Here is a 70,764-nt window from a genome sequence, read left to right as displayed (position 1 = left end):
TCAGGATATGTTTAAAATTAGGGTGCTTTTTTTTTTTTACTTCCAATGACATCACCTCACACCTACTAACACTTAACTTCATTTGCCACGTAGCTGCCCATTCACCCAATTCAGAGAGATTTTCCTGGAGCTCTTGTACCGTTGGCCTTGGTTTTTCCCCATCCTGAATAATTTTGTGTCATCTATAGACTTGGCCACTACACTGCTCAGATTCAATTCCTAATCCTTTATGAACCAATGAAATAGCACTGGACCCAATACCAATCCTTGTGGGTCCCCACTGCTCACTTCCCTCCATTGTGAGAACTAACCATTTATTCCTACACTTTGCTTCCTGCCATTTAACCATTTTTTAATCCATAAGGGGGCCCGTCCTCTTATCCCATACAAGCTTGTCCCTCTGTGGAAACCCCCAACAACAAAATTCCAGTTTATCTGCATAAAAAGTTCATTCTATCAGCCTGAGGCTACCAGCAACAAACACAGCAAGGTAAAGGAAACATGACACTATATAAAAAACAGTCTTCCAAAAAAACACATGTATGTATGTGTATTTCAGAATAAGATTTAGTGGCTTCTTGTTAAAATGCAAACAGGAAACACAGCTAATTGAGTATATTACATTCATGTCCTTTCACCTCACTCAAAGAAGCTCAGAATACAATATGTGAGCTAGGGGTTACCCCACAAGCCTCACAATAGCCTTGTGAGGTAGACTAAGAATTAGCACCTTGAGTTATTCTGTGAGCTTCCTGGCCAAGCAAGGATTTGAACCCTGGTCTCTTCCACTGGCCAGGATATTTCAACATGGTACTTGCACCTTCATTTGAGGTTCTCAGGACATGAAAGCTTTTATATAAGGAAGGTGGCATCCATGGCAGCAACCACTTTGAAATCAGAATCATCTAAAATAAATTTAAAAGCTTGATTCTGTGATTGGCAGCAACTGAGAAACCAGAGATTTCCAGAAACCAAGCCACTATTTTATTTGTTCCTTTCCGATTCTTGTGGGAAATCATGGCAGAATTTCTGATAGAAACTTAAGGCCTGGAGCCAAAGATCTGACCTTGTCTCAAATCAAATATGTGAATTTTGGCCTTCAACACCTCCCCACCCTGCGTTCCTCTCCTTTTACCCCAAATTCTCCCAGGGGCCTTCTGCCAATTCCTCTGAGCAAATCACAACCCTCCTTTTCCAGCTCTCTCCTTGGTCCTGTCCTTGACCTTTTCCTCAGCCTTCCCCTTTCCTATCACCCCCTCTTCTTACCTTCCTTCTCTAAAGGTCTCCAAATGGTTAAGGACATCAGGAAGTTCTCTAGAAGGTCCCCTCCCCAATCTTCTGAAAAACCCACATCTGTGGACTAAGGCTGGATGAAATGAACAAGTACCATGTTCTCATTGAGGGAAGAGGTTATAGCTCCCTTGTCTCAGTGGGGTGGGGTTCCAGCTGATCTCTTGCCTTGGTGTCCAGCCAGACATGCTTTTTAAGAGACCTGTACGACATTTGTACAGCCCATGCTATTAAAGATGCCGTACCCAGGCCTTTAGCCTTCATCGTTTTATCACAACCTTGTGAGGTCAAATCAGGTTGACAGAGAGCAGCTTGCCCAAGTCCACCCCATTATTTTCATGCCAAATCAAGGAAGGGATTTCAACCTGGGTCTCTCTGGGCTCGAGCCCCAACTCTCTACATCATTCCCATGAAATTTCTAAAATGCACAAGTGTTTTACAGAGGAAAAAGAAGAGTTGGTTTTATATGCCAACTTTCTCTACCATTTTCCTGCAACCCGAGCATTGAGGTTTCTCCCCTGTGTGGATCGTCTGGTGATGGTTCAAGTTTGACTTATGGCTGAACCTCTGCCCAGAGTACACACAGCTGCAGAGTCTCTTCTCCATGTGCATTTGCTTATACTTTATGAAGTTGAACCTATAACAGAAGCTCCTCCCAAACACTGCAGGTGTTTCGGCTCTTACCATTGTGGATGGGCTGGGAGCCGGGGGCTGCGCTGACATCCTCAGGACCAGCCACACAAAGAATGGATTCGTCCCCACTCTCGCCCGGGTGGGGTTTCAGTTGCTGCTGCCACCCTGGTTGGCTCTCTGAGGCATTTTCTTGCTCATGAAATGGCAGAACCACCGTCACTTCTATCTCAGATGACACCCCCTTGGATCCTGCTTGTTCAAAATCTCCTGGCACATATTTTTCCACCTCATTTATAGGCATCACCCTTTCCCCAGCTGGAGAAGAAAAAAAGACTATAAGCATAGATCCTTGCAATTTTTTTTAAAAAATGATATAATAAATTTTCACAGAGCCAGAGTAGTGTGATAGTTAACGTGTAGGCCTAGGATCTGGGAAACCTAGGTTTCAATCCCCACTCTGCCTTGGAAGCTTGCGGGTTGACCATGGGCCAGTCATACCCTCTCAGCTGCACCTACTTTACAGGGTTGTTGTGAGGGTAAAACAGTAGAGAGGAGAATGATGTAAGCCACTTTAGGTCCCCACTGGGGGAAAAGTTGGGATATAAACAAAGTAAATAAAATTTTCATGATGACTAGCCAAAATGTCACAAAGCAACGAAAAAGCTTTTGAATTCCACAGAACTCTTCAGCAGGCCGAGTGCTTAGAATATACAAAAAGGGGGGGAGACAATAAGATGTTTCAGGTATTGATGAGAAGAGCTTTACATTTTGAAGCGTCTTCAAATGGAATATAGGTCACACTGCAGATTTAACCGGATTGGTTTTTCAACCATGTTGAGCCCATGGGGATTTCTAAAATGTTGGGAAAGAGGGGTGGGCACTACCACAAAATGGTTGCTGTGAGAGGCCCGGCCAATCACAAAAGGGCCGCCATGAGGGGCCTGGCCAATCACAGAAGGGCCACCATGAGGGGCTAGAGAACTTGCCCTTTGCTTTGGCTAAGAGACTTTCTTGGTTTCAGCTGGGAACAGAAAGACGTTGGTTTCAATGAAAGAGGGGAAGGGTTTGGTTGCTACATGGCCACAGGGAGAAGCATCCAGGTCCACAAACAGAAGAATGTGTGCCTGTGGCCAAGCCGAGGGAATGTGGCTGCAACGCACCTGCCCTGGATGTGCTCAGTACTTCGCAAGTCAGTCAGCTGGTAAGGAGTGACCCAAACATTCCCTGGTTTACTCTGTTCCATTCAAGTCTCTTCAGATTTTATTTTCAAGAACTGAGAAATGATCAGCCACCAGGAAATATGATGGCAGGTGCCACACAGCAAAAGATGCCAAATTGGAGGATAGATGATCAGGTGGGGCTGAGTGAAAAATGAGTTTTACAGATGCACCAAAGCCTTCTGGAACAGAGAAGCCAAAAAGTGACCCATCTCCCTCTTTGTAAATGTATGCATTGTTTATATATTTATTTTCAAAACATTTTTAATCTCTTCCTTCCTCCAAACTTATAGCGATGCATATGGTTGCCTCGTTATCCTCATAACAACCTTGCAAGGTAGGCTTCGTGGCAGAATGGGGATTGGAACCCAAGTATCCCAAACCCTAGTGTGACATTCCACATAGCTACACCATCCTGATGATATCAGAACTTCAGGCAATACCAGGAAGACCAATGCTCACTAATGCAGAAGAAGGCAGAACAGACCATACCAATTGAGTCTGCGAGCAGAGGATCCCAATTAAAAAAAAAAAAACTCCTAGCAAATAGACAACTTGCACTGCAAGCCAGAACTGGGGGGCAAACTTTTCATCCTATGTATAGAGAAGGACTTTTTTTTTTTTAATGCAAGGGACCCTTCACAGCTGAAATCATCTGCTTGCAGCTTTAAGTGGCTCCACCCATTCTCTCTCCTGCATGTGTGAATCGGGACTGAGGCCAGCTTGGACCTTTTCCCTACATAAGAGGCTGGAGTTTCCCCTCCAGGAAGCCCCTGGGAATACACTGTCCCAGAATCCCTAGACTGCCTGAGAAAGAAACAGCCACACTTAGAAGCCATTACAAGACCACAAGAACTGAGGCACCAAAAATCCTCAGCCGTCCTCGCAGATATGACTCACCCAGCATGCCAAGACCTTCCCCATCAGCCTCCACTTTGGTGTCTCTGCCTCGTTGCTCCTTTGCAGAGTCAGACAACGGCTGCTCAGCATCAGAGAGACTGGTGTCCGCCTCCATGGGAATCAGCATCTGGAAACAGCAGAGATAATCCATATCAGCCCTAGAGAGGCAGAGCCGGAAGGGGGATCTCTAAAAGGGAGATCTGGCTGACTCAAGGAGCATCCTCTGATGAGGACCTGGCTCAGTGAGACACAACAACAGTGGTTCAGGAGAGCTTTCCTACAAGCAGAGCTATATTGTAACAGACCAGTTCAGGAAGGCCCAGAAAGGGATTACACCATGTACAGTGGGGGTCCCCAACGTGGTACCCGCCAACACCTTTCCCGGGGCCCACACTGTTTTTAGAAAGACGGCATAGCCAGATAGGCTTTTGTCCAGCAAGGGTTCTGATTGGCTGTGCAGTTTTTTAAAAAAGTGTTGCTTTGGCAGTAGCCGCCACCACAGCACAAGGATTTTCATTGTGTGACTTAAGGAAAGCTGTGTGAACATAAGAACGTAAGAAAGGCCCTGCTGGATCAGACCTAGGCCCATCAAGTCCAGCAGTGTTCACACAGTGGCCAACCAGGTGCTTCTAGGAAGCCACTAACAAGACGAGTGCAGCAGCACCATCCTGCCTGTGTTCCACCGCACCCAAGATAATAGGCATGCTCCTCTGTTACTAGAGAGAATCTGTTTTGAATCTCTCACCCTCCAGCTTTAGCAGACGACCCGTGTTCTAGCATTATGGGAGAGGGAGAAAAACATCTCCCTGTCCACTCTCTCCAAACCATGTATAATTTTATAGACCTCTATCATGTCTCCCATTAGCCACTTTCATTAAAGAAAATATTTTGAAACAGTATGCTCGTTTTAAAAGGTATCTTGTTAAGAAGAGCTTCTGCCTGAAAAGTTGAAGTGTTACTATTAGAGCTATGCATAACATAACTCCCCAACATTTTATGGTTGGCTTCACCTCTGGCGGCAGCCATTTTGTGGTTGTGCCCACCACCCTTTGCCAGAACTCTAAAGGTGCCAACAGGCTCAAAAAGGTTGGGGACCCCTGATGTATACGACATATGATCACCTTACTGCACATATTACTCAGTTGTCTTTTCATTATTTTCTGCTATTGCAAGAGCATTTTGCAGCAGCATATCACGCCTAATATGCCATGCTCAATTAGATAAAATAAAATTATGCCCGGCTTTCTGCCACAGTGGGGATCCAAAGCAGAGTAACACATTAATTATAGAGTTGGAAGGGACCACCAGGGTCATCTAGTCCAACCCCCTGCACAATGCAGGAAACTCACAAGTACCCACACACACACACCCATCACAAAATCACACAAGGTTGGAAGAGAAGTCCAACCCCGCCATGCAGGATCCCACAATCAAAGCACTCCCGACAGATGGCCATCCAACCTCTGCTTAAAGGTTGTTCTTTCCTCCTCCATTTTATCCTCATAACAACCACCCTATATACTGGTTAGGCCAAGAAAGATTGACTGGCCTAAGGTCATATAGTCAGCTTCCTTGACAGACTGAGAATTTGAACCTGGGTCTGACAATTATAACCATGTGAGCAATGCGTACCTGCTGTTTCCATAACCTCTCACCCTGGGGGGGGAGGAATTCTCTCACCTGTGGCTCCTGCCTCTGGGCTTCCTCTTGCATCTGCAGAAAACCCTCAGCCAGGGCCACCGCCTGGTAGCAGCTCTTGGGGCCGCTCTCCCTGACCCAGCTCTGGACGTCCGGAGGCAGGATGGTCAAGAACTGCTCCAGGATCAACAGCTCCAGGATCTGCTCCTTGGTCCGTTTCTCGACTCTCAGCCACCCGTGGCAGAATTCCTGGAGCCGGCTGTAAGCCCCTCTCGGCCCCTCAGCCTCCTGGTAGCAGAAACGCCTAAACCGTTGACGCTGCTTCTCTCTGCTGATAGCGTCCCCTCGCAAGATGGCTGCCTTCACCATCCCATAATCATCTCTGTCTCTAGCCTCCAGCCTGTTAAAGGCCTTTGCAGCTTCTCCACCGAGGGCTGGCAGGAGTCGGGCTACCCATTCGTCTCTGGGCCACGCACAGGCCTCGCCCACTTGCTCGAAGGCGGCTAGGAAGGCCTCTGCGTCATCCCAAGGCCTGGGCTCTTCCGTCACCTGCCAGACACCCCCTCGGGAGCGCTGGGACTCCAGCATCTTCAGGAACTCCTGCCATTGCATCTGCCACTGCTGAAGGGGCACGGCACCTGGTTCCTCTTTAACCAGTTGCACTGGTGTCCTTTGCCGCACATCCTGGATTCCCTCAGGGGTAGTTCCTGCTCCTCCCAATTCCTCTCTGGTTTTGGGGGCTGCTGGGCCTTGTTCCTGAATTCTGAACCCAGGCGGCACCCAGTTTTCTAGCGCCGCCTGGATCTGGAGACTGGTTCCTGCTCTGGGCAGCTGCTGCGTAGCCATGGTTGCTCCCTCTCCTGAACAAAACCTGGATGCTAAACTCTCCCCAAAAGACCGATTCCCGGATAGTCAAGGAGGTTTTTTGTCTTCAGTTCCCAGATGAAGCCAAGGCTGCTGCCTTTCAGAAGTTGCTTGACAAAAAGGGAGGGTTTGGCAGTTGAGATTGATGTAATGGGATATTTCCCAGTGGAGTGGGGAGAAAGAAAAGAAGCCTTCAGGAACCGAGAAAAAAACACAGACAGGGGATCAATGTTTGGGCCCACCACAGACAGGAACCAACGGCCCACTTCCCTCCTGTTTTGCCTTCAGCAGTTCCCAGGTTCGATCCCCAGCACCTTCAGTTATCTCAGGATGGTTGTGTCAGGAATAGACCTCTCTGTGTCATGGAGACACTGCTAGCCAAGGTAGACTATTGACTAATGGCCTGACTCAGTTTGTAGCAACTTCATACATCCAAAATATCGGGGGGGGGGGGAGCTGTGGCTCAGTGGCAGAGCATCAGTTTTGAATGCAGAACGTCTCTGGTTTGATTGCTAGGCCAGGGATCCCCAACCTTTTAAAGCCTGTGGCACCTTTGGAATTGTGACACAGGATGGTGGGCATAACCATAAAATGGCTGCTGCAGGAGGCAGACACACACATACAGAGAAAGCCCAAGCGCAGGGGAGAAGGGGGAGAAGTGTAAAAATACACTGGGGAAGAGGAGTGAGAGAGAATTAAAATCAACACTGTGGTGGCAGCTGCGACTGAAACAATGTTATTTTAATCTACCCGCCAATCGGACCTCAAGTGGCCAGTCAGACACCCTGCCTCATCCAGTTTCTAAAAGCACTCAGTGAGCTCCAGGAAAGGTGCTGGTGTTTAATTTAATCAATTAATTTTATTTATGTATATCCCACCTTTCTCCCCACTGGGGAACCAAAGCGGCTTTCACAATTCTCTCCTCCTTTTTATCCTGACAACCACCATGGGCATCACGTTGGGGATCCTTGCCCTAGTGAAACATCCATTGTTGGGAAAGTATGAGACCTCGGAGAATTGCTGCCAGTCAGAACAGCCAGTACTGTCCTTAACAAACTCAGTTAAAAGCAGACTCAAACATTCAAAAACGATCAGGGTGGGCAGAGCATCAGCTTTGCATGCAGACAGTCCTCGTGCTGGGAACCCCAAAGCCCTGAACAGCCAATCAGAGCACACAATAGAGAGCTTGACTGACCAATAGCTGACTCATAGAATCATAATTCACAGTGGGTAGCCGTGTTAGTGTGTGTGCAGTAGTCGAAAAGGGCAAGAGTCCAGTAGCACCTTAAAGACTAACAAGAATATTTTCTGGTAGGGTATGAGCTTTCGTGAGCCACAGCTCACTTCTTCAGATACAGCTAGAATGTGAATCCATCAGTCTTTAAGTAGAGGAAAGTGAGTTCAGACAAGCATTAGTATGTAAATGTAAATGTTAACAGTATGTCAATGTGAACAGCAGGCGTGATGGGATGAGATGTGGTCTGCAGAAGAGTCTGTGATGTCCAGGGGAGAGATGGGTGTGGAGAAATCAGCATTGGTAATGAGCCCCGTGGCACAGAGTGTTAAGCTGCAGTACTGCAGTCAAAAGCTCTGCTCACGACCTGAGTTCGATCCCGGAGGGAGTCAGTTTCAGGGAGCCGGCTCGAGGTTGACTCAGCCTTCCATCCTTCCGAGGTCGGTCAAATGAGTACCCAGCTTGCTGGGGGTAAAGGGAAGATGACTGGGGAAGGCACTGGCAAACCCCTCCGCAAAAACAAAGTCTGCCTAGAAAACGTCAGGATGTGACGTCTCCCTATGGGTCAGGAATGTGCTTGCACAGGGGACCTTTACCTTACCTTACCTAATGAGCCATGAATGCAAGGTCTTGATTCAGCCCAGGTAAATGCATTGCCTTTAGTTTGAATACCAACTGTAATTCAGCAGTTTCTCTTTCCAATCTCCCTTTAAGCTCATACCCTACCAGAAAAAATATTTTTGTTAGTCTTTAAGCTGCTACTGGACTCTGGCCCTTTTCATAGAATCATAGAGCTGGAAGGGGCCATGCAGTGGGGACAGTGCCTAGGAAGGGGGAAAGAGTTTGGAGAAGGAGGGAGCGCGGGGGTGGGGTGGGGGAGATGCGATGGCGTCGAGCCCACCCTCCAAAGCTGCCCTTTCCTGCAGGGGCACCGATCTCTGTTGTCTGGAGATCTGTTTTGGCTCCAGAAGATGCCAGGCCGCACCTGGAGGTTGGCAAGCCCACTTTCTCCCACGATTGCATTAGTCTGCTGGGGGGGGGGGCAGCTTGGCTCGTGCCTTTAAGCATGTTTCCCCTTACAGCAAACCAGAGTGCTGTTTAAGGCACAGAAACAAAGAAGGGCTCCGAAGTCGGCGTCTCCAATCCCTGCCCAAGCCCTCCATTTAATTTTTTATTATTATTATTATTCTTTTACACAGTCCCAAACTGTTTTTTTTTTTCTTTACTCACTTAAGACTCCCGCAGACAAGTTTTGCCTCTCCAGGAAGAAGTCACGGATCCCAAGCAATGACTTCCCTCGGCTGCAAACGCTTCTTCAATAATAATAATAATAATTTTTAAAAAAATCGAGCCGTTTCCGGAGGAGGAACCGGAAGAGGCTTTTCCTAAACGGCTTCGGGCGCCGTTCTAGGCGTCTGTTTTAGTGCCGCCTTTGCAGAGTCACTTCCTTGCGCAAAGCCTTCTGGGGAATGTAGTTCAGTGTAAGAAATAAAAGATCTGATAGGTTTAACTGTGAACCAAGGGGTGGACGGGGGGGGAGACTCTGTTTTCCCCTCCAGAGCCTCAGAAATATCCCTCCAAGTGAAGCCCTCCTTACTGTCAAGAAAGTTCAAAGCATTTCATGTATGGCACTCATCACTTCTGTTTAGGAGATTTGGGGGGCGGTGCCTAAGGAGTGCGGGGTTTGGAGGGGGGGGACTTCAATGCCATAGAGTCCAATGACAAAGCAGCCATTTTCTCCAGGCGAAGTTATCTCTATCGGCAGGAGATCAGTTGTAGCAGGAGATCTCCAGCCACCACCTGGAGGTTAGTAATCACAAAACGGCTTGCAAGTGCTAAGTAGGGAGTGTGGAAATCAAGAAAGTAGCACAAGACAATTCTTTCTATAATAAGAAGACCAAACCATAGCAATTAATGCTATTAGGAATATGTATTGGAAACATACAAAGAACAAATTCTGGAGCAAAGAAATATCAATTCTCAATAATACAATATAAGCCCAAATTCTCAATCCTTATTCAGTCTACATAAATAATTTCATGAAGTGCATGAGTGAACCACGGGAACAATACTTAGTCCTTATAGAGTCCACATAAATGATTTCATAAAGTGCATCAGTAGGTTGCAAAAGCAACCTGGAGGTTGGCAACCCTACTTCTGTTAGAACAGGCCTGCAAAGTGGGTTAGACTTAACACCCCCTCCATTTAGTGTAGCCAATTCGTTTGTAAATACCTGGAGATTTGGAGGGGGGGGGGGCCTGAGGAGGGCTGAAGAAGACCCTGAATGGTCAGGCAGATTGTTTAAAATGGTCATTTCGCCTGTTGCTTTTGAAGTTGATAGCTCCATTGTCCAATAGTAATACAGAATGAATCAAACAGTATGAGACAGAGAGAAAGCAGTCAAAATTTATATCATGAAATTGTAAGAATTCCCCACACACACACCAGTTGGAAGCACTGGAAAAAAATTCCTGTGTTCCACCCCCCCACACACACTACTTTGGAATGGCATGTGCTTAGATAGCAGGGGGTGGAACAGTTTGCCGCTCTCTCTTTCTTTAATATTTGGGTGTATTTGTAATTCTGCTTGTAGAAAAAGAAAGCATTTATACTTCTGGCTTCCATAAATATGCCAATTACTACAATTTTATATGCTGTTGTAAACGATGCATTTACTATTTTAACTCAGTCTCATAAGATCTGACAGGAAAATTGGTGGTTTAGATAATTCAAAAGTTTCCAAAAATTTGATATCTCCAGGAAAGATTTTTTAAGTTTCCACACACACATATACCTTGGCTAACTCCCTATCCCATTAGGCCCCATCCCCACCTTGTATGTCGAACAGCTTCGGACTTTCCTTTTGCATCTATTCATGTCAACCACTGAACGTCCTTTCGGCTTTAGTCCAGTCGCATCATTAAGAACAGAGCTACTCGTACTTGTCCTCTGCCCTACCCCAGTAGCAGATTGAGTGCCATCCGACCTGGGGGTCCCATCTTCCAGCACTATATCTTTTTTCATATTGGATTGTCTCATCATCGGGTTTTCAAGGTAAAGGTTGGTCAGAAGTGGTTTACCAGTGCCTTCTTCTGCGCAGTAATAACCAGGGTTAGCCATAGCGGCCCTGCCGTTGTCTACGAAAGATCCTCCGCCAGTGTCACCTTGCATTACTGCTGCTGCCCAGTAGCTACCCTTCAGGGATTCCTCTGCACCCATCCCCATTGGAACTGCCTGTTCTCTTCTGCGGATGTGGCCATTGAGCCCTTAAGGGGGTGGATGCATCTTCGTCTGGTGTCTCAGCTGTGACCATCCCGTCTTGAGTGACTCTGCTAGGAGTTTAGTCTCTTGATAGAATCTAGACCCCTTACGGCAGTGGTTCCCAACCTTTTTTTTACCAGGGACCACAAGGACTTTTTTGTTCGGTGCAGGGACCCCAAGGTTCAAAATAAAAATTCTGATAATTTGAAAATAAACTTTAATCATAACTGTTAGTTAAACATTAAGCTTAGAATAATATTTGAATATATATTTTTATAATAGAGAACTTTTAATTGAAAATATTAATTTATTATGGGTTTATAACTTTGTTTCGTGGACCTTAATTTAGCTCTCGCGGACCCCTGGGGGTCCACGGACCCCTGGTTGGGAACCAGTGCCTTACGGGATTGCTGTCAGCTTCCGTGACACACACAAGCCACAGCCTTCAATTTGCAAGATCTGAGCAAGGCTGTCAAAGACAGGACATTTTGGAGGACTTTCATTCATAGGGTCGCCATGAGTCGGAAGCGACTTGACGGCACTTAACACACACACACCACCTTGTAGGTCAGGGGTTTCCAACCTTTTTGAGCCCGCATGCACGTTTGGACTTCAGACATGGCATGGTCGGTGTGAAGACAGGAAAAGCCATTTTGCTTTAGCTTAGCATCACTTATTCTCCACTTTGAATGCCTACAAAATTCTGCCTTGTAGTTGTGGAGGCCTAGCAGAGTCCATGGATAACCAGATGCACCTGCAGCCTGTTACCAGGCAGATGAGCCAATATACCAGCCTAACTGGGAGCTAGTTTCATCTGTGGGAAGTTGGGAGGGGGGAATGATCTCACTCTTCACTCCAAGGCCCCAGTCCGGCCTGAACTATCCAAAGCTTCCATTTCCTCCAAAGGAAAAAGTTATTTGTAGTGGGGAGGTCAGTTCTCCTCCAGACTCCCCCTTGAGGTCAGCAAAAGGGGGGGGGAATAAAGAAACAAAGCCTCAGGTGTAGAGTTTCTGGCAGGATGTTATATGCACAATGTATGCGAGAAAAGGCACAATGGAAGTATATTGTGTTGTAAATGTACTGACAGCTTCACACATAATGGGAGGGTTGTTGGGGTTTTTGTGTGTGTGTGCTGTTTTAAGGCTATAGGTAAAAATGCAAAGTGGCAACATGGCGCATGTGCGTTTGCAAAGTTGCGTGTCATCCAGGAACAGCCCACATAACAGCAGCCAGTGGCTGTTACCGCACTAGGTATTCCCAGCCATGTATTAAGAGTTTGGAAATGTTATAAAAAATACTGTTCGCACTTTCTGTGTATTCCCAGCGATGTATTAAGAGTTTGGAAATGTTATTAAAAAAATACTGTTTGCGCTTTCTATGTATTCCCACGGATGTATTAAGAGTTTGAAACTGTTATAAAAAATGCTGTTCGCATTTTGTTTGGTCCCTTTAGCTGTGACGACGACTTCCAACCATTTTTTATCCGTGGCATCCAAAAACCCTTTTAAAGCGATGTTTTTTATAACATTTCCAAACTCTTGATACGTCGCTGGGAATACCTAGTGTGGTAACAGCCACGGTTTCTTAGTATATAAAACGGCTCCCAGGCAGCCTGTGTGGAGAAGCCATTTGAGAGGAACAAGCAGCTGCATGCAAAGCAAAGCAAAACAACAACTTCTGGGCTTGTTGTTTCCTGAGGTATTTTTGTGCCATTAGGGGAAAAGGAGAAACCCCCCCGCCGCCCCTGTTTTTGGCAACATTTTCCTTCAGCTTAGGGAACACCAGGACTCAGGAGTCTTGCGCCGACTATCACGACTGGCTGCCCTCTCCTGAGCCCCAGCCGTGTTTTTTTTATACATATATATTTTATTTATATAATTGGAGGGGTACAGGAAAAAAACGGGAGGGGTAAAACGTTATATATATAAAAACAATACAATATTAGAAAATAAGCTCAATTGTATACAAGAAAAAAAATTTTTTGATCATTTTTGATATATAATAAAACATTTTCTGCATACAAAAATTGTTGCAAAGTTTCATTCACTTATTCTACTTCTGCTAATATTCTGTTATTTGAAAGTCCAGAGTTTACTTAACGATTAGTTAGAACAAATTCAATAATACATAACCAGCGTATTTCGTTCAGTTAGCTGCAATTCATATAAGTATAGAATAACGTGTTGTAGCATAACCAAATAACTCAAACCACCTTTTTAATGAAACGGTTTATTAAGAAATAAAAAGTCAACTTAATTAAAATGCAAGGTACAGTAATCTCAAAGGCACACGGGCAAAGAAAATAACCAAGTCTTTCTAAGTATATTTACTACTCTACCACGTAGCTGATGTTCCTCGCTATTAAGCTACGCTGGTTCAGGCCTTGGTTTCTTGCATTGTGGCATTGCTGTAGTCGAGCAGAATAATGTGCAAAGCAGTTCAGGTGATGAAGAAAGTTAACATAGAATGAGCATGGCTAAACGTATGGCACTCTGGACCCTAGTCAGATGACCCATGACTTCCAATCAAGGATGGTGCTACAGACAAGTCTCTTTGGAGGGTCAAAGCTATGGCATCACATCCCCGGGCTCCATCCCCAATAGGGTTGCCAGCTCTGGGTTGGGAAATACCTGGAGATTTTGTGGGTGGAGCCTGGGGAGGGACCTCAGCAGGGTATTATGCCATAGAGTCCACCCTCCAAAGCAGCTATTTTCTCCAGGGGAACTGATCTCTATTGCCTGGAGATCAACTGCAATTCCGGGAGATCTCCAGGTGCTACCTGGAGGTTGGTAACTCTGGTGCCCAAATCTCCAAGAATTTCCCAACCTGGATTTGCAGTTTACATTAGCACAACCCCTCCATTTTTTTTTCTCACAACATCTCTGTGAGGGAAGTCACCAAGCAAGCGTCTAGAGAGGGAGGGGGCATACAACAAACAAACATGTTTTAAAAAATGTTTTAAAAGTTGCTTTTCAGCTTGATGTCTGCTTACAAGCAAGTTCCACTAGGATCGGGTAAATCAGGCATACTTCAGATAAGTATATAAAGGATAGTCAGTCGTTCTCAAGCACTCCTCCAGAGCTCCCCCCCTTACAGAAAGAACTAATAAAATCAATCTTTTTTTAATGAGTTCCTGCAACAGGATTTTCCAGCAATCCCCATCTTTTTACACAGGGGAGAACCGTGACTCAGAATCTGTTCGACATGTGGAAGGTCCCAGGTTCAAGCTCCAGCATCTCCTGTTCAAAGGATCCCATGGGAGCTGTTTTGGAAGACCATTCTCGATATGCCTGAGATCTTGGACAATACTGACCTTGAAAGACTATATATAGGCCTGACTCAAAAGAAGGCAGCTTCATGTGTACGCACACATACAAGGAGGAACGGGTTGTCCATCATCTCACCTCTCAGTTTTGAATCTATGTGAGAATTCCCTTTAAGGCCAGGGATGAGTAATAGAGCATGTGCAGAGTGCCTTTCCTTAACCTGTCTCCACAAAGGACAAGGGTCTTTAAGGCCCTTATACCAATTAGTATATACGGTATGTGCCAAAGGGAAGATACCAGAGATAGGGACAGGTAGAAAGCCCCTCTTTCCCTCAAAAATGGGGAACTGCCACAGCCCAGTGCCGGAGCACGTGCAGAGTGTTTTCCTAACCAAACGTTAGTAGAGGCAGGATAACAGGAAGGAGGGCTCATCCTTCTCTTCTGTAGCTCTAAGTGGAGTAGACGGAGCTTTGAAACCCTAGTCCAAAACAATAGGCATATAATACCGTTTATCAGGGCCAATCGGTGCAAGCTTCTGAGCTCTCCAGCTCTCTGTATCAGGATGGAAGTTAATAAAAGGGGAGGAAGGTTCTTTTGGGCCCCTATTTTCAGTTGTTTTTATCAGCATCCTGTGCAGGATGCTTTGGGGGGGCTGTGGGGGCTGATGAGCATCAGGTGACTCTTGCGGCATGTTGGGAACAAAAAGCAGAAAATGGAAGCCATCCCCTTGGAAAATACAGCAGCCAATACCTCATCTTGCTGGGGATAAAGTGTAGACGGCTGGGGAAGGCAATGGCAAACCACCCCGTAAACACTTTCACAATGCCCAAATAATGCACTTTGAAGGTGGATTTTACTGTGCGAACTGGCAGAATCCACTTGCAAACTATCGTTAAGGTGCATTGAAAATGGTTTGAAAGTGCATTATTTGGGCTGTGTGAAAGTGCCCTTAAGTGTCTAGTAAACGCCGTGATGTGACATCACCCCATGGGTCAGTAATGACCCAGTGCTTAACTACCTTTATCTTTTAAATACTTCATCAAACCCTTTTTTTAATTGAAAAAATGGAATTCAGGAGCAAGTTCTTAAGGGTCGGAGCCACCTCCTTCTTTATGAATTGCCTAGTTTTATAAATTCCCTTCTACTTCCAGCCCCCACCTCAAACTCCTGATTCAATGCAACTTTAACCCATTGCATGCTGGCTTGCTCTCAGGGGCCTATGCATGTCCAAAAGAGAAACATGCACAGCAAATTATCTCTCCCCTCCCTCCCGCCCCCACACTGGATTCTGCAGCTGAGACAGAAGGAACAATTCAAGCCTCTGGATCCTGCTGGAAATTCCCGCTTCCCTCTGCCCGGGAGAGATTTGCAGAGAGTAGGCTGAACAGCTCCATCCAGTCAGGAAATCAAACATTAAATGGGGGGAGGTTGGGGCAGGAAACCAAGGCAAGGAATGCCCACTGCCAGCTATTTTCCCCATTCAAATGCAAATGCACCTCTTGTCCACTGACCCCAGAGCGCCCAGGAACCTGAGCCAGGGAAGTCTATGCAAGAACTCTGAGGACAAACCAAACCTGATTTATAGAAACAGTGTTGTGTAGTGGTGAGAGTGTCAGACTAGGATCTGGGGGAAAGCAAGTTCACTGGGTGACCCTGAGCCAAAAGAAAAACAGTCTCCATTAAATGCCCACAATCACATCCAGATAGATCAAAGAATGTGTTTCTCCCTTGTCTGCATACATCCTAAATGTGTGTGTGTCTTAAGGATGGAGAACCCCTGAAGTCCTTCTCCCTTGGGGATCTGGTTTTGCTTTCAGAAGACCTGGAGGACGGAGGCTGGAGCCTGACTGGGGGACGCCTGGAGGAGTAAAGAGCGGTGGGGCAGTGAGGGAGAGGAAACTCCCCCAGATTGGGAAGCTCTGCAAGGGGATCTCTCTCTCTCTGGGTCCCACATGCAAAACTGGGCCAGGAAGGAGGGGGTCAGGTTGGCCCCTTCTCTGCTCCCGAGCAGGATTCCCAACTCTGGATCCTTATCCTGGAGTTGAAGCAGGCTGGATTGGTTGGCAATACTAATTAGGCACGTAGGTTCCACTGTAGAGCCTGATATGGCTGGAGAGAGAGTTGTACTCTGGCAGGGGGGAATAGAGCTGGCCCTGTAGAGATCCCTTCCCCCCCCCAAGAAAGAGGGTGCCTGTCACCTCTGTCTCCAACAAACCAGGTGAATCCCACCTGGAGCCCAGGGAAGGGATTTTTCCTTTCTGCTGTCGACTCTTTTCTTCGTTAGTGTGAATGGGATTGCTTCGGAGCAGGTGTGCAAATGCAACTCAGGTTTAGCAGGTGAAGGGGCAGAGATCCTTTATTTTATTTGAGGGGGTGCATAGTACAAGATTCCATGGGCAATCTAATTCTCTCCATCCCTCTTCCACATTCTTATTTGGTTCTTGCCTCTGAAAGTGAACAGAGTTTCTTGACTTCCCCACTGAGTGACCCCAACCAGACCTTCTTTGCCTGGAATCAGAGAAGAGACATTTCTGGCTAGAAGGTGGGGCTGGAGAGAAAGGCACACCTCATCTTGTCCTTCCTGGCTTACAAAAAAAAAAAAGCCGAGGTACGTTAAAACAACAGTTGTTTCTATTAATGGCTTAAAAAGAAAGAGCTGGGATTCCTAGACAGGAGGCAAAGAAAAGGGCCCTGGAGCTCAGCTGGAGTCCTTTTAGAGGAGGAGAGAATTCTCAGAGGGTGAAATGTTGATCTTTCAAGGAAAATACGAGTTTTCAGGCTCTCATTGTTGAGCTTTGAATGTAAAAATGCCAAGTGCACAGGGGAAAAGTGCACAGTCCTTTCTTTGGGCAAGAGACAGGAAGGGCAGGTGGCACATGGATGGAGAGAAGCCGTTTCTGTAATGGGGGAAAGCTCGTAACTCAGTGGAAGAGCCCATGTATTGCTCTAAGGCAGTGGTGGTGAACCTATGGCATGGATGCCAAAGGTGGCACTCAGAGCCCTTTCTGTGGGCACGCACACCATCGCCCCAGCACAGAATTAGCCTGAGTTCGTTCCTCCGGCTGAGGAGGCTGGGGACCAGCGGTGCCTTCCCAGCTCCTCCAGGAAGCACTGGGCTCCTTCACAGTGCCTTCTCCGCAGTTGCTGGCTGCGCGCTCCGGAAGTGAAGACAACGACGAGCCTTCTGCCGAGGACTGGAAGAGGTGGAGCTGGGACTGGGCTGGACCGGGAGTGGGACGACTGGGCAGCCGTCTGCGGCAGGCTGGTTGGTGACTGCAGCGCGGGGGATTGGCAGTGAGGGCCGAACGGGGGCCCGCCTGGCGTTTCTGCTGGAGCTTAGCCCTTTGCTTAGCTTGGGTTTCCACTCTGCTTGTTCATGCAACTTAGCGTTGCATGAGGTGCCTCTGAGGTGTGCAGAGGGCTGTCCCCACCATCAGCCCCCCCCCCCGCATAACAGTCTTTTTAAATTCGTATGAAGATAACATTTGGAAAAAGAACCAAACTGAAGGGGTGGGGGCTATGCTCCAGCAGCTTTCCTTCCCCCTCTCAGCCGCCCATGCAGGGTTGTCAACCTCCAGGTAGTAGCAGAAGATCTGCTACTTCAGTTCACCTGGAGAAAATGGCCGCTTTGGCAATTGGACTCTATGCCATTGAAGTCCCTCCCCAAACCCCACCCTCCTCAGGCTCCGCCCCCAAAATCTCCTGCAGGTGGCAAAGAGGGACCTGGCAACCTTTAGCCCCAAGTGGACTTCTAGCTGTGTTGGCACTTTGCAATAAATAAGTGAGTTTTGGGTTGCAGTTTGGGCACTCGGTCTCTAAAAGGTTCGCCATCACTTCTCTAAGGAGATCTCCGATTCTGTCCTTGGCATCTCCAATCCTTGGCATCTCCAAAACCAATCAAAATAGCATAGCCGTCAGAGACTCCAGAGAGGTGCTGCCTTGATGCTAGACTACTAGACTGTACTCCACAGGGGCAGGCCTTGAAGACAACTTGGAAAGTTCTGGCATTGTAGAATATAGCTCAGCAACTCTCAGGAGTTAGGCAAAGTGAACTTCTTTTATAAGGGCTCCATCGGCTCCCCATTAGTTTCCAGGTTTAGTTCAAGGGTCTGGTTATTACCACGAAGGCCGTCCGTGGCCTAGGACCCACAAATCTCTCAGGACAGCCAGTCCCATTATGCTGTACACATGAAAGTGCCTTCTGGGCAGTCTACTGGGGTCAGTCTTCTCTGCTCTCAGTAAGCTCTCCAGGGTCTCAGGCAGAGGTCTTCACATCACCTCCTACCTGGTCCCTTGAACTGTAGACGCTGGGTATTGAACCTGAGACCTTCTGGGTGAAAGCAGATGCTCCGCCACCAAGCCTCTGCTAGGTCTGCTAATCAGAGGAGAAATATTTGAAGGTGGTGCCTGAAAATGCATAAACTTAGACGTTCTCTCTGACATCTCTTCTGTGGTGGAACAGCCTTCCTAGCATTTCACAAACTGTACAAAGGAATTTTTAGAAGGACTTTTCTATCACAGGAGAGAAGGCAGAAGCCTTGAAGCAGCAGGATCCTGGAAGATTTTTTTGGCTTATCTTCTGGGCATGGAGTAGGGGGTCACTGGGGTGTGTGGGTGGGGGGAGGTAGTTGGGAATTTCCTGCATTGTGTAGGGGTTGGACTAGATGGCCCTGGTGGTCCCAATCCTATGATTCTAATTAGAAACTTAATTTATGGGTTTATTAACAAAACAATTACAACTAACGGAAGCAGTTAAACCAAATGTTGAGTGATTAAGTGTGTCCCTCGTGTGGGTTTCCCATATCCATCGTTTCACCAGGTAGAAGCTCACCGTGAAAGAAAATAACACATTCTAGTCTTGCAGCACCAATACTGAGCAATCATTCAGGGCATAGCATGGAAAAAGAGGCTCCCACAGGTCCCAAATTAGGGAAGCCCTCTCCTTCCATCAAATAGGAGCTTGGTAGACCTCAGAGGGGGGAGATTAAAACGTTTGGAAGAGGTCTTGACTGACAGCAGAAATCACAAGGTTGTGTGTGTGTGTGTGTGTTAAGTGCCGTCAAGTCGCTTCCTACTCACGGCGACCCTATGAATGAAAGTCCTCCAAAATGTCCTGTCTTTGACAGCCTTGCTCAGATCTTGCAAACTGAAGGCTGTGGCTTCCTTTAATCTGACCAAATGTGCTCTCTTGGACCTTGTCTGAGAGAAAGCTCTTCCCCCACCTTCTGGATTGCAACCCCATGATGTGGGTCCAAATTGATAGGGTTGCCAACCTCCAGGTACTAGCTGGAGGTCTCCTGCTATTACAACTCACCTCCAACCAATAGAGATCAGCTCACCTGGAGAAAATGGCCGCTTTGGCCATTGGCCTCGATGGCACTGAAATCCCTCCAGAAAACCCGCCCTCCTCAGGCTCAGCCCCAACAATCTCCTGCGGGTGGCGAAGAGGGACCTGGCAACCCTACAAATTGAAAAGGGGCCCACCCAGTTAAAAAAAAAAAGTTCTTGTTTTTAAACAACAAAAAGCTCTGCAACAACTGTAGAATAATTGGAAAAGGAAAAAAGAAGCCTTCCTTTACCTAACAGTCCTGTAAAGAGTATTTTGTTTCTTGGCCCGCGAGGGCTTGGAAAGATTAAAGCGATAGAGCCGCGTTTCCTAAAGCGCATGCGCACGAGTCCTCCAGCTTCCGCCTTGTGCTCCCGTCTTTGCTTGCAGGAGAGGTGAAGGGTCGAGGCTGGAGGCGGACTGGGGGGGACGCCTGGAAGGGTAACTGTGGGGCAGGGCGGGGAAGGAGGGAGGGAGCAGCTCCCCCAGGCTGGGCAGCCCTGCGAGGGGAGTCTCTGTGGGCCTCGCCAGCAGGGCCCCGAAGGAAAAGGCAAGGCGGTGCTCCCCAGGAGGGTGGCCAGGGCAGGATCCGGCCCTTCTTGACTGGTGTCCAGTTGCCAAAGTGGCCATTTTCTCCAGGGGAACTGATTTTTATCGCCTGGAGATTAGTTGTAATAGCGGGAGATCGCCAGCCACCACCTGGAGGTTGGCAAGCCTAGCTGGCCTCGGAGGAAGAGAATTCAAGGATTTGGAAGAGGTCTTGGCTGACAGTGGAAATCACAGGCTGAATCTTACTGAGCAGGCTCACTTGGACTGTGTTTGTGGTGGTGCTGAGCAGAGGCTCTTCCACCACCGCCTGGACTATGAGGCTCCATGAGGTGATGGGAGTGAAGGGCCTTTTCTCCAGAGCCCTGCTACCTTCTGGTATGAAAGCCACAGCTGGGAGAAAAGCGCCTAGGCAGCAGTATGCATCCTTGTGGGGGAAGGTATGACCTCAGGTTCGCTCTTCCACAACTTCCTTCAGCTGTTAGACATACATGCAGCGCACTTTCTGTGTGAATGATAACCATGGTTGTCTCTATGCTATCTAGATGGACCCAAGGCCTGTATTTTCACAGGAACTGTGCCTGGGCTGTTTGGCTGCATAATTGGGATTTGTAATGCAAATTATCATGTATCTAAAATTCTAAAGTTACACCAACCCTCCATGGTGTGGGTACAAATTACGAAGGGGGCACCCAGTAAAAAGCCTTTTAAAAATTGCAGAATAATTATAAAAGGAAAACAAAAGGGACTACGCTGTAGAACTGTACTGGAGAAACAACGTCCTCCTTCTTTTGGGAAGTAAAAAGCTTAAGGGGGCTTAAAGGGGTGTGTGAAGCCAAGTCATATGCTCTGACTGCTACTTCCTTGTGAGATCCTGGCTGCCATCTTGTAGTTGCTAGGCAACCCCAATCAATGGAGCCAGGGTGTTCATGTCTCAGCTAAAGTCATCACTGTTCTTATGTGGAGGGCTTGAAGCTTTCTTAAGCTTGGGTGAATCATAGAGCTGGAAGGGGCCGTAGAGGCCATCTAGTCCAACCCCCCTGCTCAATGCAGGATCAGCCTAGAGCATCCCTGACAAGTGCTTGTCCAGCCTCTGCTTAAAGACTGCCAGAGAGGGGGAGCTCACCACCTCCCTAGGGAGCTGATTCCACTGTCAAACAACTCTTACTGGAGAAAAAAAAAAAGTTTTCCTATTATCCAGCCGGTACCTTTCCACCCATAATTTAAACCCATTATTACGAATCCTGCCCTCTGCTGCCAACAGGAACAGCTCCCTGCCCTCCTCTAAGTGACAGCCCTTCAAATACTTAGAGAGAGCAATCATGTCCCCCCTCAACCTCCTCTTCTGCAGACTAAACATCCCCAATTCCCTCAGCCTTTCGTCATAGGGCTTGGTCTCCAGACCCCTGATCATCCTCGTCGCTCTCAAGTCTGTCCACATCCTTTTTGAAGTGAGGCTTCCAGAACTGCACACAATACTCCTAGTGTGTCCTGACCAATGCAATGTACAGCGAAACAATGACATCTTCTGATTTGGATGTTATGCCTCGGTTGATGCTCTCCAAGAGCTCATTAACTTTTTTTGTCGCTGCATCGCACTGGTTGCTCATACTGTCCACCCATACCCCAAGATCATGTTCACACACACTGCTTTCCAGAAGTGTATCCCCAATCCAGTATGCATGTCCCTCATTTCTGTTACCCAGATGTGGAACTCGGCATTTATCCTTGTAGGACTGCATCCTCTTCACATCCACCCACTTTTCCAGATCGTGTTGAATTCTATCTTTATCTTCTGGTGTGTTCACTGCTCCTCCCAATTTGGTGTCATCTCACCCTCATCCAGATCATTTATAAAAACATTGAAAAGTTCTGGGCCCAGAACTGAGCCCTGTGGCACCCCACTGGACACCTCTCTCCATTCAAGATGAAATACCATTGACAACTACTCTTTGAGTATGGTTCTGCAACCTGTTCTCTATCCACCTAACTATCCTAGGGTCCAGTCGGCAGTCCTCCAGTTTACCCATCCGAACATCGTGGGGAACCCTGTCAAATGCCTCACTGAAATCTAGGTAAAAGGCATCAGCCGCGTTCCCCCGATCCAGTAAGCTGCTCACTCGAAGGAAGAAAGAAACAAGGTTGGTCTGGTAGGACCGGTTGGGGACAAATCCATGCTGACTTCCCCGATCACCAAGTTGTCCTTCAGATACTCGCAGACTGATTTCATTAATATCTGCTCTAGTATGTACCTGAAATTACTACCTGGAATTGTTCAGGGCTAGTTTTGTACTCTGTTTCCAGCCTGGTTTTCCATCGGCCGAGCATGAACAGAGTGCCTTCCTTGCCATCCCCACCCAGCAACCTTTTAATTTTATTTTGCCTCCAGTTGCAGCCCACCCCGTAGATATTCCGGGCCAGTAGATGGTGCTAAAAGGAAGTCTGACTTTTATCTAGCACCTTTCTCAACAGAGTATTTGTTTCTCTACCTGCGAGGCCTTTAGAGGGTTAAAGCGATAGAGCTGCGATTCCTAGAGAGCATGCACACGAGTCCTCCAGCTTCCGCTTCGTGGTTGTGCTTGCAGGAGCGCTGGAGGCCGCCAGGAAGGGTCAAGGTATGTGGGGCAGGGAAGGGGGGGAGCAGCTCCCCCGGGCTGGGCAGCCCTGCGAGGGGGTCTCTCGAGCACAGCAGGGCCCGGAAGGAGGAGGCGAGGCGGTGCTCCCCAGGAGGGCGGCCAGCCAGGGCAGGATCCGGCCCCTCTGGACTGGTGCAGATCAGCAGCGAGAAGCCCGGAGGGGATCCCGTTTCTGCCCAGGCCGGGAACAGATTCCCTTCCTGGTCGTTGCAGCTAAGGGCACAGGAGCCGGGCAGGCTGGAGTTTCTCCCGGTCACTTGGCAACCCCAGCGGAAAGGCCTGTGGGCTGCCAGGCAGAGCCTTATAAGGCAGGGGAGGGCAGTTTCCGGTGATAGAGCTGGCCCCATGGAAACCCACCCCCACCGAGAGAGAGGAGGGGCCCTGGCCCTCTGTGGGTCCCCGTTTACCGCGCTTCTTCCTAGGGCTGAAAGCAAATTGAATCCCCACGTGGTGTCTCTGGGGCAAAACGTAGCCCTGGTGGGAGGAACCTCCTCTGCCCCCCCCCCAAATAGGAATCTTTTTCTCTGCTATGGCCATTGGGATTCCTTTGGAGTAGGAGATGTGCAAATACAAGCAGGGCCCTCCTTTGGCAGACGGGCGTGGGTGGGTAGGGTGGTGTTGCACAACATAGGATTCCTGTGGGACCATCAAGGCATCCTGACCACCGCCACCCATCCCTTTTTGTCTCCTGGTTTGTAACTTTTCTAGCCCCACCCTCCCAAGTGGGCAGATCAGAAGAGTCCCAAAAAGAGAATGTGGGTCTGGGGGGGGGATCCTTTTCTTCAGGGAGGGCTGCTCAGAGCAAGAGGCCAGATGCCTTAACTGGAGGGGGCGGAGACTCTTTTTGGGAAGGAGGGAAATTCTCAGATGACGGCAGCCTCTTCGGCAGGGTGTGCCTATTCCTGCCAATGACTCCCACCTGAGCTTCATTTCTCTGACAGCATCAGGCAGCAGGTCTCAGGAGGACGGTTTCATAAAAAAAGGGGGGATACTGTTGGGATTTCCATGTTGGGTGATAGATGACTGGTCGTTTTTACAAATATTCTTTAAGTTTGTAATCTGTCCTGGGCCTTATCAAGAAAATGAGGCTTGAAGTGCAGAAAATAGGTCAGCAGACCAAAAACAAGATGAAGAAGAACTGGTTTTTATATGCTGACTTTCTCTACCACTTAAGAGAGACTCAACCCGGCTTACAATCACCTTCCCTTCCCCTCCCCACAACAGACACCCTGTGAGGTAGGTACAGGGCCGGATTTAGGTTTAATTACCTAAGCTATTAAAGGTAATGGGGCCCTTTATATGTCCAGATAACAGGTACAACAGCTTGACCTACATTCAACTGTGTTGCACTGTAGTCTGTAGCTGCATGCTACATGTTGCCATGCAGCCAGTCCATGCAGAATGTAGGCACCCTATATATCGAAATGAGCAAACCAGTGATATTTTAGGGAGCAGGCTAGCAGGCGGGGCCCATTACTTACATCATAGGAGCCTACACAACACAAAACACTGTTGCTGTGTGTAGGGTTTATTGTATTTGTTGTTTATCTTATATTTTGGAAATGTACATCCAGGTTTTTTCCCTTCAAATTTTTTGGGGCCCCCCAAGAGAGTGGGCCCCTAACCTATAGCTTGTTTAGCTTATACGTAAATCTGGCACTGGGTAGGTGAGGGATCAGGCTAAGGAGGATCAAGGTGAGGCAACTTCAGGGGACTCCATTTTGGATGGTGTTTGTAATAACTGCAATTTTACAGCTCTTCCAATGAACGATGTACATGCATTGGCAAGGCCTGTACATGGTAAGATTCTGAAGGCAGCCTTGAAAAGAAATCCTGAGCCTTTTAATTAGCATCTTATTTTATGCTTTTATTGACATTGTAGACAGACAAAAATGATGGAGTTTTGCATAGGAGTTGTGCATGTGGGAAGAAAATCACGTTGGGGCCACTATGCCAGATGCTGTTTTTGTCTTTTCTCTCTCCTTCCCATTTCTCCAGGGAGAACCTGAGTCTGGAAGAGAAAAGCATCGTGTAGACGTTTAATTCTGCAGCGCCATTCCTAAGGGATCATTCTGAAAGGCAAATGGAGAAAGAAGACCCCACAGGCCCCAAATCAGGGGAGGTATCAGAGGGGAGAGGAAAAGCCCCTCACATCCTCCAGGTTGGGACTCTGAAGGAATTCCTGGAAAGGAGGCCAGGAGATTTGATGCATCGGCAAGCAGGGGAGAGTTCCCCTTCCCTCATACAGTGGGAAGCCCTGTGGCAGGAGTTCCTAAGGACAGTGGAAAACCCTCACTCTTCACCGGGAATCCCTCCCTTGCCAAAGAAACGTTCACCCTGGGAGGACACGAAGGCCTTTCTGGCCTCGTTTGAGCAAGTGGCCGAAGCCTGTCAGTGGCCCCAGGAAGAGTGGGTGACCCGACTCCTCCCAGCCCTCATTGGAGAAGCTGAGCCTGCCTTTAGCAGCCTGGATGTCCGAGACAGAGAGGATTATGGGAAGGTGAAGATAGCCATCTTGCGATGGGACGCCCTGAACCGGGAGAAGCAGCGTCAACTGTTCAGGTGTTTCAGCTACCAGGAAGCTGAGGGGCCCCGCGGGGCTTACAACCAACTGCGAGAAATGTGCTGTGGGTGGCTGAGAGTGGAGAATCACAGCAAGGAGCGGATCCTGGAGCAGCTATTGAGTATCTTCCCCCTGGAGATTCAGAGCCGGGTGAGGGAGAGCAGCCCCGAGAGCTGCTCCCAGGCGGTGGCCCTGGCCGAGGAGATCCTCTCCAGGCAGGAGAAGCAGGTGAAGCCCTTTTGCTGCTGGGCCTGAGTGCGGGAGTGCCTGATGTGGAACAGAGGCTGACATCTGTCTCCATCTCAGGGGGCTTCAGACTTGGTGGGGTCACCTTCCCCCGAAAGAGCAGGCCATGTGGTTCTAGATGCCCTAGATTCAAGCCCCACTGCCATCACACCAGGTCACAGGAGCATCCTGGAGCACTGTCTGCAGGCTTTGACCACCAGAGTCACAAAGATCTCCTTGCTGATCCCTCCTACTGTAGTGTTTCATGGCTTCCAGTATGTTTCGGGCCTTTTGGTGGTGGTGCCTTACTTGTGGAATTCACTGCCCTGGGAGTTTACTCAGACAAGCTTGTTGCGCATCTTTAAGAGATCTGATGCAAAAACCTTTTTTTGTTTGTTTTGGTGGTTCTGCGTATCATTGGCATCTGCGGCCTATTTATTTTTATGTTGCTTTCAATTTTGTGTATTTCAAGTTTTTATTCTCAATATCTTCAGCACTTGAGCTAATCCGCTGAATTCTGGGAGGAAGACACAACCCTCCCCTCTCTTCAACCCTCCCCCCTGCCCATACTCTGTCATTCTTCCCTGAAAGGGTCTGTTCCACTCTGCTGTTGCAGGTTCCCTTGGAGGAGGCAGCCGGGAGCATCTCTGAGGCAGTCAAGGCTCCATCTGAGAGTGAGCAGAGGCATCCCTTGATGGACATTGAGGAAGAGGAGGATGGAGAGACCAGCCCACTGGGTAAGGAGGGAGGGAGGCCTTATAGAGCCGGAGATCAGGGAGACTTGGAAGCTCCTTCGGGGGCTCTCAGCAGTGGCTCCTTCTCTCCTTTCAAAGGCTGCATCCCTGTCCTTAGATTCTCCAGAGGACTTTCTATTCTTGGGAGAGGGGCTGGTGACTTAAGAAGAGCCTTGCTGTACTCTTTCCTACAGGGGTCTCCAAGATGTCTTTGGTCCTTCTCAGTTCTTTGCCCCCTCGCCCTTCTAGAAATCAGGGTGGTTCCCTTTGGACTGTTTGGTTTCTTTGAGAAGGCTTTCCCCCTGTTTTTCAGGGGCTGAAAACCAGCTCATGCCCTGTGTCACACCTATCTCAAAACTACAGGTTTTTGTACTTCAGCAAGAGTCACAGAAAATCAAAAGGGGAGGGGTCCTGGCTCAATGGAAGAGCCTCTGCTTAGCATGCAGAAGGTCCTTGGCTCAGCCCCTGGCATCTGCAGTTAAAAGAACCAGGTAACAGGTAATGTATGAAAAACCTCAGCCTGAGACGCTGGAGAGCTGCTTTCAGTCTCAATAGACAATACTCGCCTTGATGGACCAATGGTCAGATTCAGTATAAGGAAGATTCCTATGTGTTTATGTGTGTTCATGTACACACCAAAACAAAGTGAGGTGAACAAATCTTTAGCACCTTTTTCCTTTGAAGTATATATGGGGGATTTGGAGGAGGGGAGGGAAATGCAGAACAAAAAAACGGCTTCATTGCAAGGCCAGGCACAGGTGTAGCCAGCTCCTTACTTTGGGGTTGAAGGAGATTCTGAGGAAGGAATCAAATTACCTTCCAGGAAAAAAGAGTGACAGATCTGACTTGGTTTCTTGCATGGCTCCTGACTGGATCTCTCATTATTCCAGCAGGAAGCATAGGGGAGAAGGCCAGTGGCATACAGGAGTCATCATTGGAAAATGCTATGGAGGAAGACTCTGAAGGAAACTTTAGGGATCCAAATGGAATCAAGAGGAATGAGGAAAATGATGCATATGAGAAGAGGGATAAGCCCATTCCTTGCCAAAGAGGGAACTTATGTGAAATTGCAGTCCAAGAAGAAAGGCCAACCAAAAACAGAGGGAACGAAGGTCTCCATTCTGACCAGAGAATCCACTGCAGGAAAAAAGAAATGGAAAGAGTGGCTTTTAGAAAGACCTTTATTCAGAAAATGAGCATTGATTCCCAGAAAGGTATTCCCTCACTAGAGAAACCGTATTACTTCGTGGAGTGTGGAAAGAGCTTCAGTCGTCAAACAACCCTTGCTTCACATCAAAGAATTCACCCCTGTTATCAGGAGAATATGGAAGATGAGAAACTGCATCAGCTATCACCGCACAAAGCTAAAAATCAAGAGATGAAAGGAGACTTCTGGAATCGAAGTGGACACAAGAGGCAGAAAGGAAGTCACCTGGCTGAGAAGAGGGATCAACCCAATCCTTGCCAAGGAACGGATTTCCAAGAAAAAATTCATATGACAGAAAACATTACTTTGCATCAAAGAATTCACTCAGGTGAGCCGCTGTATAAAATCTTCTTTGATTTAGGTCTAATGTTCATTAATGAATGCTGTTATGTACCCTAAGAAAGAAGCAGTGAAATAAGTTTGGTGTGGAAAGAACTTCAAGGGCAGGTCAGACCTCCTTGCATGGGTGCTAACGAGATCTCTCTCCTTGTTCCCACAGGGAGTGATCAGGAGAATGAGGATGATGAGGAACTGTCTGGGTTACCATTGGGCACAGCTAAGAATCAAGAGGTAAAAGGAAATTTCAGGAATCTCAATGGAGCAAAGGGCCATGAAGGAAGCCACCTAATTGAGAAGAGGGATCAACCCACTCCTTGCCAAGGAGGGGATTTCTGTGAACTAACTCAAATGGCGGAGGAGAGTGGAATGGACTTCTTCGATCAAGTCCAGTATAATGTGCATTTGCCAAAGCACAGTGGAAAGAACACTTTGAAATGTTTTGAATGTGGAAGGAGCTTCAGCTGTAGATCAGAGCTACTTAAACACCAAAGAATTCACACGACAAGGAAACTGTATAGCTGCTCATCCTGTGGCAAGAGCTTCTCACGTAAAGTAAGCCTCATTCAACATCAAAGAATTCATTCAGAAGAGAAGCCATCTACCTGCTCAGGGAGTGGAAAGAGTTTCTCTGATGGAAAAAAGGGCACTATACATTTTCCAAAGCATAGTAGAATGAAGGCATATACATGCTTTCAGTGTGGACAGTACTTCAAAAACAACTCGGAGCTCCTTGTGCACCAAAGAACCCACACAGGGGAGAAACCTTTTGAATGCTCAGAGTGTGGAAAGAAATTCCGTAGGAGTCATGATCTTCAGAGGCATCAAAGAACCCACACAGGGGAGAAACCTTTTGAATGCTCAGAGTGTGGAAAGAAATTCCGTCGGAATTACCATCTTCAACAGCATCAAAGAACCCACACAGGGGAGAAACCTTTTGAATGCTCAGAGTGTGGGAAGAGATTCAGACAGACACGCGATCTTCAGAGGCATCAAAGAACCCATACAGGGGAGAAACCTTTTGAATGCTCAGAGTGTGGGAAGAGATTCAGTCAGACATGCGATCTTCAACGGCATCAAAGAACCCACACAGGGGAGAAACCTTTTGAATGCTCAGAGTGTGGAAAGAAATTCCGTCGAAATTACAATCTTCAACAGCATCAAAGAACCCACACAGGGGAGAAACCTTTTGAATGTTCAGAGTGTGGGAAGAGATTCAGACAGACACGCGATCTTCAGAGGCATCAAAGAACCCACACAGGGGAGAAATCTTTTGAATGCTCAGAGTGTGGGAAGAGATTCAGTCAGACACGCGATCTTCAACGGCATCAAAGAACCCACACAGGGGAGAAACCTTTTGAATGCTCAGAGTGTGGGAAGAGATTCAGTCAGACACGCGATCTTCAACGGCATCAAAGAACCCACACAGGGGAGAAACCTTTTGAATGCTCAGAGTGTGGGAAGAGATTCAGTCAGACACGTGATCTTCAACGGCATCAAAGAACCCACACAGGGGAGAAACCTTTTGAATGCTCAGAGTGTGGAAAGAAATTCTCTCAGAGTTGTAATCTTCAGAGGCATCTGTGGTGAGAATTTTTGTATTAAACATTAGTTTGAGTTAAGAAAAACCATCCTATATACCTGAATATTATAACCTGTAGCTTAGACTATGGCCTTCATGAAACAGACCTTTAACTGACCCTAAATTCCAAACTAACCCCTGACCTTAAAGGGGAACAGGATACAGCGTCGCTAGGAGTCAGTCAGCTAAATCAGATTAGGTGCCCCACATTATGTTATGAGAACAGCAAGGTCGCTGAGACCAGCAGCAAATTATCTGGGGAATTGTTATTACAGAGCTGACGGGTAAACAGGCAGCTTGTCAGGGACCCCGGACCCGAAAAGGAATTATTTTGGAACACAACATTTCCAAACAATATTGGCCATGATTTGTGAAAAACTCATCTCCTCAAGAATGTGACAAGGAGGGGTCCGTTTGAGACCATCTCCTCATGGTCTAGCCTATAAAAAGGCGTTCCAGAGGTCCAGTCTTTGTCCTTCTAAGGGAGAGACCATGGCCTCATTGCCTTCTGTCTCTTTCTTGGAATGATCCAGAGATCTCTGATAACTGTTTGTCTGTGTGTCAACTTATATGTGGGTCTGTTAAATTCTGCCTTGAATATTGAAGCTAAGTACTGTTTCTTTCCTTGCTTTATATTTTCTTGTAAGTTTAATAAACTGTCTGATTTACTGTTATATATCTTGGTCTATTGTCTAAGGGTGCCTTGAACTCACGGTCTGTCTTTTCCTATTACATTCTCTGGCTTTGCTTTGGTAAGAGGCAGGCAGAGAGAAGTCCATGCACAACAAACGTAAAATTTCTCACATCAGTTTGAGGTTCTACTGAGATGTATTGGCTTTCTTTCTGCCTGCGTCAGGATAAAGATAAGTATGTTTTGCTTTGTAAAATTCAGTTCAGTGAAATGTGGGTTTCAGGGTAAGTCCATCTTTTTTCTGCTGTTTCTGCGAAGATAGAAGGTTCTTTCCTTTTTTGTGTAAAGTTCAGTTCAGTGAAAATGTTAGTTTAAGTTAGAGTAAGTTTCAGTTGTTTCTATTGCTGAGTATTGTGAAGATAGTGCTTGAAGAGTTCGCTGTAATGAAGATAGTCAAGAGTTTGTGACGGTTTTTGTGAAAATAGTGATTAAAGATTGTAGTGATTGAAGATTTAAGTTAATGCAAGTTAAAATGCTGCCACTAGAGGGGGTGATTGACAAAGAAATGGTAGTTAGAAAGAGGTAGAAAGCCAGAAAGGCATTGGCTATGTGAGTAAGTGTAGTTTTTAAGAGTCTTGTGAGCTATTTTTTTTCCTTTTTGGGTTTGTTTGCTTTGTACTGGACCCCTGTACAAAGGAGCAGTTCTGTTTATTTTGAAGCGTTTTTCTGTCCTATCCCCTGTTTTCTTCCTTTAAATTAGTGTCAAGAAGACACAGCATTTTGTACAGGAGGGTAGTCCAGTTGGCCGCCCCCCTCCTTGAGAAGGTAGATCTTGTTTTCCTTCTCAGGGACGCGGCGGCCAGTATTTTAGCTTGTGTATATTCTGACTATTCTTAAAGAATTTTGACTGTTATGGTGCGTCTTTTTATTTATTTTTCTGAGTCCCTGGGCAAACGAGCGAGTTTTGAATTATTTTGAAGCATTTTCCTTTACTTTCCTCTGTTTTCTTTCAATGTCAAGAGACATACGCATTTGCTCAGGAAGGAAACTTAGATAAGTCATCCCTCCTTGAAAGGACTTTTTCTCCTCCCAAGGACTGATGACCAGTGTTTGTGATTATATTGGCTTTATATTGTTACAGGTTTTTCTTTTTTCTTTTGTAATCTTATTCACTGTTATTATATAAAAGGTATGGGAGGGGGAGGAAGTGTGTGAGAGTGTGTTGCCCAAAACAATTGGTTCCACAAGCACGTACATCCTACCCCAATTAGCCTTATAAGCCCGTCTCCCCAGACAGAGACTTATCCTGTGGAGACTCCCTGACGGGAATCTGAACAGGGAACCTCTCATCTAGACTGGGCAGCTCCTGTTAAGTTTATGAGCTTGTCTGTATGCGAACAGATGAGCAGTCTCCTTTTCACCTCTGCTTTAGTTTATAAGTTTACTGGGGGACAGAGCCCGGCCATAGAAGAGTACTAGGCTCTGTGTCCCAGTATTCAGCCACCCTAATCAATCCATTTTCCCCCTTTATAAGCCCTTGCCCTGGAGGCACCGTTGCTATAGCAAAATTGGCAAGAACTGACGCTGAGGGCAGGACAGTATGGCCAGCTGAAACCCCTAACCCTCATGTGCTCATTACAGATGCCATTTTAACTCAGGCACAACAATTACAACAGAATATCTTAGCTGTCCTGGAATTAGCTTTTCCAAAAAAGGTCGAATGGGGGAAAATCAGGGATGTAAAACAACAAGAAGCTGAATCCCCCAGGGAGTTTTTAGCAAGGCTGGAGAAAGCACTAAAACAATATTCTAACATTGATCCAGAAGACGCTGCACAGGCACCCCAAGTAGTCCCTTTGATTATAGATGGCCTGCTTCCCACCTTAGGAAAATTTATTAAGACGGCTATAGTAGGATACCATGCCAAACCAGTTAGTGAAATTATTGAGGCAGCAACTCAGTTTTGGGACAACCTGCAGGAACAATGGGAAACAGACAAGGAGGCAGCCAAAACAATGCTGACTCTTAAACTAGAAAAGTTGCAAAATTCCACAGCCCCAGTTGCTGACAAGCATAAACCTTCCACTAACTCTGCCACAATTCCTTCCTCCGCCTCAGCGTCAGCACTGCCAGTCATTGCTATAACAACAGTGCCTCCAGGGCAAAGGCTAATGCCCCTCCCCGCTTGGGCACCCCCTCTCCCTCAGGGACAGCAGCCACAGACCTACCAGCCCTGACAGCCGAATAAAAATCAACAACCTCACCAGTCCAGACCACTCTCTCAGCCAAATCCGAATATTATTTGTTACGCGTGCAATCAGCCTGGGCACATTTCCAGAACATGTCCCTTAAACCAACAGCCTTGGCAAGGAGGCCCCCAAACTACTCAACCCCAGAGGCCCCAGTGTAGTGCAACCACCCCCATGGCACCGGCCTTCCGCCCCCAGACCCATAGCTCCCTGTGAAATGGTATGTGCTTTGGCCCATGCGGCTCACCAGGTGAGCCTCATGGGAATGGGGGGGGGGGTGGCTACCCAAATTTAGAAATCATGGTAAGCTCTGGGAATACACCTGGAGGCAAGACGTGAAACCCAGGCATGTTCCACCTGTCAACAATTCACAACAAATAAGCCCAACAGGCAACAGAGTGCCTACCCATGGGTCTATGGCCCGTTTCAACATTTACAAATTGATTTCATTGAATTACCACCGTGCCAGGGTTTCAGGTATTGCCTGACAGTAGTTGACCTGTTTAGTGGGTGGGTGGAGTGTTTCCCAGTAAAACATCAAACGGCCGAGGTCACAGTGAAATGTTTATTTCAAGAAATCTTGCCTCGTTTTGGGATACCTGTAACTATTGGAAGTGACTTAGGGCCAGCTTTTATCTCTGATGTATTCAAACATGTCCTGGCATGCGTGTCCATCAAACACGCCAGGCACACCCCGTATCGCCCAGAAAGTTCAGGCGCAATTGAAAGAAAGAATGGGGATATCAAGCGAAAACTAGTTAAGCTGTATGCTGACACTGGATTGTAATGGGTGGACACTCTTCCCATAGCTATGATACACTTGCGCAACACCCCAAACAGAAAACACAGCTTGATCCCGTTCGAAATCCTGTTTGGACAACCATTTCCTTTCATAACCCTCCTCACTGTACCAGCCTGACAGAAGAAAGCGACATGGTTACTAAATATGTTTTGTCTTTTTCAAACCTCTTAAGGGTCATCCACAGGGAGGAGCAGAACGCACAATCGGTTCCGGCTGACGTGGCGTGCCATAACATCCAACCAGGGGACCTGGTGTGGATACTAACTTATCGCAGGAAAAACAAGTTCCAGCCTAAGTGGGAAGGGCCGTACGAAACGCTCCTGGTTACAACGACTACTATCAAAGTCCAGGGAAAGGACCAGTGGATACACGCTTCGCACACAAAGCTTGTCAACCCTGAGACGCATCCTGAAGCAGACCGAGCCAGCCACGAGCCAGGCCAACCAGGTGATGACAACCGTATCCCGACTCTCACGCCCCTCTTCACGATAACAGAGGAGGTGCTGCCTGCGACCAACAGCCAAGTGCCCCAGAGAGAATCATATCTTTTGCGGTCACGCCACCAGCAGCCCAAGACACTTCATGACCCTTGAAGCCCCAAGTGGAGACTTCGGTTTGGGAACCCCAACGAGCGCTGACCTTTGTACATACTTTAGCCCCCTGTACCAGCTGAACTTGTCGCAGGCCCTGAGGTAGAACTAGGATTGTGTTGGGATGGCATGCCTCCATAAGGTTGAAATGTCTTAAAATGTATTAAAAAGATTATGTCATTTCATAGTAATTACTTCCTTGACTGGAATAAATTAGCTCATAGCTTACTTGTTATTTAGAAGTGGCAGCTTCTGCTATTTATAAACTGAAATATTTGTACCTTCTGAAATACTTGAGTTCTGAACTTTCCAAGTCCCAGCTGCATGACTATGGAATGTTTCAGTTACTGGAATGTTACCTGACTGTGGCATTCCTGCTCTGAATTGAATTAGCACAATTTCAAGGACATTGAATGATATAAATTGAGGTTTCTCTCAGCCTACAGGTAGAGAGATACCTGAGGATATACCTATGGTCTTCTCTCCATCGACCAGGAGATGTAAAACACTTGTATCCTGATCCACACAAGGATCAATTGCCATTTATGTCTTGTCTCTAAATACTAGAGAAACCTCACAGAGAGATACTATGCCATATAGAGATACTATACTTGCCTCTTGGAGGGCTGGTTGTCTGGAATAGATTGTCTGTGCAAATGTTTCATCCTGAAAGGATGAAATCTTTTATACTTTAAGGAGTGTAAGAGAATGGATCTTGCCATATTTGAATATGGAGAGCTTGTAGAAGCCACTGTCACTGAGAGCTTGAAAAAGCCACTGGCTAGATGCAAGTCTCATACAAGATCTGTCTTAAGTACGGACTTCCTGGTCTCGTGGACAAGATGTAAATGCAAGCTTCTCTAGGAAGCCCATTATAGAGCATATCAGAGGTCCCTCTACACAGGAGGGGAGCACTGAATACACTCTGCAATCATTTCTAAAGATTGAGGTCTGACATGGAACTGCCTGGCATACATACATATGCATTACAGCCAAACACTGGCTTATACATAAATACTCTGATTGGAATACATATAATTGGAAATGCATAGATGGAGATCTATGGAGCTCTAAGCTCTTTAAACATACATATGTTCAGACTCTCTCTAAAGATTGGCACTGCCAGAGAGAAACTGTAGAATAGAGTTGTACAACTTTACACATATTGGCAAAAGCTACACATATCTTTAAAATACTGATTAAATACAGTATAGTTGAACCATCAAAAGGGCTCTCAACTATACAGAAAATACTTATATCAATACATGCTTAAGCATGGCTAATACATAGTCTTTTCTGATCTGAATATGGGTTTCAGACCCATAGATCTTAAACATATAGAGACTTTGTGGTTTCATAAACTTCAGTCGCAAACAGACTGCTGGGAGAGCGACAGAACCAGCTCTTACATTAAATTATGAAACCAAGGAGATCTCTTCTATTCTTATAACTACTAAAGGCATTGAAATGACAGAAAGATACTTAGAGAATACCTGAAGGAATCGAACTATTCTGAAATGAACTTATGAAATCCTTACAGAGACTCTACAATGACATAACTGGGTAAAGTATGTCTTATAATTAAATGATTTAAATTAGAATGCTTATTCAATGTACTAACCATTATCTTATAAGATTTCTGTATACTGTATTGTTTCCTGAATGAAATATATACTTAAGGGACTCTCATAGCGAATCATAGAGATTGATAATGATTGCTATTAATGCTTGCATATATATACACTCTGTTGAACTAACTAATATAGTTTTTATTTCTGTAATTATTTACAAGCATATATTTTATGTGAAATAAATAATATTTTTATTTAAATTCTTTTCATATTTTTACTGGAACAATTCAATAAAAAGACTTGCTCCTTCGGGGGTAGATAAAGTTGTTGAGTCCTGCTTACTAGGTGACTGGCTGAATAAGATACCTTCACTTCTAGTAAGTGGAACATTCTAAGAGCCTGTCATCTGAACAGCACGACCCGCTTCAAACTGTTGGGGCAAATTTTGCCATTGGAGTGCAATGTGTTGCCCCCACTTTACTTTGAACTTTTCGTCACTGATCTACGACGACGAACATTTGCTGATAATAAAAGCACAAAGTAGTGCCGCCCCATCAGAGACTGTAAAAATTTTTTACTGGGTAGATAGTCAGGAAAATCCCCACTGGACGGGACTCTGGGAAAAGGTTCATGCTAATCCCCAAGAAGTGTTAATAAAGAGAAGGGAAATCCCAACACCCCACGACAATCCAGACCTATTTAGGGCATTTTGCGAGTGCTTGTGTGTGCAGTGTTTTCAGATTGATACTGAGCAGGACTGTGAACGTTAAAATAATGGTGGGAGGTATGTTGTTTGAGTTTCTGTGTGGGCTCAGGTATGTAAGTGGTTTAGATCACCCCTACAAACCTAATTGCAAAAGGTGGTTGAAGTTGCTGGATTACAGGATTGTTGGATCTGTGAGAGGGCTTTAAAAATTGAACAAAGACCTGCTCTGTTTGCAGTTCCAGTGTCAGGCCTCAGCAATCCGATGTGTTCCTGGCAATAACCTTTCTCCAGACAGTACAGCGAGTTAAAAGTTTATTTCAGAAAGTCAGCGATTTCAGCAGGTCAAAGACTTAAGGCTAGAATACAGGCATGGGGGAATATTGATACATATATAGGGCAGATACAATAGGGAAGATTAGGTTTGAGAAACAAAGAGACAATACAGAATTTAACTACCGGCAAGTACTTAAGCAAACGCATACAGGAAATAAATGTGCGCGTTAACTGGCTGATCTTCCCGGGCTCAGTCATTGTTTTGTGGGACCCGGTATCAGATCAGTGATTTCCAGGGCCGGTCTCCATTGAGGTGCAGATCTTGGGAAGGAGACCAGGTGTAAACTGGGGGAGGGAGGGAATGCAAAAACTCAATTTTGTCCGTGGGGAAAACCATCTTGTTTCATTCCGGGGTCGACAGAGAGCCTATCTGACATCCAGCCAGCAAGCGAATCTGGGATATTCCAAATTTAGTCACTTTACAGTACTCCACTGATTTCTCTGACAGCCAACATATTCAAAACCCACTGAGTGTGGTCTGGCAGCTTTTTCCCAAAATTTTTAAAAAATTTTACATATCCACCATACATACATAAAAGTGCCTTTTCCCTTCCCACATTTCCAACATAAATCCATATCTCCTTTTTTCATTTTAGATATCATCACAGGTGTTATATAAAAATTTGCCCACCATTCTTCACAGGCCCCTTCAGTGCCTCCATGGTGATACCTTATGGTATGAAAGCCACAGCTGGGAGAAAAGAGTCTAGGCGGCAGAATGCATCCTTGTGGGGGAAGGTATGAGTTCAAATTCTTGCTTTCCCAACTTCCTCCAGCTGTTAGACACACTTGCCAGGTCCTTTCTTGCCACCAGCTAGAGGTTTTTGGGACAGAGCCTGAGGAGGGCAGGGTTTGGGGAAGGGAGGGACTTCAGAGCCAGAGTCCAATTGCCAAAGTGGCCATTTTCTCCAGGGGAACTGGTCTATATCGGCTGGAGATCAGTTGTAATAGCAGGAAGTTGTCAACCCTAGACACATGCAGTGTCCTTTCAATGTGAATGATAATCATGGCTGCCTCTATTATATCTAGATGGGCCCAAGGCCTGTATTTTCATAGGAACTGTGGCTTGGCTGGTTGGCTGCAGCCTGGGATTTGTAATGCAAAGTATCATGTATCTAAAATTTTACAGTTACACCCGCAGTGCGGGTACCCATTAAGAGGGGAGCACCCAGTAATAAGCCCTGTAAAAATGCAGAACCATCGAAAAAGGAAAACAAAAGGGTATATACTATAGAACTGTACTGGAGAGACACCGTCCTCCTTTTGGGAAGTGAAAAGCTTAAGGGGGCTGAAAGGGGTGTGTGAAGCTAAGTCCTATGCTTTGACTACTACCTCCTTGTGAGATCCTCACTGCTCTTGCCTGGAGGCCTGGAAGTTTTCCTAAGCTTGGGTGAATGTTACTACCTGAAATTATTCAGGGCTCGTTTTGCACTCTCTTTGGTTTCCAGTCTCGTTTCCCCTTGGCCGAGCATGAACAGAGGGCCTTCCTTGCCAGCCCCGCCCAGCAACCCTTTTGATTTTATTTGGCCTCAAGTCGCAGCCGACCAAATGGGTTTTTCGAGGCAAGAGACGGCCAGACCGCAGCCAGACGACACGAAACCTCCAGGATCCTGAGCTGACATTCCGAGCCAGCAGATGGCGCTAAAGGAAGCCTGGCTTTTACCTAACGACAGCTCCAACACAGAGTATTTGTCTCTCGGCCTGCGAGGGCTTGAGAGAGCTAAAGCGATAGAGCCGCATTTCCTAGAGCGCATGCACACGAGTCCTCCAGCTCCCGCCTTGTGGTTGTGCTTGCAGGAGCGCTGGAGGCTGCCTGGAAGGGTCAAGGTATGTGGGGCGGGGAAGGGAAGGGAAGGGAAGGGAAGGGAGGGGGCAGCTCCCCCGGGCTGGGCAGCCCTGCGAGGGGGTCTCTCGAGCACAGCAGGGCCCCAAGGAGGAGGCGAGGCGGTGCTGCCCAGGAGGGCGGCCAGCCAGGGCAGGATCCGGCCCCTCTGGACTGCAGCAGCGAGAAGCCCGGAGAGGATCCCGTTTCTGCCCAGGCCGGGAACAGATTCCCTTCCTGGCCTCTCTGCAGGGGAAACCTCTGCTAAAGGCAGGCTGCAGTTTCTCCCGGTCACTTGGCAACCCCAGCGGAAAGGCCTGTGGGCTGCCAGGCAGAGCCTTATAAGGCAGGGGAGGGCCATTTACGGTGATAGAGCTGGCCCCATGGAAACCACCCCCACCGAGAGAGAGGAGGGGCCCTGGCCCTCTGTGGGGCTCCGCTTACGGAGCTTCTTCCTAGGGATGAAAGCAAATTGAATCCCCACGTGGTGTCTCTGGGGCAAAATGTAGCCCTGGTGGGAGGAACCTCCTCTGCCCCCCCCCCCACAATAGGAATCTTTTTCTCTGCTATGGCCATTGGGATTCCTTTGGATTAGGAGGAGACGTGAGAATACAAGCAGGGCCCTCCTTTGGCAGACAGGCGTGGGTGGGTAGGGTGGTGTTGCACAACATGGGATTCCTCTGGGACCATCGAGGCATCCTGACCACCACCACCCTCAATCACTTTTTGTCTCCTGGTTTGTAACTTTTCTAGCCCCACCCACCCAAGTGGGCAGATCAGAAGAGTCCCAAAAAGAGAATGGGGGTCTGGGGGGGGGGACCCTTTTCTTCAGGGAGGGCTGCTCAGAGCAAGAGGCCAGATGTCTTAACTGGAGGGGGCGGAGACTCTTTTTGGGAAGGAGGGAAATTCTCAGATGACGGCAGCCTCTTCGGCAGGGTGTGCCTATTCCTGCCAATGACTCCCACTCGAGCTTCATTTCTCTGACAGCATCAGGCAGCAGGTCTCAGGAGGACGGTTTCATTAAAAAAAAGGGGGGGGGATACTGTTGGGATTTCCATGTTGGGTGATAGATGACTGGTCATTTTTACAAATATTCTTTTAACATTTGTAATCTGCCCTGAGCCTTATCAAGAAAATGAGGCTTGAAGTGCAGAAAATAGCTCAGCAGAGCAAAAAGGAGGATCAAGGTAAGGCAACTTCAGGGGACTCCATCTTGGATGGTGTTGCTAATAATGGCAGTTTTACAGCTCTTCCAATGAACGATGTACGTGCATTGGCAAGGACTATACTTTGTAAGGTTCTGAAGGCAGCCTTGAAAAGAAATCCTGATCCTTTTAATTGGCATCTTATTTTACCCTTTTATTGAAGTTGTAGACACACAAAAGTGATGCAGTTTTGCATAGGAGAAGAAAATCATGTTGGGGCCACTATGCCAGATGCTGTATGTGTCTTTTCTCTCTCCTTCCCATTTCCCCAGGGAGAACCTGAGTCTGGAAGAGAAAAGCATGGTGTAGACATTTATATTGTGCAGCACCCTTCGTAAGGGATCGTTCTGAAAGGCAAATGGAGAAAGAAGACCCCACAGGCCCCAAATCAGGGGAGGTATCAGAGGGGAGAGGAAAAGCCCCTCACATCCTCCAGGTTGGGACTCTGAAGGAATTCCTGGAGCGGAGGCCAGGAGATTTGATGCATCAGCAAGCAGAGGAGTGTTCCCCTTCCCTCATACAGTGGGAAGCCCAGTGGCAGGAGTTCCTCAGGACAGTGGAAAAGCCTCACTCTTCATGGAGAATCCCTCCCTTGCCAAAGAAACGTTCACCCTGGGAGGACACGAAGGCCTTTCTGGCCTCGTTTGAGCAAGTGGCCGAAGCCTGTCAGTGGCCCCAGGAAGAGTGGGTGACCCGACTCCTCCCAGCCCTCATTGGAGAAGCTGAGCATGCCTTTAGCAGCCTGGATGTCCGAGACAGAGAAGATTATGGGAAGTTGAAAGCAGCCATCTTGCGATGGGACGCCCTGAACCGGGAGAAGCAGGTCAGCAGTTCAGGTGTTTCAGCTACCAGGAAGCCGAGGGGCCCCGTGGGGCCTACAGCCGACTGAGGGAAATGTGCTGTGGGTGGCTGAGAGTGGAGAATCACAGCAAGGAGCAAATCCTGGAGCTCTTGATCCTGGAGCAGCTGTTGAGCATCCTGCCCCCAGAGATCCAGAGCCGGGTGAGGCAGAGCAGCTCCGAGAGCTGCTCCCAAGTGGTGGCCCTGGCTGAGGAGATCCTCTCCAGGCAGGAGAAGCAGGTGAAGCCTTTCTGCTGCAGGTCCTGAGTGCGGGAGGGCCTGGAGTGGAGCAGGGGTTGACATCTGCCTCCATCTCACAGGGTAGAAGGGGAATGCCAGGGCATTATGTAAGGGTCTGTTGCCTTGTTTTCCTGGAAGCTGAATCTCTCTTAGTCTTAGTGTTTATACAGAATTGATGGGTTCATCTTCCCCCTGAAAGAGCAGGTCTTGGGGTTCTAGATGCTCTAGATTCTGGCCCCTTGCCATCCCCCCAGGTTAAAGGTGCAGCCTGCACCACCGTCTGCAGGATATGATGACAAGTGTCATGAAGATCTCACAGATCACTTTTCCTGTGGTATTTGCTGGATGCCAGTATGTTTGGGGCCTTCTTGGTGGTGGTGCCTTACTTGTGGAATTCACTACCCTAGGAGTTTACGCAGACAAGCTTGTTTCGCACGTTTAAGAGATCTGATACAAAAACCGTTTTTTGGGCAGGGAATTAGTTTTATTCATGTTAAAGGCCCAATTCTGATTATCATTGGCATCTGCGGCCCATTTATTTTCATGTTGCTTTCAACTTTCTGTATTTTAAGTTTTTATTCTGAATATCTTAAACACTTGAGCTAGTCTGCTAAATTCTGGGAGGAAGACACAACCCTCCCCTCTTTGCACCCCTCCCCCAAAGCTCTGTCATTTCTGCCCTGAAAGAGTCCATCCCACTCTGCTGTTGCAGGTTCCCTTGGAGGAGGTGGCTGGGAGCATCTCTGAGGTAGCCCAGGCTTTGCCTGAGAGGGAGTGGAGGCATCTCTTGATGGACATCAAGGAACAGGAGGATGGAGAGGCTAGCCTGCTGGGTAAGGAGGGTTGGAGGCATTCTGGGGGCTGAGATTGGGGAGTCTCAAGCTCCTTTTGAGGCTGAGCTCAGCAGTGACTCCTTTCAAAGACCGCTTCCCTGTCCTTAGGTTCTCCACAGGACTTGATATTCTTGGGAGGGGCTGGTGACTTAAAATGTGCCTTGCTGGACTCTTTCCCACAGGGGTCACCCAGATGCCTTTGGGCCTTCCCACTTCTTTGCCCCCTCCCCCACTAGAAATCAGGGTGGTTCCCTTTCGACTGCTTGTTTTCTTTAACAAGGCTTTCCCCCTGTTTTTCAGGGGCTGAACACCAGCTCATGCCCTGTGTCACACCTATCACAAAATGACAGGTTTTTGTACTTAAGCAACAATCACAGAAAATCAAAAGGAGAGGGGCTGTGGCTCAATGGAAGGGCCTCTGCTTTGCATGCAGAAGGTCACGGGTTTAGTCCCAGGCATCTGCCTTTAAAAGAACCAGGTAATATGTAATGTGAAAAACCACAGCCTGAGACCCTAGAGAGCACCTGTCAGTCTCAGTAGACAATACTTACCAATGGAAGATTCCTGTGTGTTTGTGTGTTCATGTACACACCAAAACAAAGTGAGGCGAACAAATATTTAGCAACTTTTTTCCTTGAAGTATATATGGAGGTTTTGGGTCAGGGGAGGGAAATGCAGAAGATAAAAACGGCTCCATTGCAGGACCAGGCATAGGTGTAGCCAGCTCCTTACTTTGGGGTTGAAGGAGGCTCTCAGGAAGGAATCAAAATAACCTCCTAGGAAACTGGAGTGACAGATCTGACTTGGTTTCTTGCATGACCACTGACTGGATCTCTGTTTATTCCAGCGGGAAGCGTAGGGGAGAAGGCCAGGTTCGTACAGGAGTCATCATGGGAAAATGCTAAGGAGAAAGACTCTGAAGGCAACTTTAGGGATCCAGAGGGAATCAAGAGGAATGATGAAAATGACACAGATGACAAGAGGGATAAGCCCTTTCCTTGCCGTGGAGAGGGCTTTTGTGAAATCGTAATGCAAGAAGAAAGGCCAAACAAAAGCAGAGGGAATGAAGGTCTCCATTCTGACCACAGAATCCACTGCAGGAAAAAAGAAAATGAAAGAGTGGCTTTTGGAAAGACCTTTATTCAGAAAATGAACATTGATTCCCAGGAAGAGATTCACTCACCAGAGAAACCATATTACTGCTTGAAGTGTGGAAAGAGCTTCAGTCATCAAACAACCCTTACTTTGCATCAAAGAATTCACCCAGGTTATCAGGAGAATATGGAAGATGAGAAATTGCATCAGCTATCACTGCATAAAACCAAAAATCAGGAACTGAAAGGAAACTTCTGGAATTGGAGTGGACACAAGAGGCAGAAAGGAAGTCACCTGGCTGAGAAGAGGGATCAACCCAATCTTTGCCAAGGAGAGGATTTCCATGAAGAAATTCACATGACAGAAGACGTTACTTCGCATCAAAGAATTCACTCAGGTGAGGAGCTATTTAAAATCTTCTTTGATTCTACGCTAATGTTTGTTTCAAGTGTATATTAATGAATGCTGTTATGTACCTTAGGAAGGAGCCAGCAAAATCAGTTTGGTGTGGAAAGAGCTTTAAGGGCAGGTCAGACCTCCTTGCGTGGGTGCTAACGGGATCTCCTTATTCCCACAGTGGGTGATCAGGAGAATGCGGATGATGAGGAACTGCCTAGATTACCATTGGGCAAAGCCAAAAATCAAGAGGTGAAAGGAAATTTCAAGAATCTGGATGGAGCAAAGGGCCATGAAGGAAGCCACCTAATTGAGAAGAGGGATCAACCCACTCCTTGTCAAAGAGAGGATTTTTGTGAACTAACTCAAATGGCAGAGGAAACATACAAATGCTTGGAGTGTGGAATGGACTTCTCAGATCAAACCCAATATAATGTGCATTTGCAAATGCAGAGTGGAAAGAACACCCTGAAATGTTTGGAATGTGGAAAGAGCTTCAGTTGCAGATCAGAGCTTCTTAAACACCAAAGAATTCACACAACAAGGAAACTGTATAGCTGCTCATCTTGTGGCAAGAGCTTCTCACGTAAAGTAAGCCTCATTCAACATCAAAGAATTCATTCAGAAGAGAAGCCATCTACCTGCTCAGGGAGTGGAAAGAGTTTCTCTGATGGAAAAAAGGGCACTATACATTTTCCAAAGCATAGTAGAATGAAGGCATATACATGCCTTCAATGTGGACAGTACTTCAAAAACAAATCGGAGCTCCTTGTGCACCAAAGAACCCACACAGGGGAGAAACTTTTTGAATGCTCAGAGTGTGGGAAGAGATTCAGTCAGACACGCGATCTTCAACGGCATCAAAGAACCCACACAGGGGAGAAACCTTTTGAATGCTCTGAGTGTGGAAAGAAATTCAGTCAGTGGGGCAATCTTCAACTGCATCAAAGAACCCATACAGGGGAGAAACCTTTTGAATGCTCCAAGTGCGGAAAGAATTTCAGTCAACGTGGCAATCTTCAACGTCATCAAACTATCCACATGAGGTGAAACCGCATAGCTGCTAAGCCTGTGACAAGAGCTCGTCATACTTCATACATTAACAGCAACCGTAGAGTCCACACACAGGTGAAACTATGAAAACCCTTGGAAAGAGATTGTATCTGCACAGAAACCTTAACATAGCCCTAGAATCAAACAAGATTCAAACAGGGGTGAGTGACAGAAAGCTGTCCTGCCCCTGAAGGGAAAATCAGTCATTCAGTTGTGCCCTTAGGAGTGCTGCCACAGCATCCAATTGTCTTTCAGAAGGGGGATGAGAGGTTGGAGGGAAACAGGAGAAGAGGGAGTTGAATTCTGCCTCAGGGAGAGAGTATTGACAGCTCAGGTCTGGCTCAGGAAAAAGAACAGAGTGAAGGGTAGATCTGCCTGATGGTTTGTCAGAGTGGTTTAACTCTAACTCTGGGAGAGAACAGAGTAACCTATTGTTAGGCCTGTCAGGTAATAAGCAGACTTTGTACAATTTAGTCTAGATCTGGGGAAAGGTCAGGCTTGGGTTGGTGGAATCCTGTGTGTGAGAGAGGATCCAGCTTAGTGGCTAGTCGGTGATAGCCTGTTTGCACCTGAAAGCAACTTCTGACTATTCTCTGAAGCAATAACAAGTTTACATTTATGTGTCTCAGCCAGGTTCTCTTTTGTCTACCTGGAGACCTGTGCTGCTGGTTTGTTCCTTTTAAACCAACCTGTAAATAAATAAATAAATATTCTTATTCATTTATATATTAATCCAGTCTCAGTGATTTCAATAATCTCCTTGTGCACCACAAAATTTACTTTACAGCAGCAAACCCAAAGCCTTGCTACTTTTAGAACACCTGGTAACTGAGGAAGGTTTCTAGTGCAAAACAAACCTAGATCCTAAAAATCTTAGGAGGCTATGAACGTCCTCTCAGTAGGAGAAAAAGACTTGCCACACAGATTGGCAAGCCTGTGACGAGCTTGTGTCATATTTCATACATTAACAGCAACCACAGAATCCGCACAGAGGTGAAACCATAAAAAGTATTGGAATGAGCTCGTATCTGCACAGAAACTTTAACATAGCCATAGAAAAAACAAGTTTCAAATAGGAAACAGTACAAATGCTGGGATCGTGGAAAAAGCTTTAGCCAAGATTGAAAACTCAAAGAGCTCTCCAAAGGAAGAAAGCAAAAATATGCTCTGAGGGTAGATAGAGATTCAAGACCAGATCTTCCCTCCTTAAGCACTAAGTAATCCGTGTGGTTAATACTTGATGTGCAGCAAGAGCTTGAAGCAGAGATCGTATCTTCATGAACATAAGAAAAGCCATGCTGGATCACATCCAAGTCCAGCAGGATGTTCATACAGTGGCCAACCAGATACCTCTGGGTAGCCCATAAACGATCATGGAGGATAGGGCAATGCATGGCTTCTAGTCAAAATGAATACTAGTCCTGATGCATAACTGTACAGTATCAGAGGAACAGGCCGACTATATTAGGTGCTGTGGAATACAAGCAGGATGCTGCTGCAGTCATTTTGTTTGTGGGCTTGCTAGAAGCACCTGGTTGGCCACTGTGTGAACAGACTGCTGGACTTGATGGGCCTTGGTCTGATCCAGGAATTTTCTTATGTTCATGAAGGTCTGATCAAGCTCTTATGTTCTAAGAGAACTGCAGCGGCATTATCTGGCCTGTGTTCCATAGCACCTACTATGATTGGCATGCTGTTCTAATTCAGAAGAAGGCAGCTTCATGCGTTTGATATGAACGATCAATAGACCACTCAGACCAAGGCAGCTAAGCAGCAAGTGATTTTATTTAAACATGTCTGCAGAGATGGAGAAAGAAACATCTAGGTGTCTCTTTCTGAAGAGTCTGTACGCAGACAGCTCATTTTTAAGGCTTCCGACGCGAGTTCCCTCTCTCTCCCTTTGGCCAATCAGGCCACGCGAAAGGCTTACAATCTACCTATCGCGACGCAAAGATAGAACTTACCACATTTAACCCCACCTATCTCCCTCCCACCAGTATAAGTATTAAGGAGGTTATTTTTACTTTAAGCACAAGCAAAGTGCAATCACTTCTTAGAATTTTCTTACTTGCATTGGTTCAGCACTTGTGGTTCAGCAAGCATCCTGCTGATTCTTGGTAACGCTAAGCAACCTGCCTTGTGGTTTTGCATGGAACGCTAGATTGCACCTATGTTCTTGTGGTTAAGCTTTATTTTGTGAAGCTGTTCTTGATACTTTCCACAGTTTGTCACACACAGAGAAGAAACAGAACAGTTTTAAAATTATTATTGTCCACTTATATAACTCTGGCCAAAGCCTTGCCAAGCCACCATCCACTACTGCACACTACACTCTTCTATGTAAGCTCGAAATTAACTCATTTTCCCTATCAATTCCCCCTTTTCCTTTTCTATATATTTTTTTCGAGATTACATTTTAAAGCCTCGTAACCTGGATAGTCATGGTGTCACACTCAAAGTTAGAATAATATACCAGGGTGTCTGCAACACCACCATCCCTGTGGCTTTTGGTCATACATAATGTGCAGGGAGTTGTGCCAGGAGTACTCCCTGCCAGGGCCAAAGGGGCTACTAAAGACAGCAGGAACAATTTACCAAGGGTCATACCACTTTACGTCCTGTTTCACTCCAGGGACACTGATGTACCTTGGGCCATAGTCCTCTTTACTTTTCCTTTTTCACTGGATGAATTTTTAGTGGTTTTATGGAGTGGAATGCCCCAACACTTGTGACACTATTCATGATGCCATTCTGGCAGGGCTCTTTTTACTTCCCAGAGGGTGCTCCTTTGCTGCGGCCAAGATTTCCTGGCTATGTTTTCACAGACTTTTTTCATCATTTTTTTGATTGGGGTTAGAGAGCATGTGACCTGATAGAAGATCAGGTTTATAACTTACTTCTTCCACACCCTCTCTTGGCCTTCCAAATAATCTTTCTTTACATAGGCAATATATTACAATAAGCCCTAAAACTATTATAAGGGGAATTATCACTATTTCCCACATGATTACAGCTTCCTCTTTTTTTTTTTAATGGGCCGAGAATGTTGCCACTGAAATGAATACTTTTTTTTTTTTTTTTTTTTTGAGAACACACCAATTTTTAAATGTTTCGCCTGGGGATTCCGTCCATAGGTTCAGCAGCTCTATAGATTATGCTGTTTCCCCCCATCCCACAGGTAACCATAACTGTTGGGTTTTATAACTGTAATACCATACCTTTAACCCAAAAGCCCCATATGGTATATATATTTTTATCCCCTGTGATGATCGTTGTACTTTTAACTCTTTTAATCTACAGGGACAGGGTAAACTTTCTGTTTTAGTTTTACATTCATTCAAATGTGGGTTGATTAATTTGTCTAATTCCTGTTGACATACATATCCCCGAAAGTCTCTTTTTTTTTAATGCTCATTTATGTACACTTTTATTCCCACCACCTTTTCGTTTTACTACTTATTGACCTTTTTATGTTACTGACTTATTTATGAACCAGGCATTGGAGTCGGTTGAATTATCGCTATGGAAATCAGCGTCCATACATTTTTTTGCACTATTATGCATGAAGTGCCACCCAACCTCTCCTCCCCTTTCCCCTTTAGCTCCAGTCTGTAAGGGAACTGGAGGGGATTTTTAAACTGCAAAGCAAAGGTCCCAGTTCGAATTGTTGTTCTGATTGTAATTTTGCAGCTGCAAAGCAAACATTAAGTTAGTTATCGGCACAGGGTAAGTTTTATTGGGTAGTCAGGGTTTCCTTCAGCTCTCCGGGGTCTTTCGTCAGATTCCGGTGTTGCCGGGACTGCCCTGACTGGTGTGGTGAGTTCAGCCTCCTTCAGCAGTGCAGACAGCAGTTTCCGTAGTCAGCAGGACCTGGAACAGCCCGTCCCAACTGGGTTGGAGGGACTCAATCTTCCACTTTTTTAACAGGACCCAGTCACCGGGTTGAGTAGGGTGCACAGCCGCTTCAAGAGGTGGGGTATGGTGAACCAGACCCCTTTTTTTTTCCTGCGGGCAGAGAGAATAGAGACCAGCGACAGCACATACTTTCTTAAAAAGATATCTTTTAACTCATACATGCCTTCCTGTGGCTTTTCAGGGGCAATGTCCCAAATAGAATAACCATACAGCATTTCAAATGGTGACAATCCGATTCTTTTTCTTAGGCTTGGTTTTAACCTTGAACAAAGCTAAGGGGAGAGCCTTTGTCCATGGGAGGTGTCTATTCACAATAAACTTGAGATGATTTGTCTTGCAATAGTCCATACCTTTGACCCCACATGTTTAGACAGGAGGGCATTCACCAATGCTTCAGTTTCCCAATGCCCTCCCTCATGCAAAAGCTTAAAGACTTTTTAGCTCCTTTTGAGAATACCTACAAGGGGGATCTGGATGGGCTGCCAAGGGAATTACTAGCCCATTTTCCTAGTTTTGACAGACAAGATGTAAATGCAGCTTCTTTAAGAAGCCCACTATCAGAGCATATTTCAGGGATTTTTGTACACAAGTAGGAAGCACTGAATATACTTTGCAATCAGTTTTAAGACTAAGTTTTCACATAGAACTGTCTGACATACCCATGCATACATGAACATGCATCACAGCCAACAATGGCTAACACATAGATAATTGGAACACATGGATGGAGATCCATGGAGCTCCAAGCTCCCAAACTAAACCATACACAGCACTCTCCAAGATTGGCACTGCCAGAAAGATCATGAAATAGAGTCCACACTTCACACACAATGCCAAGCTCTACACACAGCCTCAAACACTGGTCAATTACAGCACAGCAAAACCATCAAGGTGGCTCCCAGCTATACAGCAATGCTTACAGCAAAGCATACTCAAAGATGGCTTTCACATAGCCTTTTTAATTTTAACATGGGCTTTAGACCCATAAACCTTAAACTTATAGAGACTTCATGGTCTCATGCCTTCTGTTACAAACAGACTACTGGAAGAGTTATAGTATTAGCTCTAACATGAAACCATGGAACCAAAGAGATTTTTCCTACCTTTACAACTACTAAAGGCATTGAAATAACAGAGTAATACTTAGAGAATACCTGAAGGAAATCTAACTATTTTAAGTAAACTTATAGAATCCTTACAGAAGCTTTTTAATGACATGACTAGGTAAAGTATGTCTTATATTTAAATAATTTGAATTAAAATACTTATTTGATGCACTAACCATTATTTTACAAGACTTTTGCAAACTGCACCATTTCCCAAATGAAACATAAACTTGGGAAACTTTCACACAGAGCCATAGAAACCATTGACACTGCTAACACTGCTTGCATACATAAGATAGCATTTTGTTTTTGTTGAACTAACTATAACCATTTACATGCACATACTCCATGTGAAATAAATAGTACTTTTATTTATAGATTTTTTTCTTTTCCTATTTTTACTGGAACAATGTAATAGAAGTTTATTTGGAGCCCTAACTTGCACCACAAATCCCTACCTAATAAATTAAGACCACTTGCAGGCATGCAAAGAAAATTATGCCACTCCTGGGTTTCTTTTCCCTGAACTTTAACTAGGAGGGAACCAAGTGCCGGTTCCTCGGCAGAAGTCCCACTGACTTCTACCACTATGACACTTCCCTCTTCCGGTGCCCACTGTGCTTACAGTTTGCACACACATCCTGAGGAAGGGGAGTCCATCCTCTCCTGCCTCTTCCCTCACTACCTCCTCGCCCTCTGCGAGGTATCCATGCATGTTGGGGGCCACTCCCCCATGGTGGTGGTGCTGATCCACCCTTACTTGTCCCTTTTCCCAACCCTCTATTCATTCCTCTGCCCCTAGACATTCCCCTGCTCTTTGCTCCCCAATCCTATTTATTTACTTCCTTTACTGTCTGCACCATTAAATTCACCTTTTTTTTCCTTTTCTTTTTCCCTTCTTACCATCACCTTCTGAGCTTCCATTACCAACTCAGAAATGTTTTTATCTTTTCAATTTTCAATTTTCTGTAATTTCTTTTTAATGTCGGGTATGATTTGGCCATAAATTGAAGCTTCAGAGTACTTTGGTTTATGGCAGCCTTGGGGTCCAGGCCAGTGTATTGCCGCATTTTAGTTTTAAGGCGATCGAGAAACCCAGAAGGGGATTCATCCTTCTTCTGGGGATTCTCGAAAGCCCTGGTGACATTAGTGATTTTGAGGACTGATTTGACAAAGCCTTTAAACAAATGGGCTCGGTAGTCATTAAGATGTTTCCTGCCCTCAGTGGTTTGGATGTCCCAGGTGGCTGGCATGTGAGAGGGGATTTTTACCTTCATTGCCAGCCTCCCTCCAGGCTTTTTGCCCTTGCAAAATGGCAGTATTGACATCCTTAGTGTTAGTAAGTTGCCGGCAAAATGTACAACACCTAGTAACATAATATAATATACCATATACATACTTCATATATACACCACCTACATATATATATCGGTATATACTATATATCACACACATACACATGCACCACATACTACACACTATATACCATAGATTATACATTACATGACTAATAGTTTCTTGCCCCTGTGGGACCTGCCCAAGGGGAGTTAAGACTTTAGGTCCTTTTTTAAGATTTTCAATCACCTTTTTCAGCACTTTAATTTGTCCTTTGAGTTTCTAGCGCACAAAGGGGGTCCTTACGGTCCCCCCAGTTGGTATTCCTTTCCTGTAAATCTTTTAATTCTTGTTGGAGGAATCAGTAGGTTCTTTCACTGTGCATTCTTTTACCTCCCTCAGCTCCTTGATTTTGTCTCTCACCCACCCTGTTTCCGTCCTGCCTCCCCCCTGGAGGTGGGGGCGGTGGTGGTGAGATTGCCACAGCCCCACCCTGATCCACAGGTTTATTCTGCAGCTACTAGGGTGGTGGCAGATGATCCAATTCCAGGTCACTGGAGTCTACCAGAGAAGTCTGATCCTGAAGGACCGGAGAGACAAATGAGGACGGGGGAGTGGGTTTTTTTATAACTGGAACTGTATTACCTTGGCTGACCCTTATCTGCTTACCACCTGCATATGGAGGAGGCAAGTTGTCCAGAGGAGGCAAACAGTCAAGAGGATCCCACACCGGGACCTCTTTCTCTGGTTTTGGTGCTGAGGGCTTAAGGGCCATTAGGGGAGTGGCACTAGAGGGGTCCAGAAAGAAATCAATCCAAAACAGGATATACGGGACCTCCTGTTGCGCCACGGACTGGGGCCCTTCTAACAAATAACGATAAACCTGCATTCCCATATGATATTCCTTAGACCCAAACCTCGGCCATCATGGACCACCTCGTCCATCCAGATCATAAGTTGGCCACTTCTTTGTGCACAAATGAACCATACTTCCCTTTACCAAAAATCCTGGTTGGAGGGAGTCCCATGCCTTAAATAGTTGGCCTAGGGGATTACCCTCAGGTACCTCTGTCGGTTCTGGAGCCGACGGGGCGTCCCCCACGAGGCCCTTTTTCTTAGACGTCTTACTTCCCATATTGTAACCTGGCCGAATTACTCACCAATAAGTCCAGAAGTCCTTGGCCACCCTTGTCGACGATGGAACCGATTGCTGCTGCTGATTCGTTGGGGTTCTTGGATCCCGGGTCACGAAGGCAGACAACAGGAACAGGGCCGATTGAAATTCAACCGGGGCGCGCCTCCCTGATCTCTGAGCCACGTTCTTTGACCAAGGTTCCAACAGAGGTTAGGACCTCTGGTCCCAAAAGGGACAATATCCCACTTCTGACACCAAGTTGATATGAACGATCAATAGACCACTCAGACCAAGGCAGCTAAGCAGCAAGTGATTTTATTTAAACATGTCTGCAGAGATGGAGAAAGAAACATCTAGGTGTCTCTTTCTGAAGAGTCTGTACGCAGACAGCTCATTTTTAAGGCTTCCGACGCGAGTTCCCTCTCTCTCCCTTTGGCCAATCAGGCCACGCGAAAGGCTTACAATCTACCTATCGCGACGCAAAGATAGAACTTACCACATTTAACCCCACCTATCTCCCTCCCACCAGTATAAGTATTAAGGAGGTTATTTTTACTTTAAGCACAAGCAAAGTGCAATCACTTCTTAGAATTTTCTTACTTGCATTGGTTCAGCACTTGTGGTTCAGCAAGCATCCTGCTGATTCTTGGTAACGCTAAGCAACCTGCCTTGTGGTTTTGCATGGAACGCTAGATTGCACCTATGTTCTTGTGGTTAAGCTTTATTTTGTGAAGCTGTTCTTGATACTTTCCACAGTTTGTCACACACAGAGAAGAAACAGAACAGTTTTAAAATTATTATTGTCCACTTATATAACTCTGGCCAAAGCCTTGCCAAGCCACCATCCACTACTGCACACTACACTCTTCTATGTAAGCTCGAAATTAACTCATTTTCCCTATCACGTTCAACATGACTAGTATCCATTTTGACTAGTAACCATGGATAGCTGTATCCTCCATAAACATGTCCACTCCCTTCTTAAAGTCTTCCAAGCTGGCAGCCATCACCACACCCTGGACCAGGGAGCTCCACAATTTATGTGTTGTGTGAAGATATACCTTTTGTCCATTTTGAATCTCTCACCCTTCAGCTTCAGCAGATGACCCCGCGTTCTAGTATTATGAGAAGGGGAGAAGTAAACTTCCCCCTTGGACCACCCTGTAGTTTGTTCTGTGGAGGCTCATCTTGGATTACCTTGGTGTCAAGGTGTCAGTCTGTTGTGAGCTGCTTTTCAGGGTCTCACCTCTCTGGCAAATGGTGAGAGAGTACTGGGCCCAGAACTGAGCCCTGTGGCACCCCACTGGACACCTCTCTCCATTCAGATAAAATGCCATTGACAACTACTCTTTGAGTATGGTTCTGCAACCAGTTCTCTATCCACCTAACTATCCTAGGGTCCAGTGCGCAGTCCTCCAGTTTACCCATCCGAACATCGTGGGGAACCCTGTCAAATGCCTCACTGAAATCTAGGTAAAAGGCATCAACCGTGTTCCCCCGATCCAGTAAGCTGCTCACTCGAAGGAAGAAGGAAACAAGGTTGGTCTGGTAGGACCGGTTGGGGAGAAATCCATGCTGACTTCCCCGATCACCAAGTTGTCCTTCAGATACTCGCAGATTGATCTCCTTAATATCTGCTCCAGTATCTACCTGGAATTACTACCTGGAATTATTCGGGGCTAGTTTTGTACTCTTCTTTTGTTTCCAGCCTGGTTTTCCATTGGCTGAGCATGAACAGAGTGCCTTCCTTGCCATCCCCGCCCAGCAACCTTTTAATTTAATTTTGCCTCCGTTTGCAGCCGACCCCGTAAATTTTCCGGGCCGGCAGATGGTGCTAAAAGGAAGTCTGACGTTTATCTAGCAACAACTCTCAACTCTCAACACCTTGTCGTTGTGCTTGCAGGAGCGCTGGAGGCTGCCTGGAAGGGTCAAGGTATGTGGGGCGGGGAAGGGAGGGAGCAGCTCCCCCGGGCTGGGCAGCCCTGCGAGGGGGTCTCTCGAGCACAGCAGGGCCCCAAGGAGGAGGCGAGGCGGTGCTGCCCAGGAGGGCGGCCAGCCAGGGCAGGATCCGGCCCCTCTGCACTGGTGCAGACCAGCAGCGAGAAGCCCGGAGGGGATCCCGTTTCTGCCCAGGCCGGGAACAGATTCCCCTCCCGACCTCTGCAGGTGAAACCTCTGCTAAGGGCACAGGAGCCGGGCAGGCTGGAGTTTCTCCCGGTCACTTGGCAACCCCAGTGGAAAGGCGTGTGGGCTGCAAGGCAGAGCCTTAGATGGCTGCAGAGGGCAATTTGCAGTTGGGGTGGGAGGGGGAATAGAGCTGGCCCCATGGACCCCCCCCCACTGAGAGAGAGAGGAGGGGCCCTGGCCCTCTCTGGGTCTCCACTTACTGAGCTTCTTCCTAGGGCTGAAAGCAAATTGAATCCCCACGTGGTGTCTTTGGGGCAAAACGTAGCCCTGGTGGGAGGAACCTCCCCTGCCCCCCCCCCCCCCACAATAGGAATCTTTTTCTCTGCTATGGCCATTGGGATTCCTTTGGAGTAGGAGGAGACGTGCAAATACAAGCAGGGCCCTCCTTTGGCAGACGGGCGTGGGTGGGAAGGGTGGTGTTGCACAACATAGGATTCCTCTGGGACCATCGAGGCATCCTGATTTCCCCCCCCCCCCCGTCCTTCTTTGTCTCCTGGTTTGTAACTTTTCTAGCCCCTCCCGAGTGGGCAGATCAGAAGAGTCCCAAACAGAGAATGTGGGTGTGGGAAAAGGTGTGTGTGTGGGAAACCCTTTTCTTCAGGGAGGGCTGCTCAGAGCAAGAGGCCAGATGCCTTAACTGGAGGGGGCAGAGACTCTTTTTGGGAAGGAGGAAAATTCTCAGATGAGGGCAGCCTCTTCGGCAGGGTGTGCCTATTCCTGCCAATGACTCCCACCAGAGTTTCATTTCTCTGACAGCATCAGGCAGCAGGTCTCAGGAGGACGGTTTCATTAAAAAAAGGGGGGGTACTGTTGTGATTTCCATGTTGGGTGATAGATGACTGGTCGTTTTTACAAATATTCTTTTAACATTTGTAATCTGCCCTGAGCCTTATCAAGAAAATGAGGCTTGAAGTGCAGAAAATAGGTCAGCAGACCAAAAACAACAACTAGAAGACCTGGTTTTTATATGCTGACTTTCTCTACCACTTAAGGGAGACTCAACCCGGCTTATAATCACCTTCCCTTCCCCTCCCCACAACAGACACCCTGTGAGGTGGGCGAGGGATCAGGCTCAGGAGGATCAGGGTAAGGCAACTTCAGAGGACTCCATCTTGGATGGTGTTTGTAATAACTGCAATTTTACAGCTCTTCCAATGAATGATGTACATGCATTGGCAAGGCCTACACATGGTAAGGTTCTGAGGGCAGCCTTGAAAAGAAATCCTGAGCCTTTTAATTAGCATCTTATTTTATACTTTTATTGAAGTTGTAGACACACAAAAATGATGCAGTTTTGCATAGGAGTTGTGCATGTGGGAAGAAAATCATGTTGGGGCCACTATGCCAGATGCTGTATGTGTCTTTTCTCTCTCCTTCCCATTTCTCCAGGGAGGACCTGAGTCTGGAAGAGAAAAGCATTGTGTAGACGTTTAATTCTGCAGCGCCATTCCTAAGGGATCATTCTGAAAGGCAAATGGAGAAAGAAGACCCCACAGGCCCCAAATCAGGGGAGGTATCAGAGGGGAGAGGAAAAGCCCCTCACATCCTCTGGGTTGGGACTCTGAAGGAATTCCTGGAGCAAGCAAGGGAGGGTTCCCCTTACCTCATACAGTGGGAAGCCCAGTGGCAAGAGTTCCTAAGGACAGTGGAAAACCCTCACTCTTCACCGGGAAACCCTCCCTTGCCAAAGAAACGTTCACCCTGGGAGGACACGAAGGCCTTTCTGGCCTCGTTTGAGCAAGTGGCCAAAGCCTGTCAGTGGCCCCAGGAAGAGTGGGTGACCCGGCTTCTCCCAGCCCTCATTGGAGAAGCTGAGCATGCCTTTAGCAGCCTGGATGTCCGAGACAGAGAGGATTATGGGAAGGTGAAGATAGCCATCTTGCGATGGGACGCCCTGAACCGGGAGAAGCAGCGTCAACAGTTCAGGTGTTTCTGCTACCAGGAAGCTGAGGGGCCCCGCGGGGCTTACAACCAACTGCGGGAAATGTGCTGTGGGTGGCTGAGAGTGGAGAATCACAGCAAGGAGCAGATCCTGGAGCTCTTGATCCTGGAGCAGCTATTGAGTATCTTCCCCCTGGAGATTCAAAGCCGGGTGAGGGAGAGCAGCCCCGAGAGCTGCTCCCAGGCGGTGGCCCTGGCCGAGGAGATCCTCTCCAGACAGGAGAAGCAGGTGAAGCCCTTTTGCTGCAGGGCCTGAGTGTGGGAGGGCCTGATGTGGAACAGAGGCTGACATCTGTCTCCATCTCAGGGGGCTTCAGACTTGGTGGGGTCACCTTCCCCCGAAAGAGCAGGCCATGTGGTTCTAGATGCCCTAGATTCAAGCCCCACTGCCATCACACCAGGTGACAGGAGCATCCTGGAGCACTGTCTGCAGGCTTTGACCACCAGAGTCACAAAGATCTCCTTGCTGATCCCTCCTACAGTTGTGTTTGATGGCTTCCAGTATTTTCGGGCCTTTTGGTGGTGGTGCCTTACTTGTGGAATTCACTGCCCTGGGAGTTTACTCAGACAAGCTTGTTGCGCATGTTTAAGAGATCTGATGCAAAAACCTTTTTTGTTGGTTTTGGTGGTTCTGCTTATCATTGGCATCTGCAGCCTATTTATTTTTATGTTGCTTTCAATTTTGTGTATTTCAAGTTTTTATTCTGAGTATCTTCAGCACTTGAGCTAATCCGCTGAATTCTGGGAGGAAGACACAACCCTCCCCTCTCTACAACCCTCCCCCCTGCCCATGCTCTGTCATTCTGCCCTGAAAGGGTCCGTCCCATTCTGCTGTTGCAGGTTCCCTTGGAGGAGGCAGCTGGGAGCATCTCTGAGGCAGTCAAGGCTCCGTCTGACAGTGAGCAGAGGCATCCCTTGATGGACATCGAGGAAAAGGAGGATGGAGAGACCAGCCCACTGGGTAAGGAGGGAGGGAGGCCTTATAGAGCCGGAGATCGGGGAGCTCCTTCGGGGGCTGAGCTCAGCAGTGGCTCCTTAGATTCTCCAGAGGACTTTCTATTCTCGGGAGATGGGCTGGTGACTTAAGAAGAGCCTTGCTGGACTCTTTCCTACAGGGGTCTCCTCGATGTCTTTGGGCCTTCTCATTTCTTTGCCCCCTCGCCCTTCTAGAAACCAGGGTGGTCCCCTTTGGACTGTTTGGTTTCTTTGACAAGGCTTTCCCCCAGTTTTTAGAGGCTAAAAACCAGCTCCTGCCCTGTGTCACACCTATCACAAAATGACAGGTTTTTGCACTTCAGCAAGAATCACAGAAAATCAAAAGGGGAGGGGCCATGGCTCAATGGAAGAGCCTCTGCTTTGCATGCAGAAGGTCCTGGGTTCAGCCCCTGGCATCTGCAGTTAAAAGAACCAGGTAACAGGTAATGTGAAAAACCTCAGCCTGAGACTCTGGAGAGCTGCTTTCAGTCTCAATAGACAATACTCACCTTGATGGACCAATGGTCAGATTCAGTATAAGGAAGATTCCTATGTGTTTATGTGTGTTCATGTACACACCAAAATAAAGTGAGGTGAACAAATCTTTAGCACCTTTCCTTTGAAGTATATATGGAGGATTTGGGGGAGGGGAGGGAAATGCAGAAGCTAAAAACGGCTTCATTGCAAGGCCAGGCACAGCTGTAGCCTGCTCCTTACTTTGCGGTTGAAGGAGACTCTCAGGAAGGAATCAAATTACCTTCCAGGAAAAAGGACTGACAGATCTGACTTGGTTTCTTGCATGGCTGCTGACTGGATCTCTCTTTATTCCAGCAGGAAGCATAGGGGAGAAGGCCAGTGGCATACAGGAGTCATCATTGGAAAATGCTATGGAGGAAGACTCTAAAGGAAACTTTAGGGATCCAAATGGAATCAAGAGGAATGAGGAAAATGAGAAGAGGGATAAGCCCATTCCTTGCCAAAGAGGGAACTTATGTGAAATTGCAGTCCAAGAAGAAAGGCCAACCAAAAACAGAGGGAACGAAGGTCTCCATTCTGACCAGAGAATCCACTGCAGGAAAAAAGAAATGGAAAGAGTGGCTGTTAGAAAGACCTTTATTCAGAAAATGAGCATTGTTTTCCAGGAAGGTATTCACTCACTAGAGAAACCATATTACTGCTTGGAGTGTGGAAAGAGCTTCAGTCGTCAAACAACCCTTGCTTCGCATCAAATAATTCACCCCGGTTATCAGGAGAAAATGGAAGATGAGAAACTGCATCAGATATCACCGCACAAAGCTAAAAATCAAGAGATGAAAGGAGACTTCTGGAATCGAAGTGGACGCAAGAGGCAGAAAGGAAGTCACCTGGCTGAGAAGAGGGATCAACCCAATCCTTGCCAAGGAACGGATTTCCAAGAAAAAATTCATAATATGCATTTGCCAAAGCACAGTGGAAAGAACACTCTGAAATGTTTTGAATGTGGAAGGAGCTTCAGCTGTAGATCAGAGCTACTTAAACACCAAAGAGTTCACACAACAAGGAAACTATAGCTGCTCATCCTGTGGCAAGAGCTTCTCACGTAAAGTAAGCCTCATTCAACATCAAAGAATTAATTCAGAAGAGAAGCCATCTACCTGCTCAGGGAGTGGAAAGAGTTTCTCTGATGGAAAAAAGGGCACTATACATTTTCCAAAGCATAGTAGAATGAAGGCATATACATGCTTTCAATGTGGACAGTACTTCAAAAACAACTCGGAGCTCCTCGTGCACCAAAGAACCCACACAGGGGAGAAACCTTTTGAATGCTCTGAGTGTGGAAAGAAATTCAGTCAGCGTGGCAACCTTCAACAGCATCAAAGAACCCACACAGGGGAGAACCCTTTTGAATGCTCAGTGTGTGGAAAGAAATTCAGTCAGCGTGGCAATCTTCAACAGCATCAAAGAAACCATACAGGGGAGAAACCTTTTGAATGCTCAGAGTGTGGACAGTACTTCAGAAACAAATTTGAGCTTCGTGTGCACCAAAGAACCCACACAGGGGAGAAACCTTTTGAATGCTCTGAGTGTGGAAAGAAATTCAGTCAGTGGGGCAATCTTCAACTGCATCAAAGAACCCATACAGGGGAGAAACCTTTTGAATGCTCCGAGTGCGGAAAGAATTTCAGTCAACGTGGCAATCTTCAACGTCATCAAACTATCCACATGAGGCGAAACCGCATAGCTGCTAAGCCTGTGACAAGAGCTCGTCATACTTCATACATTAACAGCAACCATAGAGTCCACACACAGGTGAAACCATGAAAACCCTTGGAAAGAGATTGTATCTGCACAGAAACCTTAACATAGCCATAGAAACAAACAAGATTCAAACAGGGGAAGGTGACAGAAAGCTGTCCTGCCCCTGAAGGGAAAATCAGCCATTCAGTTGTGCCCTTAGGAGTGCTGCCACAGCATCCAATTGTCTTTGAGAAGGGGGATGAGAGGTTGGAGGGAAACGGACTTCTGCTAGGGACGCTGAGCACCACGTCTCTTGGGGGCTCCCAAGGAAACCAAGATTCGTTCGAATCTGGGGTGTAATCCTGCACTCCTACCCGATCCTAAATAGTGGATTGGGAAACAGGATCTCTCCTGCTGCTCACGAAGTGCGGTTTGACCCCCAGTTTTGCTGAGAGAGCCATCGGGCGACTCTCGGAATCCTGGATGAGGTCCCGTCTGGCCTGAGGAGAAACCATTGCCGCGAACGTCTCTCTGGAATTAGGCTCAGCTCTCCCCTACCTATTACCATCTAAGCAACGACACATAAGCAAGAATACCTACTCTTCTAAAATCTGAGTAAGTAACAAGAACTCTTGTTTTACCTGGAATTGGAAGTTCCGAAGGAGTGGAAAAAATATCTATAGAATCTGTATCTCCCCATTTGAGGTTTGGATGACTCTTTAACATTTAAAAACATTGGATAAGCCGGCAGGATCTTAATCAAATTGATTGGTGGATAGACATAACAATTGGGACCTTTTGAATGACGTTATAGCCACCAATCAGAAATTCAGAAGTGTAAAGAGGAGGGACGAGCAGATTCCCCCCACTTCCGGGAGGAGGCTTTTCTGAGTAAACAAATTTTTAAGCCACGTCTTATCCGGAAGCATCTGCCATCGCGAGAATACTATGGGATTTGAGACCGAATGTGTGGCACCACTGTGTAACTGGCAAATACTTCCCAAGTTCCTAGGCAAAAGGAAGGAACGGCAGGCGTGCGGCCTTTTATCCTGTCCCCCGTAACACCACTTTACAATTCACAACTTATACCTGTCCGGATTTTACAAATTAAACTTCAACAAACTACCAGTAGTAGCAACCATGGAAAGTGAGACTAAACTCATGGATCGACTAGTCTCTCTGACAAACAATATCTACGACCTTTTAATCAAAAACTGGATGTAATTTCGGGAGATTTCAAGGATATAGAAGACCGAATCATGACAATAAGATGAGAGAAGGAATCTCCCCAAATGACAAATCATTAAAAGAAGAATTAAATTCTGCAAAGGAGATGGAGAGCTATGAAGGACTACCAAAGGATATACATCTGCAAGAAGAAATTGAACCAACCCAATTGACAGCCATGGATATGAATGTAAGAGACTTTGACTTTTGGTTTTATGATTTACCTGATGAACTTTTCAAAGTTAACTGGGAGAATTTAAAAGAGCAAAAAGCTGGAAATACCGGGATTTTTCTTCTTTCCTTAGGAATGGAAGAAAACATGTTGCAGATTTACTATCTCCCATCAATCTTCACAGAGGGAATTGCACTAACAACCTCCATGGATGCCCTTCGACGTTTAAAGCTACTGGGAAAAAGAGGAAGATGCTGGAAATTTAAGATAAAGAGACTGGGTCAAAGGGTTTAGTCTTTCTCGGGATTTAATTAAAAAGGACTGATTGAATCGCTTGGCTTTGACAAAAACAGAATAATTAATGGCATTAACATAACTGATACTTATGTGGGAGAAATGGAGGAATCATAATATTCATTATTACCTAATCCATTTTTTATTATAAAAATAGTGCTTTTTATATCTGTTCTTTCTTTTTTATTTTTTTATTTTTCTTTATTTGAATATAGATAAATGAAATAGCAAATACTTAGATTATGAGTAATGTAAAATAAACAAAATAAAAATATATATCTTATAAATGTTTGTAACAATATTAGGATTAGAATCTTAAAGGAGATTACAAATAAATGACAAGATTGAGGGAGGTGTAGGGGAAGTCTATATTTTATTTTTTATCTATATATGTATGTATTTTCAACAATAGAATTTATACTCTGATGTTTACCTATATTGATTGTTGAATACTTTGTCTAATTAGTATAGAAAAATAATAAAAACTTTTATTAAAAAAAAGAGGTTGGAGGGAAACACAGGAGAAGAGGGAGTTGAGTTCTGCCTCAGGGAGAGAGCATTGACAGCTCAGGTCTGGCTCAGGAAAAAGAACAGAGTGAAGGGTAGATCTGCCTGATAGTTTGTCAGAGTGGTTTAACAGAGTGACCTATTGTTAGGCCTGTCAGGTAATAAGCAGACCTTGTACGATTTAGTCTAGATCTGGGGAAAGGTCAGGCTTGGGTGGGTGGAATCCTGTGTGTGAGAGAGGATCCAATTTAGTGGCTAGTCAGCGATAGCCTGTTTGCACCTGAAAGCAACTTATGACTATTCTCTGAAGCAATAACAAGTTTAAATTTATGTGTCTCAGCCAGGTTCTCTTGTCTACCTGGAGACCTGTGCTGCTGGTTTGTTCCTTTTAAACCAACCTGTAAATGAATAAATATTCTTATTGATTTATATATTAATCCAGTCAGTGATCTCAATAATCTCCTTGTGCACCACCAAATTTATCTCACAGCAGCAAACCCAAAGCCTTGCTACCTTTAGAACACCTGGTAACTGAGGAAGGTTTCTAGTGCAAAACAAACCTAGATCCTAAATACCTTAGGAGGCTATGAACGTCCTCTCAGTAGGAGAAAAAGACTTGCCACACAGATTGGCAAGCCTGTGACGAGCTTGTGTCATATTTCATACATTAACGGCAACCACAGAGTCCGCACAGAGGTGAAACCATAAAAAGTCTTGGAATGAGCTCGTATCTGCACAGAAACTTTAACATAGCCATAGAAAAACAAGTTTCAAATAGGGGAGAAACAGTAGAAATGCTGGGATCATGGAAAAAGCTTTAGCCAAGATTGAAAACTCAAAGAGTTCTCCAAGGGAAGAAAGCGAAAATATGCTCTGAGGGTAGAAGGAGATTCAAGACCAGATCTTCCCTCCTTAAGCACTAAGTAATCCATGTGGTTAATACTTGATGTGCAGCAAGACCTTGAAGCAGAGATAATATCTTCATGAACATAAGAAAAGCCATGCTGGATCACACCCAAGTCCAACAGTCTGTTCGTACAGTGGCCAACCAGATACTTCTAGGGAGCCCATAAACAATCATGGAGGATAGGGCAATGCATGGCTACTAGTCAAAATGAATACTAGTCCTGATGCATAACTATTCTCTACAGTGTCAGAGGAGCAGGCCCACTATATTAGGTGCTGTGGAATACAAGCAGGATGCTGCTGTAGTCTTTGTTTGTGGGCTTCCTGCATTGAACCTCTTAGATTCAGGGCTAGATCTAAGCCCTGGGGTTTAGCACACCCACTACTAACTTTATTGGGGGGGGGCAGGATTTGCCCACCATTCTTCACAGGCCCCTTCAGTGCCTCCATGGTGATACCTTATGGTATGAAAGCCACAGCTGGGGGAAAAGAGTAGGCGGCAGAATGCATCCTTGTGGGGGAAGGTATGAGTTCAAATTCTTGCTTTCCCAACTTCCTTCAGCTGTTAGACACACTTGCCAGGTCCTTTCTTGCCACCAGCTAGAGGTTTTTGGAACAGAGCCTGAGGAGGGCAGGGTTTGGGGAAGGGAGGGACTTCAGAGCCATAGAGTCCAATTGCCAAAGTGGCCATTTTCTCCAGGGCAACTGGTCTATATCGGCTGGAGATCAGTTGTAATAGCAGGAAATCTCCAGCCAGTACCTGGAAGTTGTCAACCCTAGACACATGCAGTGTCCTTTCTATGTGAATGATAATCATGGCTGCCTCTATTATATCTAGATGGGCCCAAGGCCTGTATTTTTATAGGAACTGTGGCTTGGCTGGTTGGCTGCATCCTGGGATTTGTAATGCAAATTATCATGTGTCTAAAATTTTAAAGTTACACCCACGGTGCGGGTACAAATTAAGAGGGGCGCACCCAGTAATAAGCCCTGTAAAAATGCAGAATAATGAAAAAGGAAAACAAAAGGGTATATACTATAGAACTGTACTGGAGAAACACCGTTCTCCTTTTGGGAAGTGAAAAGCTTAAGGGGGCTGAAAGCTGTCATATGCTTTTACTAGTACCTCCTCCTGAGATCTTGGCTGCTATCTTGCGTTTGCTAGGCAACCTCAATCAATAGAGCCAAGGTCACTGTTCTTGCCTGGAGGCCTGGAAGTTTTCCTAAGCTTGGGTGAATGTTACTACCTGAAATTATTCAGGGCTCGTTTTGCACTCTCTTTGGTTTCCAGGCTCGTTTCCCCTTGGCCGAGCATGAACAGAGGGCCTTCCTTGCCAGCCCCGCCCAGCAACCCTTTTGATTTTATTTGGCCTCAAGTCGCAGCCCACCCAGCAGGTTTTTCGAGGCAAGAGACGGCCAGACCGCAGCCAGACGACACTAAACCTCCAGGATCCTGAGCTGACATTCCGAGCCAGCAGGTGGCGCTAAAGGAAGCCTGGCTTTTACCTAACGACAGCTCCAACACAGAGTATTTGTCTCTCGGCCTGCGAGGGCTTGAGAGAGCTAAAGCGATAGAGCCGCGTTTCCTAGAGCGCATGCACACGAGTCCTCCAGCTTCCGCCTTGTGCTTCCGGCTTTGCTTGCAGGAGCGCCGGAGGGTCGAGGCTGGAGGCGGACTGGGGGGGCGCCTGGAAGGGTCAAGGTATGTGGGGCAGGGAAGGGGGGGAGCAGCTCCCCCAGTCTGGGCAGCCCTGCGAGGGGGTCTCTCGAGCAGAGCAGGGCCCCAAGGAGGAGGCGAGGCGGTGCTCCCCAGGAGGGCGGCCAGCCAGGGCAGGATCCGGCCCCTCTGCACTGGTGCAGACCAGCAGCGAGAAGCCCGGAGGGGATCCCGTTTCTGCCCAGGCCGGGAACAGATTCCCCTCCCGACCTCTGCAGGTGAAACCTCTGCTAAGGGCACAGGAGCCGGGCAGGCTGGAGTTTCTCCCGGTCACTTGGCAACCCTAGTGGAAAGGCCTGTGGGCTGCAAGGCAGAGCCTTAGATGGCTGCAGAGGGCAATTTGCGGTTGGGGAGGGAGGGGGAATAGAGCTGGCCCCATGGAGACCCCTCCTCCCCGCGACTGAGAGAGAGAGGAGGGTCCTTGCCCTCTCTGGGTCTCCGCTTACTGAGCTTCTTCCTAGGGCTGAAAGCAAATTGAATCCCCCCGTGGCGTCTCTGGGGCAAAACGTAGTCCTGGTGGAGCATTCCCCCCATGGTAATCTTTTTCTCTGTTGTGGCAATTGGGATTTTTTTGGAGCAGGAGGAGGTGTCCGAATATAGCAAGATTGAGGGGCGGGCGGTGCTGTCGCATCCTATGGGATTCCTCTGGGGCCACCCAGGCATCCCTGTTGTGCTCCCCCACTCTCATAGAGTCCAATGAGAGCAATGAGGGCAGGAGGTTGGTTGATTACAGCTTTCTTTATTGGCCAAGAAGTCATAGCTGGGTGAACCAGGATCCAGACAAACAGCTCCACGATCCTGTCACCCCGAGGCAGGGCAAATGCAAGAGGTTTTATAGACATTTGACATTCCAATGCAACAATGATACATTTTCTTAACATCCGATTTTAGCTTGTCAATGCAACATCATCAGTTTCTTCTGCGCTTGCGTGAGCCTCACTACATTAATGAATGGAGCCTGTTTCCTTGAGAAAGGTCATTTATTCATGGAAGGTTTTGCATTGGATTTGTCACTCTATAGATGCACATTTTCCCCATCTGAATTCTCAAAACTCTGCATGGCAGCTTATTGTTCAGTTTTGAGAATATGGATGGGGGGAAAGTGCCTCTAAAGAGTGGCAAATCCAATGCAAAACCTTCCATGAATAAATGGCCACAGTGTCCTTTTGCAGAGCTAAGGGAAAGTTACTGAAGGGGGGGGGGAACGCCGGAGCGTTCCCTTATCAGATCTTGGAATGTGTGTGCATGCGTGCGTGGTGTTGACTTGAAGTGTATGCAAGAGAAAGGAAAGGGGGGCCACTGGGAAGCAGCTTCTGTGGTTTTGCTTGTAAGCAGCTTATGCTTGTAGCTTGCGTGTATGTCTGAATGTGATGCAGGTATGATTACTCGGGCACAACATCCCCACCCCAATCCCTTTCTGTCTCCTGATTTGTAACTTTTCCACCACCACCCCCGTTAGTCAGGACAAGAGATTCCAAAATGGATAATTTTATTTATGGGAAAAGGTCCGGAATCCCTTTTCTTCTGGGTCTGCTCCTCCTCAGAGGCCAGATGCCTCAACTGGAGTGGGGGGGGACTCATTTGGGAAAGGAGGGAAATTCAAAGTTGACTGTAGCCTATTAGGCAGGATGTGCATATTCATAGAATCATAGAGTTGGAAGGGTCCATACAGGCCATATAGTCCAACCCCCTGATTAATAATTCTATGATTCCAAAAGTTCTGCAGTTGCTCCACTTGTTCTTGATTAATTTCCAGTCTTGGACACAGAAATCTGCAGGCCTGTCTCTCCCAATATCCTGTGCCCTAACAGTCATGCTCATCCAAGCTGGGTATGTTGCAGGGGCCTCTCTTTAGAACTTTCTCAGTGGTGGCCTCAGAGGGTGGAGCAGCCCGCCTGCCAGTGTCTCCCTCCTAAATGTCATTTCTCAAACTGTGAAAGAAGGAACATTTTAGGAGCATGTTTTCAGTCAGAGGGGATAGTGTTGTGATTTTCATGCTGGGTGATAGAAACGTTTTAAAAACTGTGTTTATTGTTGGTTTTCTGAGCTTAACCAAGGACGTGAGCAACTAGAGGGCTTTACAATTTGAAATTTATTTAGTAAGTAATCTTAAACATCTATTAATAATTATATAATTGGCTTGCATTGGATTGAGACTAATTTGTTATCATCAGACACCCTACATGCATGCCTGGGCTAATATATGTTTAATTTAACCACTGGTGAAGGCCTGCTGGCGGCGTGTGGTATAGGTCTGTCCACCTCATACAATGCCATGTTTTATCATTTTAAATGTTTTTAATCCTTATATATGTGTGTGTGTAAAGTGCCGTCAAGTCGCAGCCAACTTATGGTGTTTTCAAGGCAAGAGACTAACAGAGGTGGTTTGCCAGTGCCTTCCTCTGTATAGCAGCCCTGGACTTCCTTGGTGGTCTCCCATCCAAATACTAACCAGGGCTGACCCTGCTTAGCTTCTGAGATCTGAGAGATCAGGCTAGCCTGGGCCATCCAGGTCAGGGCAATCCTTATATAGCGTATTAAAATAAAATATATTTCTCTATTATTATTTTATCTTGTCCACGCAACCATAGATACCCAAAGTCCTGAAGGTAGCCATTAAAATAAATCCTAAACCTTTTAATTAGCTTTTTTGTTTATACATTTATTGAAGTAGTAGATGTATGAAAGTAATGCAGTTTTGCATATGAGCGTTGTACATGGTCAGAAAATTATGTAGGGGCCACACCACCAGAAGTTGAGTGTATCTCTTCTCTCTCATTCCTTTTTCTTCAGGGAGAAGCCCGGTATGCAAAATGATAATATATTCTAGAAGTTTCAGTTCTGCAGCGCCATTCCTGAGTGATCATTCTGAGGTGAAAATGGAGGAGTGAGATCCCACAGGCCCCAACTCAGGGGGGGTATCGGAATCGATAGGAAAAAACCCTCAAGTCCTCCAGGCTGGGCGTTTGAAGGGAATCCTGGAAAGGAGACCAGGAGATCTCATGAGTCAGCATGGCGTGGAGGGTTCCCTCGCCCTTGAGCAGTGGGAAGACAAGTGGCAGGGATTCCTTAGGACGCTGGAATCCTCTCACTCTCCATGGGGAATCACCCCCTTATCAGAGAAGCCTTCACCCTGGGAGGATGCCAAGACCTTTCTGGCCGCCTTTGAGCAAGTTGCCAAAGCCTGTCAGTGGCCCCGGGGGGAATGGGTAATCCGACTCCTACCAGCCCTCAGTGGAATCGCCGAGCGAGCCTTTAACAATATGGATGCCCCAGACAGAGAGGATTATGGGAAGGTGAAGGCAGCCATCTTGCGAGGGGATGCCCTGAGCCGAGAGAAGCAGCGTCAGCAGTTCAGGGGCTTCTGCTACCAGGAAACTGAGGGGCCAAGAGGGGCCTACAGCCGACTGTGGGAAATGTGCCGCGGGTGGCTGAGAGTGGAGAATCACAGCAAGGAGCAGATGCTGGAGCTCATGGTCCTGGAGCAGCTGCTGAGCATCCTGCCCCTGGAGATGCAGAGCCGGGTGAGGGAGAGCGGCCCCGAAAGCTGCTCCCAGGCAGTGGCCCTGGCTGAGGAGTTCCTCTTGAAGCAGGAGAAGGAGGTGAGACCCTTGTACTGTGTGGGTCCTGAGTGCTGGAGGGCCTAGAATGGAGCCAGAGCTGAGATCTCTCTATATATATCGGGGGGGGGGGGAGGGGAGGGGAATGCAATGGAGTGATGGGAGGATTTCTTGTTTCTTTTCTCTAGAAGCTGAGTTTTTGAGGTCGAGAAGAACCTGTCTCAACCTGGGAACCACTGGATGGGCCCGTATTGATAGGGTCACCCTCCCCTTGAAAGTGCAGGTCTTGGGTGCTCAAGATTCCCTCAACTTTGTGATCTCCACGGGTGACAGGTGTGGCCTGGAGTGTCCTGAAGACCTCCTCCCATCTCCTGTGTGGTGTAGTGGTTAAGAGTGGTGGAAGCCCATTGGGCAACCTTGGGCAAGTCATACCGTAGTTCTCTCAGAACTCTCTGAGCCCTACTTACTTCACAAGGTGTCTGTGGTGGGAAGGGAAAGTGATTTTAAGCCGATCTGAGACCCCTTAAAGGTAGAGAAACAGCAGGGTATAAAAACCAGCTCTTCTTCCTTTTCTCCATGGTCAAGGAGTTCCTCTTAAGGCAGGAAAAGCAGGTGAGGCCCTTCTGCTATGTGGGTCCTGACGGTGGTAGGGTCTGGGGTAGAGCAGGGGCTGAGATCTGTCCATCTCAGGGGCGACCAGAGGAGTGCCAGGGTGTGATGGGAGGGTCTGTTGCTTCCTTTCCCTGGAATTAGGGCAGGGAGGAATTATCTCTCAACCTGGGAAACAGTGGATGGGCCTGTATTGATGGGTCACCCTCCCCCTGGGGTTCTGGGTGGTTGAGATTCCTGCTCCTTTGTGACCTCAGGTGACAGGTGTGGCCTGGAGAGTCCTGAAGACCTCTTCCCATCTCCAGCGTGATGTAGTGGTTAAGAGCCATGGATTCTAATCTGCTGGGCGACCTTGGTCTAGTCACAGTTCTGTAAGAACCTTTTCAACCTCACGTACCTCATAAGATGCCTATGGTGGGGAGGGGAAGGCGATTGTAAGCCACTTGACACTCTTTAAAAGTAGAGAAGAAGTGGGGTATAAAAACCAACTCTCCTCCTTCTTCCTCCATACAGTTCAGTGGCTGCTGCGATATCTTGGGACTTGGTGGTGGTGCCTTCGTGCAATTCACCACCCTAGGAGCGTTTTGTAATGTGATGCTCAAAATTTTCAGTATTCCTTAAGGAAACTCTATTCCACTCTCTCCATATTACTTACCAATAAATCTACTAAGGTCAGGGTGGGAGAAACAACCCTCCCATTTCCCACCCACCCCCCGAACCTTTGTTGTTCTGGTCTGACCTGGTCTGTCACTCTCTTGTGTTGCAGGTGCTCTTGGAGGAAGTGGCTGGGAGCATCTATGAAGCAGGCCAGGCTCCATCAGGGAGGGAGCAGAGATATTCTTCGGTGGGTGTCAAGGAAGAGGAGGACGGAGAGGCTGGCCAGCTGGGTAAGGAGGGAGGGAGGACTTCTGGGGCCTGAGATCAGGGAGTCTCGGAAGCTCCTTCTGGGGCCGAGCTCAGTGGAATCATAAAATCATAGAAACAGAGTTGGAATGGATCTCCATGCCCAGAAGATGGCCAAAAAAACCCACAACCCTCCAGGATCCCTGGTCCCTGGAGGGAAATTGCTTCCTTACCCCAAAGTGGCGATTGGCACTAACCTGGGCATGCAAGGAAGGGCCATGAGAACCAAACATTGGTGCAAACCGTCCTGGCCTCCCTCTCATGATCTGCCTAAGTTCACAGAAACAGCATTGCTGCCAGATCTAGCCTCTGCTTAAAAACCTCCAAAGAAGGAGAGCCCACCACCTCCTGAGGAAGCCTGTTCCACTGAGGAACTGCTCTGTCAGGAAGTTCTTCCTAATGTCAAGACGGAAACTCTTTTGATTTAATTTCAGCCCACTGGTTCTGGTCCGACCTTCTGGGGCAACAGAAAACAACTCTGCACTATCCTCTATATGACAACCCTTCAAGTACTTGAGTACTCTCTAGGCTAAATATACTGGCCTCCTGCATCCTTTCCTCATATGACTTGGTCTCCTGACCTCTCACCATTTTAATTGCCCTCCTCTGGACACGTTCCAGCTTGTCGATGTCTTTCTTAAATTTCAAAACTGTACACCGTACTCTAGGTGAGGTCTAATCAGAGCAAAGTGATACCATCACTTTGCGTGATCTGAACACTATACTTCTGTTGATACAGCCCAAAATCACATTTGCCTTTTAGCTACTGCATCACACTGCTGATGCATGTTCAGTGTATGGTCTACTAAGACCCCAGATCCTTTTCACACACACTACTGCCAAAACACATCTCCCCCATCCTATAACTATGCATTTGATTTTTCCTACCTGAATGCAGAACTTTACATTTATCTCTGTTGAAATGCATTTTATTAGTTTTAGTCCAGTTTTCCAGCCTGTCAAGATCATTCTGTGTCTTGGTTCTGTCTTCTACTGTATTTGCTACCCCTCCCAATTTAGTATTGTCTGCAAATTTAATAAGCATCCCCTCTGTTCCCTGTGGTGCAGAGTGGTAAGTTGCAGTACTGCAGTCAAAAGCTCTGCTCGTGACCTGAGTTCAATCCCGATGGAAGTCCGTTTCAGGTAGCCATCTCAAGGTTGACTCAGCCTTCCATCCTTCCGAGGTTGGTAAAATGTATGCCCAGCTTGCTGGGGGTAAAGTGTAGATGACTGGGAAGGTAATGGCAAACCACCCTGTAAACATAATCTGCCTAGTAAACGTTGGGATGTGACATCACCCCATGAGTCAGTAATGACCTGGTGCTTCCACAGGCACCTTTACCTTTTTACATTTTTACCTGTTCCTTCATCCAAATCATTTATAAAGATCCATTTATAAAGGGTCCAGGACAGATCACTGAGGCAGTCCACTTGTTACTCCTCTCCAAGAGGACGAGGAACCATTAACAGGTACTTTTTGGGTGCAATCTGTTAACCAGTTACAGATCCACCTAATAGTAATAGGATCCAAATCACATTTTACCAACTTGTCATCAAGAATTATGTGGAAACTTATCAAAAGCCTTACTCAAATCAATCTATGTCCACAATATTCCCCTGATCCAGCATGGTAGTCACTTTCTCAAAAAAAGAGATAAGGTTAGTCTGACATGACTTGTTCTTGAGAAACCCATGCTGGCTCTTAGTAATCACAGCCATCCTTTCTAAATGCTGAAGGATTGACTGATGATTTGATCTAAAACTTTTCCAGGTATAGATGTCAAGCTGATGGGTCGTTAGTTACCAGGATTCTCCTTTTTCCCCTTCTTGAAGATTGGGACATTTCCCTGCCTCCAGTCTTCTGGCACTTCACCTGTTCTCCAAGAAACCTCAAAAATAATGGACAGAGGGTCAGAAATTACATCCGTGAGTTCTTTTAGTACCTTTGGCTGCAATTCATCTGGCCCTGAGGATATAGTTACACTGAAAGAAAGTAGGTGTTTATGTACTATCCCTCTGCCGATCCTCCCCTCATCATGGGTTCTGTTTTTGCCATGTTGAGCACTCACAAGAGAAGACTGAGGAAAAGTAGGAATTGATCGGTTCTGCCCTCTCTTCATCACCTGTTACAATTTCACTTTCCTGTCCCTGCAACGGGCCTTCCATAGCCTCGCTCTTTTTCTTACTATGAATACATACAAAAGAACCTTTTTTGGTTGTGTTTAGCATCTCTT

General features: G+C 46.7%; 3 protein-coding genes across 3 annotated transcripts; all 3 read left to right on the top strand.

Annotated features, from left to right (window-relative positions):
* Positions 1-24,894: 24,894 nt before the first annotated feature.
* LOC130493278 (SCAN domain-containing protein 3-like) lies at positions 24,895-26,653 on the top strand. The gene is made up of 3 exons (XM_056866985.1): positions 24,895-25,602; positions 26,216-26,336; positions 26,583-26,653. Exons 1-3 carry the CDS (start codon positions 24,895-24,897, stop codon positions 26,651-26,653), a joined length of 900 nt encoding a protein of 299 aa, XP_056722963.1.
* A 1,004-nt stretch (positions 26,654-27,657) lies between these two features.
* On the top strand, positions 27,658-33,733 carry LOC130493270 (zinc finger protein 436-like). Its single transcript, XM_056866973.1, has 4 exons — positions 27,658-27,868; positions 28,040-28,431; positions 28,585-29,462; positions 33,313-33,733. The coding sequence occupies exons 1-4, from the start codon at positions 27,658-27,660 to the stop codon at positions 33,731-33,733; spliced, it is 1,902 nt and encodes a 633-aa protein (XP_056722951.1).
* Positions 33,734-63,336: 29,603 nt separating this feature from the next.
* Positions 63,337-68,546, top strand: LOC130493259 (zinc finger protein 496-like). Its single transcript, XM_056866962.1, has 4 exons — positions 63,337-63,443; positions 66,252-66,262; positions 66,579-67,060; positions 68,394-68,546. The coding sequence occupies exons 1-4, from the start codon at positions 63,337-63,339 to the stop codon at positions 68,544-68,546; spliced, it is 753 nt and encodes a 250-aa protein (XP_056722940.1).
* Positions 68,547-70,764: the final 2,218 nt, after the last annotated feature.

This window comes from Euleptes europaea, chromosome 1 (genome assembly GCF_029931775.1).
Source record: "Euleptes europaea isolate rEulEur1 chromosome 1, rEulEur1.hap1, whole genome shotgun sequence".
Classification (NCBI taxonomy): domain Eukaryota; kingdom Metazoa; phylum Chordata; class Lepidosauria; order Squamata; family Sphaerodactylidae; genus Euleptes; species Euleptes europaea.
Note: the sequence above shows the minus strand (reverse complement) of the source record. Positions and strands in the feature narration are given on the sequence as shown.

Bases quoted from the DNA above. Each gene is read 5' to 3' on its own strand.
- LOC130493278 (XM_056866985.1), top strand. From the start codon at position 24,895: ATGGAGAAAGAAGACCCCACAGGCCCCAAATCAGGGGAGGTATCAGAG. The intron at 25,603-26,215 runs GTGAAGCCCTTT...CTGCTGTTGCAG, and splicing joins TCTCCAGGCAGGAGAAGCAG to GTTCCCTTGGAGGAGGCAGC. The intron at 26,337-26,582 runs GTAAGGAGGGAG...TCGCCCTTCTAG, and splicing joins TGGAGAGACCAGCCCACTGG to AAATCAGGGTGGTTCCCTTT.
- LOC130493270 (XM_056866973.1), top strand. From the start codon at position 27,658: ATGGAAGATGAGAAACTGCATCAGCTATCACCGCACAAAGCTAAAAAT. The intron at 27,869-28,039 runs GTGAGCCGCTGT...TTGTTCCCACAG, and splicing joins GCATCAAAGAATTCACTCAG to GGAGTGATCAGGAGAATGAG. The intron at 28,432-28,584 runs GTAAGCCTCATT...CAGTGTGGACAG, and splicing joins GCAAGAGCTTCTCACGTAAA to TACTTCAAAAACAACTCGGA.
- LOC130493259 (XM_056866962.1), top strand. From the start codon at position 63,337: ATGCACACGAGTCCTCCAGCTTCCGCCTTGTGCTTCCGGCTTTGCTTG. The intron at 67,061-68,393 runs GTGAGACCCTTG...CTTGTGTTGCAG, and splicing joins TCTTGAAGCAGGAGAAGGAG to GTGCTCTTGGAGGAAGTGGC.